Genomic DNA, 72089 nt, shown 5'->3' with positions numbered 1-72089 from the left:
TACTTCAATTAAAAAAAAAAAGGGGAAAAAAACCAAGATCCCAGGAACCTTTGCAGGGGGAACAGTGTTTGTATGTGAGTTTCTAGAGTCTTTTTAGCAATAATCCCTCAGCCCAGGCAGAGGTTTATTCTTTACCAGAGAAAAGAGACAGAGAAAAAGAACAAGACTTCCCTTTTCTTTAAAAACCGTGCTCTTCGATTGAGAGCCACTCACTCCAGCTCTCTGTAATGTGATGAAATCTCCCCAAGTGAACCCATCGCATTCTGGGAGCTCTGCATAAAAATTACAGCTGCCTTAGAGGCCACCTGACCCTGATGCATCAAGCCTGGAGTGAGGCCAAACCACCACTTAAAATGACAATCCTGGACAAAGTGGCACAATGACATGTTAAAAATATATAGATGGATATAGACGTAATATGAAAATATACATTTTTCCTGCTCTCACTGTCAGAAGCAGGCATGTTAAAGGTATTAACAATTAGTGTTCCTCTCTGGAGGGATCCTCGAGTTATGTGCTTTGGAACCCAGACAGGAAGCAAGAATCAGGCAGCAAAGCAAAATTAATCCAGACAAAATGAAATGATGCAGCTGAGATATCTGGGATGGAAGGGCCTAGAGGGCAGGAGGCAGTTGCCTGTCTCCTGCCCTTGTTCCACCCCACTCCCCCACCCCCCGACAGCTGTCTGTTGGGAGGAAGGGTTTACCTGAAGGGGATGAGTGCTGCAGGAACCAAGGCTACCAAAAGTAGAGTTTTTCATTTCCGAGGGGCAAGACAAACCAGGGAGGAGATCTCTATGCAGTGTTCCTCCAAACTTCTATCCCTGTCTTTCTAGGGCACCTAGAACTGGGTGGAAAGCTTGGCATGCGCACCCAGGAGGCACAGATGTGGCCCCCCACCACCCCGCCCCTCGGGCTGGCTCCAGACACGCAGAGCTGGAGGTGACTCAGGCTGAGATCTGAGGTCATCTGTCCCCAGCAGATGCCTCCTGTGCCAGGGGGACGGAAATTTCCCAGACTAGCTTGTTTCCTCAGGGGTGGGAGAGACAGAAGCAGCTCTGCCTTTGTTTCCAGATTTTAATTTCCGAGAATCTGCCCCAAGGGAACGTCTTTTTTCCAAAATAACTCCTTAGTTCAGACAGGAGAGAAAATCTTTCTGCTCTTTCCTGTTTAAGGACAGAAGATAACTTCTCTACTCTTAAGATACACCTTTCTATTTCAGACTCCTTGCTCTGGCTGTTTGTAGTGGGATGTAAAATTCCTAGCACTGACAGACTCAGATCAAATTTCCGGAGTGAAAGAGTAATTTGGTAACGTGCTCTCCTGTTTTCCAGCCCCCTCTGGGTTTTCTGGCAGCCACACTGCAGGTCTCTCTCTCTCGGCTCTAGTGGTTACTGCTCTCTCCCTTTAAATTTTCATTTCTATTTTGCTTTTGGAGTTCTAATGTCTGCCTTTTTTAACCTAAAAATTTTTTTTTATTTTATAACCTATGCTTGCCTACACTTGGGCAAACTCCGGGAGATGGTGAGGGACAGGGAAGCCTGGTGTGCTGCGGTTCATAGGGTCGCAAAGAGTCAGACATGACTTGGGGACTGAACGACAACAATCTGACCTCAGCAAAATGTACACTAGTCTTAGCAGTACAGCTCAGTAAACACTGTCCTCAGAATACACCGTGTAATCAGCCACCCATCGCGCTCCCTCACCCCTTCCACAGCACCCCTCTCTCTGGCTGGATATGACCCCAATTTCACACCTATCACTATAGATGAGATTTGCCTTTTCTAGACTTTCATGTGAATGAAATCATCCCGTATATATACCCTTTCATGCCTCGTTTGTTTGTTTCTTTTCATTCAGCACTACGTTTTGAAGATTCACCCGAGTTGTTGCATGTATCAAGAGGTTTCTTATTTTTAATGCTGTGTAGCTTATTGTCGGAATACACAGAATTCATCTGTTCCTCTGTTGTTTCTAGTGTGGGCTAACATGACTGAAGCTGCTCTGAGCATAGTTTTACATGTTGGGGTTTTGCTCTTGTTGTTTGGTGGACAAATGCTCTCGAGTTTTTTTTTGAGGGGGTACACCCAGAGTGGAACTGCTGACTCATAGGAAGTGTGTATGTTTAGCTTTCGTAGATACTTCCAAACCCCACATTCTGAAGTGCTGAACAACGTGTTCTAACAACTGGCACTCACGTCTGGAGTGTGTGAGGCTTCCAGTGGCTCCATATTCTCTCCAACACTTGGTTTTCTCTCTCTCTCTCTACCTGAGTTGTTTACACATGACGTTGCTGCATGTCTGCTTATCTGGGTTCTCTTGCCCTTAACTACACCCTTAATTCCTCAAAACAGACTATGTAAGGATTAAGGGGTTAAGCTCCCCTGGGCTGTATTGATGTTAAAACTGAAAGTTTTGTCTCCCAGAACCCCTCTTAGTCCTGGGCAAACTGGGATGGCCAGTCACCCTAAATGTAGTATAATGGAAAGGAAAGAGGCTTTGGCAAGGAACCAACCTGGTTTGAATCCTAGTTCACCTACTAGCTGTGTAAAAATCAGTGAAGGGAAAGAGTGCCAGACAGATGGACAGATATGTGACAGAACAAATACAGTAAAATGTTACTGGTACAACCTAGATGATGGGTATACATATGTGTTAACTGCAAAATTCTTTCAACTTTACTGCATGTTTGAAAATAGTAAAATGTTGGGGGAAAGACAAAATAGGAATAACGCTTCTTGGCTCTAGGGGTACCAGGTCTCAGACCTCAGAGGGAGCTATTTTTTCATGTCATGGAATCACTAAAGAGAACACATGGCCTCATCCTTTTGGTCTTCACATTTCAGTTGCCCCACCCAGTTCTATTTCCTAAAAACCTTTCAGAAGGAAGGAGTCAGGAGAAAATAGCAAATCAGAGCAAATGAATAGAGCTTGTCTTTAAATTCCAGCAGTCCCATTGCTTTGCTCAGAGTCATCTTATAAACACAGCCAGAAGCTTGCTGTCACATTCTCCTTTTCCCTGCTGACCTCCTACTGGCCTCACTCAGACTAAGCTGGACCATTACCCATGACCTGATGCCTTCTTGAGCCATATTCGCCAGCCTCTGCTTCTAAGTTTGCTGTCATCGCTGGCAAAGCTGACTTACTTTTATCCTCTTTCAAAGCCATCCCCTGTTCCCATGGCAACTTACTGGGGGTCTTCTGTCACCATGGGAACATGGCTGCTGGGTTTAAATACACCTTATCACCACAGCATTAAAAAATATGGGGAGAGAGGAGTCTGGTTGTCAGGGAAACAGAATTCAGGTCTTCTTCATGAGAGATGTGCTGGGGAAAAGGATGTGCTGTTGGGAGTTTAGAATTGATGCCACACCCTATCCGATTCCTGCTGGGATGGCCACACACTCACTGTGCAGATACTATGGTGTGTGTGTGTGTGTGCGAAATTGTCTTTCCATCTTGGATATCTGAAGAACCTCACTGAAAGGCACCTTGGGGATTTCCAGGGTCTCAGAGGAAACTCTCCTATCCCAGCTGGAAGGTAGGGATAACATGGTCTCCGTCTCTCTCTTATTCTCTCTCTAACACACACAGACATCACTGCAGGGCACCTTCCTTGTCAAGAGGACAGCAATTCCATCATCCCAGGAAAACCAAGCCAAAAGAGAGACCTGAGCACAAAACAAAAGGCATAAACAGGGTTTGAGTGTGTGTGTTAGTCACTCAGTTGTATCCGACTCTCTGTGACCCCATGGACACAGTAGCTGCGGTAGCCCACCCAGCTCTTCTGTTCATGGAATTCTCCAGGCAAAATTACTGGAGTGGGTTGCCATTTCCTTCTCCGGGGATCTTCCCAATTCAGGAATCAAACCTGGGTCTCCCACATTGTAGGCAGATTCTTTATCGACTGAGACACAAGTGAAGCCTGATAGGGTTTAAATGATGGGAAATAGGAATCCCATCCACGACATGGATAAAGACACTGTACCTGAAAAAGGTCAGTGCTGCTTCTTCTGGTCACCAGTTTGTCTTTGAGGCAAAAGGGACACTGAACCAGTCAGCTACCTTGTCAGAGTATTGAGTACTGGGCACCCACCTTCTTAATCATAGTGGAGAGCTGTTGAGCTGAGGAAGACTTTTGGCCCATCCCCAGCAGAAGAAAACAAAGACATGGAAGACACATGGCCAGCTCCAGGATCACAGGCTTCCAAGGATCAGAAGGTGTGTGTGGAAGCCCAGTATCACTCATATACACTCCAAGAAATGAAACAAATACCACCCAATTAATCTCTACCTCATAACTATCCAAGTGTCCAGGCCCTTATGCACATCTGGGAATTATATCTCTAGTAGGCTTGACCCTGGGAAGAAATATGGACAGATGTGTCCCAGGCTCAGCTGGTAGCTCTTCGCCCTTTTCAGGGGATTCCAGGGTCCTCAGACTGTTGTAAGGTGACTCACCGCTACCCATGGCCCAACTGAGCCCCCTTCTCAGACCCATTCCACACACAGTCCCCCTCTCCCTCACCATGTCAACCTTGTCTCTCTCAAGCATGGAGTAGAGGAAAGAATAGGGCTCTGTTCTCAGGAAATGCTGGGGTGGAATCACAGTTTGCCGCTTTCTAGATTTGTGAGCTCAGAGGAATCTCTTATTTAAGTTTCTAACACTAAAATAAATTTACAAGATGAGTCTGAGGACTAAATGAGATAACGAACATAAACTTGCTCTGCAAATGATGGACACAATGTCCTGACAAGGATTGATTATTCAGCCTCTGGAAAAGCCCACTTCTGGTCTACCAGGGTACCCTAGACTGTAGGAATAATTTTGATGGGTGCCAGTTCAGGTCAGAGCTGGGGGTGTGGATATTTCCAATTGTGAACTGATTGAGGGCATGAGCCAGCCCCCAGTACCAGCACCGTGCTAAGTTCAACAATGGCTGCTCATTGACAGGTTGGTGCTATTGATTGGGACCTTTGCTGACCCTGACATTGCTCCACATGGGTGGGTGGCAGTGTGTCCACTGTACCCTGGGGCAAGACCTCTTCAGCAGTGAGAGTCCAAGTGCCCAGGTTCAGACTGGGCAGAGGCAGGCGTGCAGAGCAGCTGCAGGGGGAGGGCCGCAGGGCCGTGAGTTGTGACTTTCTCCCCCAGGACTGACATGATTCATAGCCCTGGCTGCCAGGAGGGGACCTCTCTGTAGCTTTCGACTCCATTATCTTGAGCTCTCTGCCTCCTCTGGCCACTGCCCCATTTTCTCCTCTTAACACTTGTCCACTTGCCAGGCCAGCTTAGTAATAGCTCCAAGAAAGACAGATTATCAGTCCCTCTGCAGAAAGAGCCACTTATTCATGGCCTCACCTAGAGTTTTATGAAAGAAAAAACATGGCAAGAGGAGTGCTACTCCCTACTGCCACCTGGGAGGCTTTGCCTGAGAGCAGAATCTAGGTGTTGGGTGAGCTAGAGGAAATGGTAACATGTAGGATGGAAGGGCATCAGAAAGAGGATGCAGGATGCGGGCAACAGGATGCAGGGATGGAACCAGGAAGTCTCCTGGCAACAGTCTCCCAAAGATGTCTCTCGGTACCACCAGGGGCATGTGGCAGTGTGCCTAGGGCTAAAATACAAGGTGCATGCAAATTGTGCTCTCTGGTGAGTCAACTAAAACATTACTTTTATAGTAAATTGAACATGGATATATTTTGATGCAAAGGACGATTTTTGCATGAATTGTTAAGAAAACAATTGAGACTTTCAATTTTTTCTTGCTGTTCAGTCCTCAGGGCATGTGCTTAGAGCCATGGAGATATGAATTTGCTCTCTTCTGACATTAGGGTATTTCATTCAATCGTGCATCCATCCAAACAAATATTTATTGAGTGACAACTATGAGTTAGGCAGCAGGGAGAAAAACACACATAGACCTCGGGTTCGTGGAATTTATACTCGAGGGGAAATCTTTGAAAGCATTGATGAGCCCAAATTCTCTCATCTGTGTTTGAAGATCAGGCCATAGGAAATGATGAACTTCCTTTCCGGTCTTCAAATCCACAGGCGGAGATAAGATAAGCAAAAGCTGCTTGTTGGATGAATGAGTGAATGATGAATGGTTTCCAACACTGTATGCAGAGACCAACTAGTTGACTCCAAAAGTGCTGTGTGATTCCTGACCCTGTGCTGTCTCTGCTTTGTGCCCTGTGGACCTGGCAGAGAGGTGCTCTTGGTCATGGGAGGGGTGGCGGTTGAGGTTTCTGGAGCTCCTTCCCATCTGCCTCTTTTAGTCTCATGCCTTGAACCCTTGACCCTTGACTGTTTTCCTCCTGGAACCTGGGCAGTCCAAAGTCTCTGAGCCTTTCTCTCACCTTTATCTCTCTTGACCAGTCAGGCAGTGGAATCCTAATGGGCCCAGAGTCTGAAAAAATAAAATACAGTCAGCTGTTGGTTGAGAGACAAAAGGAAAATTAAGCATTTCTCTTCTGGTTCTGTTTAGGCCACTGGCTGCATTTGTTCCTACATGGCAGAAGCCCAGCAAAGGCAGGTGGTTCCTCATCAGAGATGTCTAGAACTTTGGCTCTCAAAGGCAGCACCCAAACTGGTCTAGCCCCGAAACAAGAAGGAGAATGCGGGTAGTGCCTCTGCCCTCTTCCCTCCAGGTAGGGTTGAGGATGAGAGCTTAGGGCTCTAGAGTGGCCAGGACCCTGTGGTGTGACCGTTCCCACTGGCTCCTTTGGAGGTGTGTGTGTGTGCACGGGCATAGCATTCACAGAGAAATGTAGGCACGTTCAAGCACATCATACATTCAACCCTCACAACAACGCACTCAGAGAACGTGGCATGGTTATCCTTCTAGAGTCAATAAGCTGATCTTCCAAAGAAGAAAACAAGTCTCTGGGTTTAGGTCTAGGGTACTACGATGCCTCATCCGTTTAGCTCTCACATAGTGTGGGCTTCAGAGTAATTGAAATCCCCAACTCCTTCCAGGTGGGAGAGGTACCTGGCTCTAAGGAGACCCTTCTGCCAGAACGACTCACTGTCAGGCCCCACGGGAAGCAGCTGCAAGCTCTTAAGTGCTCAAGAAATTTCTGATTGCAGGCAAAGAGACAAAGCTGGCTCTGGCCTCTTAAAATAAGAGCCACTGTGCCTCGAGCAGGGCTCCCTGGGCTGCTGAGCTGCTCCACATGCAGGCCTGGGGCGGGAGCCCCCTTCCCAGGCTGCTAGGTGAGCGTCTCTGATGCTAAGTGAGAGGCCATCTCCAGGGCCAGCTCCCTCAGTGACTGAGCAGAGAAGTTCCCTCCTCCCAGCATCTCTGGCATGGCAGCCCCACTTAGCACTGGGGAGATCTCATTCTTCACTTTTTGCCTTTCCAGGTCATCTATCACCCAGAAGCAGGGTTATGGAGAGATGTTTAACGTGGAAATGATTCTTATGGGGAGCTGGAAGAATAAACTTGTCCCTAAGGCGCCATGTCTCATTCTGGCTGCAAGGAAGGGATGAGGAGGGAAGTGCAGGGGGTAGGAGGGAAGGAGGTACCCAGTGGGGGTGGCAAGGGCCTGCGGAGAGAGGATTTGGCAGTGTCATGGTTACCAGCTGAGGAGCTGGAGCCCAGGAAGGTGCGGGGAGCTTCCCTCTCACCTGGAAGCCCAACATTCCTTAAATGTGTCTGGTGAAATCCCTGCCACTCAGCGATACGAGTTTGTCAGAAGCCCTGGTCCCACCCGGGTGTGTCAGCTCCTTGGAGAACGGGGGTGGGGGGCCCTCTGCACCAGGAGCCTGGGTTCCTGCATGGCTCTCTGCAGCTGAGGCTGGGCAGAAACTGGGTGACATCCACACTGGGCCCTGGACTAGCTTTGAGGCCAGAGGGGAATGTGGCCATCAGGACTAAAGGTTTTTTTGGCTATGAAAGGGAAAATAGCTCAGTCGTGTCTGACTCTTTGTGACCCCATGGACTATACAGTCCATGGAATTCTCCAGGCCAGAATACTGGAGTGGGTAGCCATTCCCTTCTCCGAGGGATCTTTCCAACCCAGGGATTGAACCCAGGTCTCCCTCATTGCAGGTAGATTCTTTACCAGCTGAGCCACAAGAGAAGCCCAAGAATACTGGAGTGGGTAGCTTATCCTTCTCCAGCAGATCTTCCTGACTCAGGAATCAAACTGGGGTCTTTTTGCTATGAGGAAGAGGGAATTGAAAAGGACAATGTGTCCTTGGGTTTGTAGGACCCAACGCTTGCCTCAGTTTCCCTAAAATTTGTTGCTACCTCCTTCTATTGAGGAGGATCCTCTTCTGTCTGTTGCCTTACAAAGGGAGGAATCACTCAGTCCTTGCTGACTAAGAACCTGCTTCCTTTTTCCTTCGTTTTCAACGATATAGACACAGGACCAGGACTCAGATGAGGTGAGAGATGGCACTTGCTTCTGGCATGAAATATAAGGTGCCCCCAAAAACTCAGTCATCAGGGTAAATGCTATTTTGATATAGTATTTTAAAAATTAAAATGGATGCAAAAAATCCTTTATGAATAAAATATCCAAAATTTAAATAAAGTTAAGATCAGTACTGAATTCTGCTTTCACCTCAGGCTTCAGTACAGCTCACAGAGCGCAGGATACAGAACCACTCGTTGTGCTGGGCCCTGCGGGTCCGGGTGTCCAGTGGAAAGCAGGACAAACCTGCTCTACCCCTCCCCACTAGTAAAGCTTCCAGTCTCAGTGAAACAGAAATGAAAGAGTAAACCATCAAAGACTGACAGTTGTGATCCATGCAATAAGCCAGGATTGAGGGTGGAGATGGGGTAGATAGGATAAAGGAGCTTGTCTGGGAATATGGTGCTTCCACTACAAATGTGAAGGATGGAAAAGAACCAGTTGCTAAACTGCCTCCCTTCAAAATCAGTATCTTGAAGCCCTCACCTCTAGCACCTCAGCATGCAACCTTACTTGGAAACAGGGTGGTTGTAGATGCAATTAGTAAAGATGAAGTTATTATGTTGGAGTGGAGTGGGCCTTTTACACAATATGACTGGTGTCTTTACAAAAGGGGGAAATTTGAACTGAGACTCACACACAGGTAGAATGCCACCTGGTGAGGAAGACAGAGACCAGGGTGATGCTTCTAGAAGCTAAGAAACAGCAGAGATGGCCAGCAAACCACCAACAGCTAGAAGAGAGGCCTGGAACAAAACCCTCAGAAGGAACTGGTGCAGCTGATGACTTGATCTTGGACTTCTAGCCTCCAATGTGAGATAGTCCTTTCCTGTTGCTAAAGTCACCCAGTCAGTGGCACTTTGTTATGGCAGCCCTAGCAGACCAGCACCCTCAACATGCAAACAGGGAAAGTGAATAGTGTGAAAGGCCATTGAGAGGAGCGAAGGCTCAGCCTGTTTGGGAAGCTGTAAGAAAGCAAGTGTGTCCAAAGCACAGAGTGAGGTCATGGGGTGGGCAGGAGCCAGGCCGTGAAGGATTTTCTGGAGTAAGCCAGGCTTTTCCGTGACACCTTGACGCCACAGCAGGTTCCACTGAACCCAGATATTTCCCAACTCCACTGAGCTGAAAGTCTTGCTACTCCCTACTCCCTACTCCACTAGGGAGTGAGGATAGGGGTCCAGTGGGGACAAAAAGGCAGGAAAGAACATGAGGATTTAATTGTTGCTGTTGTTTAGTTGCTAAGTCAGGTCTGATTCTTTGTGACCCCATGGACTCTAGCCCACCAGGCTCCTCTATCCATGGGATTTTTCCAGGCAAGAATACTGGAGTGGGTTACCATTTCCTACTCCAGGGGGCATCTTCGCAACCCATGGATCAATCCTGCATCTCCTGCATTGGCAGGCAGATTCTTTACCACTGAGGCACTCCAGAAGCCCATAGGCTCTACCTAAGTCCCCAGTGGATGGTTCTGGATGTCCTGAGGGTTTACTTGACAAGACCAGCCTTTGACAGTTTAAGAAAATCACTTCGTAACTACTCCTAGTCATCAAGATATTTGCCACCAATGTCATTCAAGTGAAGACTTCAGATGAGGATCTGAAAGTGGGGAACCAGGAGGCAGGGAAAGACTGACATTATAAGAGTCCCAGATGGAGAGTCACAAGTGAACCAAAGAATTATTGAGAATCTGATAAACTGACCTTCTTTTTCCTCGTCCTCTCATTCCCAGAAAGTCAAGTGGTACCAAAAAGGGGAGGTGGCAGGACAGTTTGTCCTGCTGGCATCACCACCAGGGAGCCCTCCAGCCTGCTGATGGCCTGCACTCCCGCCGGCTCCCACTGGGCCTCCCTCCCCATCAGCAGTTCCCAGGGCTTGTCCCGGGGCCCTGGATGGAAGATACTCCCAACCTGTAGAGGAGGCAAGTGTATTCTTTAGGTGAAAGGACAGCAGAATTGTCAAGCCTGGTGGTCAGTAGTGTATTCCTCTGGGCAAAGGAATCCTAGAGGCAGCATAACCTTAATGCTAGAGCCACGACTGCCAACTTCATCACCGGCAGGGAGCTGACACTAATCAAGACAGGATTCTGTATCTGATTCAAGCTTTCTTACTTCACTTTTACCTGCATTACCTCCTGTACAAGTTCTTTCTCACTGTGGATAAATCTGTAGGAGCCTGGAGAAGACATCTGAGAGTGATTACTCACGCCTGAGCTCATTCCTTCGTATCCTGCTGGGAGATGGGCAGTGAGTGGTTAGAAGTCAGAGGTCAGAGGTCATCCTCCGGAGTCCCTTGGACTGATTGGAACCTTGCAAAGGCGCCTCCCCTTCATTCCCCAAAGTGGGGTGCGTGAAGCAGCATCACAGCAGGATTTGGACCTGAACTTACTCCCCGGGTTCAGGAGCAGTTTTAACAAGACACTGCACAGCTCTGGAGCGGGTAGGCTCTTCTGTCTCTACAATCAAACGGATTTTTGTCAGCTATTCCTGTAACAGACTAATGCCCAGGACCCTGGAACGATTGTGGTTTTGATCTCCCTGGTCTCAGCATGGACTGCAGATCCCTAGTCTGGAAGTCCTGCCATGTCTCTCTCTGAACATGGGTGGTCCAGGGAGGCTGCACCCCTCAAGAGCCCCAGGAGCTGCGGGAGATGTGTGTGTGCAGTGGGCTGTGGAGAGCACCAGCCTGTTCTGATCTCTACACAGGGGAGTCAAGGGGAGCCGCTTAAAAAATCTCCAGTGAAATTATCTTGTCTGTTGACTAAACAGGTGAGAGAGGAAAGGAACTGCAGATTTTCTTTAAGAAATGATTATCTCCTCTTTCTCTTTTATCCCCAGTAAACACTGCCCCAAATTGGAAGTGAAACGTGTAATTTGTTGTCCCGCTTGAAATGTTTCTTATAACTATGACTATGATACTTGGATCAGATTCTATAATACTGAACTCTGCTTGGGCTCTACAAGAGCAGAATTTTGTTAGAATAAAGGCATTGTTATAAATCACATTTCCAGACTCCAGCCTGAAGCTTGCATTTGGCTTTCATCTCTATAACTGGCTATCGATGTGATCTTAGGCAAGTCATTTGAAATCTTTGATCTGTAGTTTCATCTAAGGATCTGTAAATTGGAGACCTTAAGTACAGCTGTCCTAATTCCCCAAAGTTTGTTGGGGATAAGTAAGACTATTTTGTAACAGCCTACTGTAAATTATAAAACCCCATTTAAATGTTAGCTTCCCTTGTGGCTCAGACAGTAAAGAATCTGCCTGCAATGCAGAAGACCTGGGTCCAAGCCCTGAATTGGGAGGATCCCTTGAAGAAGGGAAAAGCTACTCACTCCAGTATTCTTGTTTGGGAAATCTCACGGACAGAGGAGCCTGGCAGGCCACAGTCCGTGGGATCGCAGAGTTGGACATGACTGAGTGAATAACACAGAAATATTAGCTTATTCTATATGGAATGTTGATCACAGTTGGAGAAGCTATTTTGGGCTCTCTGCTTATGTGGAGTGGTGGTTTGAAATCCAGTCTACTTTGACCAATTCACCTTCTTTGTTTTCCAGCATTAGCTAGTCCACACTCCTCTGTAACCTGCATTCTTTATGTTTAGCAAAGAAGCCTGTCATGCTGGTCTGCCTTCCTTTTGACTCTTGCATCATTTTGCTTCTACTTTTCCCAAGATGTCATATGGGACTTAAATAATTTGGGTGGTCATCTGATTTAGTGATGCTGGATGAAGAGAAGGACTCAAGCAATATACTCAGTGTCAAGTTGTTGAGGGAAAGTGAAAGTGTTAGTCACTCAGTGGTATCTGACTCTTTGCGACCCCATGGACTATAGCCTGCCAGGCTCCTCTGTCCATGGGATTCTCCAGGCAAGAATACTGGAGTGAGTAGCTATTTCCTTCTCCAGGGGATCTTTCTGACCCAGGGATTGAACTCGGGTCTCTTGCATTGCAGGCAGATTCTTCACTGTCTGATCCACCAGGAATTCACTTTTATTAGATAGCTTCCTAGTGCTCATGAGTATCCATGTGCATTGGAACTTGGGGCTATGGCTGAATTGGAGGCAAAGATTGTATCTGTCAACTTCTTCCTCTTTCTTTATAATAATATCCTGAGGCTTCTCATGGAATGTTATTTAGGGAGTAGCTGCTAGACTGGGAGGGACCTACAAAATGCTTTAATGAGAGAAAAAGATTAACGTATAACTCTAAGTAACAAGACCAGGAGCTGACTGTGGCTTAGATCATGAATTCCTTAATGCCAAATTCAGACTTAAACTGAAGAAAGTAGGGATAACCACTAGACCATTCAGGTATGGCCTAAATCAAATCCCTTATGACTATACAGTGGAAGTGAGAAATAGATTTAAGGGACTACATCTGATAGAGAACCTGATGAATTATGGACAGAGGTTTGGGACATTGTATAGGAGACAGGGATCAAGACCATCCCATGGAAAAGAAATACAAAAAGGCAAAATGGTTGTCTGAGGAGGCCTTACAAATAACTGTGAAATGAAGAGAAGTGAAAAGCAAAGGAAAAAAGGAAAGATATTCCCATTTGAATGCAGAGTTCCAAAGAATAGCCAGGAGAGAGAAGAAAGCCTTCCTCAGGGGTCAATGCAAAGAAATAGAGGAAAACAACAGAATAGGAAAGACTAGAGATCTCTTCAAGAAAATTAGAGATACAAAGGGAACATTTCATGCAAAAATGGGCTCAATAAAGGACAGAAATGGTATGGACCTAACAGAAGCAGAAGATATTAAGACGAGGTGGCAAGAATACACAGAAGAACTATACAAAAAAGATCTTCATGACCCCGATAATCACAATGGTGTGATCACTCACCTAGAGCCAGACATCCTGGAATGTGAAGTCAAGTGGGCCTTAGAAAGCATCATTATGAACAAAGCTAGTGGAGGTGATGGAATTCCAGTTGAGCTATTTCAAATCCTGAAAGATGATGCTGTGAAAGTGCTGCACTCAATATGCCAGCAAATTTGAAAACTCAGCAGTGGCCACAGGACTGGAAAAGGTCAGTTTTCGTTCCAATCCCAAAGAAAGGCAATCCCAAAGAATGCTCAAACTACCGCACAATTGCACTCATCTCACACGCTAGTAAGGTAATACTCAAAATTCTCCAAGCCAGGCTTCAGCAATACGTGAACCGAGAACTTCCAGATGTTTAAGCTGGTTTTAGAAAAGGCAGAGGAACCAGAGGTCAAATTGCCAATATCTGCTGGATCATCGAAAAAGCCAGAGAGTTCCAGAAAAACATCTATTTCCTCTTTATTGACTACACCAAAGCCATCGACTGTGTGGATCACAATAAACTGTGGAAAATTCTGAAGGAGATGGGAATACCAGACCACCTGACCTGCCTCTTGAGAAACCTGTGTGCAGGTCAGGAAGCAACAGTTAGAACTGGACATGGAACAACAGACTGGTTCCAAATAGGAAAAGGAGTATGTCAAGGCTGTATATTGTCAGAGTACATCATGAGAAACGCTGGGCTGGAAGAATCACAAGCTGGAATCAAGATTGCCGGGAGAAATATCAATAACCTCAGATATGCAGATGACACAACCCTTATGGCAGAAAGTGAAGAGGAACTAAAAAGCCTCTTGATGAAAGTGAAAGAGGAGAGTGACAAAGTTGGCTTAAAGCTTAACATTCATAAAACCAAGATCATGGCATCTGGTCCCATCACTTCATGTGAAATAGATGGGGAGACAGTGGAAACAGTGTCAGACTTTATTTTTTGGGGCTCCAAAATCATTGCAGATGGTGACTGCAGCCAAGAAATTAAAAGATGCTTACTCCTTGGAAGGAAAGTTATGACCAACCTAGATAGCATATTAAAAAGCAGAGACATTACTTTGCCAACAAAGGTCCGTCTGGTCAAGGCTATGGTTTTTCCAGTGGTCTTGTATGGATGTGAGAGTTGGACTGTGAAGAAAGCTGAGCACTGAAAAATTGATGCTTTTGAACTGTGGTGTTGAAGAAGGCTCTTGAGAGTCCCTTGGACTGCAAGGAGATCCAACCAGTCCATCCTAAAGGAGATCAGTCCTGGGTGTTCATTGGAAGGACTGATGCTGAAGCTGAAACTCCAATACTTTGGCCACCTCATACGAAGATCTGGCTCATTGGAAAAGGCCCTGATGCTGGGAGGGATTGGGGGCAGGAGGAGAGGGGGATGACAGAGGATGAGATGGTTGGATGGCATCACCGACTCAATGGGCATGAGTTTGAGTAAACTCCGGGAGTTTGTGATGGACAGGGAGGCCTGGCGTGCTGCGATTCATGGGGTCACAAAGAATCGGACACGACTGAGCAACTGAACTGAACTGAACTGACTGAAGTAAGATACTTTTAACCTAGGTTGGAGACACCCAGAGCCTGCTCCTGTGATGCTTGCCTGCCAGCCACTGCCATGAATCTGTAAGTTAAACTGTTCAGCCCATGAACCTCCAGTGGGAGTGAACTGGTGGAGGCATTCTGGAGTAATCAGGCATGACTTCATCAAATTAAGAATACACGCACCTCTGACCTAGTCATTCCAGCGCTGGGGATAGATTATAAAAGGGCCCTATATATCCACAACAGAGCTATTTGTCGTGATGGTCGGAGGTAAAGTGTATCCTGAGCACCCATTCTTGGAGAATGGGAAGGCAAAATGAGGTGAACACAGCATGGAAACCCTGCAACCATTAGCAGCCATTGATTAGATGTAAACATAACAACACAGATGAATCTTAAAAGCAAAGCTCGTGAAAAAAGAAAAAAAGGAAGACAGAATGGGATCTATCACAAACATTTACACAATTTAAAAATGCTTGCATAGAAAACAATACCCATTTGCATTAATACATGCAAATAAACAGACACACATTACAGCATTAGAGTGGTTGACTATGAGGGTGATAGTGGGGAGAGGAATATGTGAATAAAAGAGAATAAATAATACATAAAATAAGAGAAAGGTCTTGAATGGAAAAATGTAAGAATGATTTCCTCAATCCTTTGCACTTGAGGTCCAAAATGAATAAGTTAATAAAAATATGAAACCTCCTAACTTCTGAGTTAATCTCGGCTCCATCGCCTATAATCCTTCAATGACACAGTGAGACCTAGACTAAAAAGAGAGGGTGTTTTATTAAATTCAGTTTTAAAATGTACAGCCTGTTCTGCATTGATCTCTCAGTTGGGACTTACATAAAACCCTGTTGGTTCTCATGGCTGTTAAACAGTTTTTCTCTTGGATACTCTAACTTGTGTCCCACTTGGCATCCTTTTTTTAAAAAAAATTAGTTTATTTACTTTAATTGGATGCTAATTACTTTACAGTATTGTACTGCTTTTTGCCATACACTGACATGAGTTAGCCATGGGTGGACATGTGTCCCCCATCCTGAACCTCCCCTCCCACCTCCCTCCCCATCCCATCCCTCTGGGTTGTCCCAGTGCATTGGCTTTGAGTGCCCTGTTTCATGCATCAAACCTGGACTGGCGATCTATTTCACATACGGTAATATACATGTTTCAGTGCTATTCTCTCAAATCATCCCACCCTCGTCTTCTCCCATAGAGTCCAAAAGTCTGTTCTTTACATCCGTGTCTCTTTTGCTGTCTCACATATAGGGTCATTGTTACCATCTTTCTAGATTCCATATTTATGCGTTAATATACTATACTGGTGTTTTTCTTCCTGACTTACTTCACTCTGTATAATAGGCTCCAGTTTCATCCACCTCATTAGAACTGATGCAAAAGTGTTCTTTTTAATAGCTGAGTAATATTCCATTGTGTATATGTACCACAGCTTTCTTATCCATTTGTATTGGCATCCTTTTCAAAACTATACCCTCTCTAAGCCTCTTAACCTCAGTTCTATCTTCTCCCTTCCTCTTATCACATGAGCTCACCAACACCTTCCTGGAGATCAACATCATATGTCCCATTTAATTTTTAATTGCAAACAACAGAAACTAGATTGTTGTCTTTAGCAAAACAAGGGCTTTATAAGGATGTAGAGGGCAGCATGAATACACAGAAGAACTATACAAAAAAGATCATGACACAGAAAACCACAATGATGTGATCAGTCACCTAGAGTCAGACATCTTAGAATGCTAAGTCAAGCGGGCCTTAGGAAGCATGACTACAAACAAAGCTAGTGGAGGTGATGGAATTACAGCTGAGATATTTCAAATGCTAAAAGATGATGCTGTGAAAGTGCTGCACTCAATATGCCAGCAAATTTGGAAAACTCAGCAGTGGCCACAGGACTGGAAAAGGTCAGTTTTCATTTCGATCCCAAAGAAAGGCAATGCCAAAGAATGTTCAAACTACTGCACAGTTGCACTCATCTCACACACTAATAAAGTAATGCTCAAAATTCTTCAAGATAAGCTTTGACAGTACGTGAACTGAGAACTTCCAGATGTCCAAGTTAGACCTATAAAAGGTAGTGGAACCAGAGATCAAATTGCCAGCATCCACTGAATCATAGGAAAAGCAAGAGAATTCCAGAAAAATATCTACTTCTGCTTTATTGATTACACTAAAACCTTTGATTGTATAGATCACAGCAAACTGTGGAAAATTCTATAAGAGATGGGAATATAAGATGGGTCTATAAGACCACCTTACCTGCCACCCAAGAAATCTGTATGCAGGACAAGAAGCAACAGGTAGAACCGGACATGGAACAACAGACTGGTTCTAAATCAGGAAAGGAGTACGTCAAGACTGTTTATTGTCACCCTGCTTATTTAACTTATATGCAGAGTACCTCATGTGAAATGCCAGGCTGGATGAAGCACAAGATGGAATCAAGATTTCCAGGAGAAATATCAATAACCTCAGACACACAGATGACACCACCCTTATGGCAGAAAGTGAAGAAGAACTAAGGAGTCTCTGGATGAAAGTCAAAGAGGAGAGTGAAAAAGTTGGCTTAAAACTCAACATTCAGAAAACGAAGATTATGGCATCCAGTCTCGTCACTTCATGGCAAATAGATGTGGAAACAATGGATATGGTGGCAGACTTTATTTTCTTGGGCTCCAAAATAACTGTAGATGTTGACTGCAGCTGTGAAATTAAAAGACACTTGCTCCTTGGAAGAAAAGCTATGACCAACCTAGACAGCATTTTAAAAAGCAGAGACATTGCTTTGCCAACAAAGGTCTGTCTAGTCACAGCTATGGTTTTTCCAGTAGTTATGGATGAATGTGAGAATTTCTATAAAGAAAGTTGAGCACCAAAGAATTGATGCTTTTGAGCTGTGGTGTTGGAGAAGACCCTTGAGAGTCCCTTGGACTGAAAGGAGACCAAATCAGTCAATCCTAAAGGAAATCAGTCCTGAATATTCACTGGAAGGACTGATGCTGATGCTCCAATACTTTGGTCACCTGATGTGAAGAACTGACTCTTTGGAAAAGACCCTGAAGCTGGGAAAGATTAAAGGCAGGAGGAGAAGGGGATGATAGAGGATGAGATGGTTGGATGGCATCACCGATTCAATGGACATGAGTTTGAGTAAACTCCAGGATTTGGTGATGGACAGGGAAGCCTGGTGTGCTGCAGTCCATGGGGTTGCAAAGAGTCAGACACGACTGAGTGACTTAACTGACTGAGAGGCCAACAGAATCCACAGGAGGCTAGAGGAGCAAGCTTGGAAAATCAGCGTGACTTCCAGGGGGCCTGGAGGCTGGGTGCAGGAGGAGTATGGCCAGATGTCCCTGTGGCTGCTGCCCCTGACCCCACTACCACACTGATGGGCACTGTGCTGGACAGCTGGCCGAGCATGAGTGACTGTGGTAGCCACCTCCAATGTGGTCCCTGAAGATCTTCGCCTGCTGCTTGTTCTGGCTGCACTGATAGGGTTTTCCTATATAGCCAGTGGGATATGGTGGAAATGGCAGTGTGTGACTTCTGAGGATAGGTTATAAAGGACATTGTAGCTTTTGCCTTTCTCTCTCTTGAGAAAACCAGAGAGAATTTTCTCTTGTTCTGTGGAAAACCGACTACCCTACCATAAGATCTTATCTTACCATAAGATCACTCAAGACGCCCTACAGAGAAGTCCTAGTGGAGAGTAACTGAGGTCTCCTGCAACAGCCCGTGAAGAACCATGACCTCCTGCTAATGTGAGGTCAGTGAGTCAGCCATCCTGGAGGTGGATCCTCAGCCTGGTCAAGCCTTCAGGTGACTGCAGGCCCAGCCAAAACCTTGATGGACATCTCAGGAGAAATCCTGAACCAGAACCAAGAAGCTAAGCCACTTCTGAATTCTTGACCAACAGAAACAGAGAGGTTAAATATTTGTTGCTTTCAGCCAGTAGGTTTTGGGGTAATTTGTTATGCAGCAGTAGGTATTTTAATACACCTCCCCTTCACCTTTCCCAAATCTTTCCCGCACTGAAAGATTGAGGGAGCTCCTGATTGAGTGTGAGTCACGGACATACCCTGGCTTCTGGGGGCTGGTACAATAGACTGAGATGAAGGCAGGCTTTCCCCACTTTGCCTCTTTGGGGACGGGGACTGCCTCAGCCACCTCAGCACATGAAGGAAAGTGCCCTCCATAGAAATGTTGCTGGAGTCTGGACAGTCACAATGAAGCAAGATCCACTGCCCCCTTGTATCTGAGCTCTTTTGATCTTCTAATCACAGTCTGTCTGGGTCAACCTTCTCTTCCGTTCTTTCTTATCCCTGGGTGAGGTGTATCCTTCTTTCCCTCCAAAGCTTCCCTTGAATTCTCCTTGAGCCCTTTGTCCCATTCCCCCCGACAGGCCTCAGATCTTCCACGCAGTAAATCACCTCCTTTCTGGTTCACATATTAAAATGTTCTCTCTGTGGGCACACATGTTCGTTTTCATGTTCCCTCTGTGTATGAACATCCTGTTCTGGATTGTCACCCCTTGTTTCTCCTCCCCCAGCAGGAATAATCTCAGTTTGGCTCAGCGATTTTTTTTAACACACATTTTTATGGTGTTCCGTAGTGACCCCTGGCAACACAGCCTGGATAGGAAGGCGTGGGTGGGATGGGTCATGTCTGCATGACCACAAAGCCACCGTGCGTAGGCTCCAGGGAAGTGGCAGCACAGTCATGGTCCACTGACTGCTTCCTCTCACAGGTGCCCTGCTCACCCCCATCACTCAAAGCAACTCTGTACAGGGAGGTTTTTGAAGCATGAATGATGCTACCACCATTCCTCCTCGTCTCACAAGCTAGGAAATCACTAGGTTGCAAACTTCTTGAGAGAGGAAATGCATCTTGCCTTTCTGTCCCAGTGCCTACTATCATGCTCCAAACAGAAAACATGCTCAACGTACATGTTGAGGGAATAGTTGAGTGCATGGAATCTATATAAGGAGGGCTTACTTTGACCCTCATGCATGCATGATTGAGATGGTTTTCCCCAAACAGGCCCCTGGGAGTGGCTGAAAATCAAACCCAGCACTGGGAAGAGAAATGCTGTGACATCGGAGGATGCCTGGAGGAAGAGTGAGGCAGGGAGTGCTGAGCTCTGGAAATCCCACTGAAAACAGGGGCTTCTGATCTGACCTCTTACAGCAGCCAGAGAATTGACACAGAATCCTTCACTGGAGCTCACTGCAAGGCTGACACACGGTGGACCAAGAAAGGAGGAACAGAATAAAGACAGCGAGGTTATCTGCCCACCCCCACCCCCCACCCCCCCCGCCCATACAACTAATGCACTTTCAACATCTGGTTCACTACAGGATGCATCAGAGACCAACTCTGACTCACGCCTGCCCAGAGCACAGGTTCAGGCTTAGTCCTCCTGACCCTGAAGGTTAGAGCTTGTGGGTCTGAGGCTGAGACTGAAGTTTCTTCCCAAGCTCCACCCCCTGAGCACTGATTCCCATCTGAACCCTGCCTCTTCTGTGTAGTTGACCTTGGGATCATCCTGTTCAGGGGAGACCTTCCACCCAGTGGGGAGAGGTCTTCCAGGTGCCAGTACAAGAAGGCATCGCAGTAATTTGGACCTTCCCAAGAGTGAGCAGTGTTTTGGAGCCAGGGGTCTTTACATGATGATGGAGAGTGGCAGGGCTGAAAGGGACTGGAAACCTAGAGATGGGAGGTGAAACTGGACATGGTCTGAACTTTCTTCTTTCTCTGCCTTTATTTTTTTATATATTAAGTTTAAAATTAAAAAAACTTTTTAAACTTACTAAATTTTTTTCTTTTCTATTCTTTTTTCCCTCTTGTCTGTTTTTTTTTTTTTTTTTTGAGGGGGGAGGGGAGGTGGGGTAACACATGTCACAGGGACTAAAACTACCAGGGTGAGGACTCCACAAGTTTACCAGACTGAGGTCAGTGTGGTATGTAGTGTTTGCAGAGGGTGCCTGTTCATAACAGTAAAATCTGTGGTGACACCATCACTCTCCCTTCATTCCATTCTTCACTTCTGCTTCCTTCCTACCCACTCTTTAACCTCCTATATTAGCGTTTCTTTTCCCACCACCCTATGAGGAGTGTCATCAGAACTCCACCCACACGCTGAACGCCTTTCCTGAATTCACCACTCCTCTCTCTGCAGCGTGGATGTGATGGATCCTGCTCTTCCTGGGCTTCTGTGACAGGGTCATCCCCCTCCTCCCCCAGCATTTCCGAGCCTCCTTCACGGCTCCTTTCAGCTGCTCGATTTGGCTTTCTACCCTTTAAGTGCAGACATCCCTTGGAACTTGTTTTTTGGCCACCTCATCCTCACTAAAGTCCATCCATACCAGCTGTTTTACTTATCATTCTCTGTAGCTGATTCCTGAATCCCTCTAGTCTAGAACTCCCTTCCAAGTAATAGACACACATTTCAAGTTATCCAGTAGGCATCACAACATGGATGTGGGTTGCTGAAACACCAAGTCATTCAGTGTGGTTGGAACATGGAGGCAGAAGAGGAGGAGGAAAAGCAACGGAATAAGTAGACAGTGAGGGGCTATGAAGAGCCATGCAGGTGAGGTGTTATCCGTCAGAGTTCAGGTACCAGTAACAGAATCCACTCTGTCCAGCACAAGCAGGAAGGGTTTTCCTACAGGGCTTTGAGTGCTGCAAAATTATTGGAAGGAGTAACAATCAAGTTTTAGAAACACTCAGCTGCTGGCATGATCAGGACAGCTGTCTCCCCAATGCAGACAACTGTCAAATCAGGAACAGTCTCTCAAAGTTGGAAGCTAATGACAGAGAAGCCTTACCTCTGACAAGCACCCAATCAATGGATGCTCTTCACCCTGCCTCTTTTCCTGTTTGACTCTGTTCTGAAACAAAGGGTCACTTCAGCTTTTCTGATTTGTGGAATCTAAGCCATATCCAGAGCTCCACTTCCCAGAGTTCCTGGGAAATTTATGATTTTATTTCCAACCTCATTGGGATACACGCTGAGCAAACTGTCCACCATGTCGTGTGCACTAGGCAGGGATCTTCCTATTGCAAATGGCAGGAATCCAACTTCATCTGACTTTGCTTAAGAAAGAAATATCATTGACCTGTAGTGAGTGCTAGTGAAGGGCAGGGGTCAGTCTGACTTCAGAGACAAGTGACTGCTCAAACTTCCTCTGCTTTTCTTAATGTTGGGTCCATCCTCCCCACTGAAGACAAACTTTTTTCATCAACATGGAGATATGGCAATAACACTCCCAGACACCCACCTTTTGTCTCTTCCCCACTTCAGGGAAAGAAGCTGGCTTTTCTTGGTTTTAATTTTAAAAATACCCAGGAAAGACTCTAATTTGTCTAGCTTGAGTCACATGCCCACTCCACGTGTACTGGAAGCAGGATTCTGTGATTGGCAGTCTGTTTAAAAAACTCATTTTGGAGATGGGTGAGAAGGAGGTACTCAAAGGGGGGGCTGATAGCATGGTCGTAGCCACTGTGGGGATGATCAAGGGATAGGAGACTGCCACAACTGTGTCCACTACACTGCCGTATGCTTCTTTTTAAGTCTTGACTACGATAGAGAACTAATGCAAAACCTTAAGCAGTAAAGTGGCATAATGAAATAATATTCTTCTTCATCCAATTGCTAAAAGGACTAAATGAGATAATGAATGTAAATCGTCTGGTATGCTATACAGTACAGCAGAGGTGTTTGTCTTGTTTTGAATTCTCCCAGAAGCTGACTTTGAAATAAGGAAATAAAAGCGAACTGAAAGTGTTAGTCACTCAGTCTTTGTGACCCCATGGACTGTAGCCCGCCAGGCTCCTCTGTCCGTGGAATTCTCCAGGCAAGAATACTGGTGTGGTTTGCCATTCCCTTCTCCAGAGGATCTTCCCAGCCAGGGATTGAACCCAGGTCTCCTGCACTGCAGGCAAATTCTTTGCCATCTGAGCCACCAGGGAAGTGCTTGAGACAAGGATTCAAGTTAAGGCTGATGTATAAAGTATATGATAAAGGCTGAAGAGTTATTAAGCTACCACCGCGGTGGTTGGCCTGGAGTCTAGGCCCATGAGGGAACTCCTGGAAGGAGTACAAAACACACGTGTTAGAATTATCCCACCTGAGGGGTGAAGGTGTTGAGATATTTATATCTCAACCTCAGAGAGCCATTGGCTGAGGCCTGCCCTTGGGGGAAGGGCTGGGGCCTTTGTTCAGCACCACGAGCCTGCTACCCACGTGGGCAGAGTGGCCTTCTGTTGTTCCAGGCTGAGCACAGAAGGTTCAGGGGGCAGAGGCAGAGTCTGCAATATTTAATATGGCTGGCTCCTCCCTGGCCCCCTGGCTTCCTGCCATTAGTTTAAAAGTCCCTCGAGCGTAGAAACTATGTCTTATTTATTCTGGAATCCTCTTATTTAACACAAAATAATGGCCAATAAATATTTGTTCTTTGGTTAATTAATGACATGTCAGGCTATTCTTTTCCCCAATGATCTATTGGTATTGCCTCTGCATACCTTAGATGTTCTGGGCCAGAATGAATTTCATATCATTATGTTTTTATCCATTAAATATATAATTGAACATGATCTGATTTTTATACTTTTGTAATACTTCTCAGGCAATTGCATTTTACACATAAATAAATCTCTGTTAGACCAGAGGTCCTGTTTCTCAACTTGATCTCTATAGGAAGCTACCTCCAAATTGGGGGAATTTGGAGACTCCTGATGTGTGGATTCTTATTAGCTTCCTTGGCTGAATCAGACTAGCCATCTGCCAGCAATAATAACCTGCCCCCTGCCTGTTCAGCCACATCCAATCCTTGAGCCAGGCTTCACGTTGAACTGAGAACTCCTATCCCCTGGGGTGAGGGGAGGCATTCCATTTTCCAGCTTAGACTAACCTGTGTCCAAAAGGAATTATCAGAGCTTCAAGCACTAGCTAAGCAACCAGCTCTAACTCCTCTTTTCCATATCACTGTGTATGGGGGCAGTTTCCTCGCAGGACCCCTGTCTGAGAACCTGGCTCTGATCCCTGGACCCTAATTCTAGTCACCTAATTTTGGGGAGACTCCTCTTCCCCTTGTCACTGTGTTCTACATTTTTTTAAAAAAGATTTTTAATTGAAGAGTAGATGGTTTACAGAATTTTGTGGTTTTCTATCATATATCAACAAGAATGAGCTGTAAGTACCCCTGTGTCCCCTGCCTTCCCTACCTCCCTCCCATCTCCCTCCCCACCCCACCCTTCAGCCTATCACAGAGCCCCTGTTTGAGTTCCCTGAGTCATGCAGCTAATTATTGTTGGCTATCTATTTTACGTGTGGTATTGTAAATTTCTATGTTACTCTCTTCATACATCTTCCCTTCTCCCTCCTGTCCTCTCCCCATGTCCCTAGGTCTGTTCTCTACGTCTGTTTCTCCATTGCTGCCCTGAAAATCAATTCATCAGTGCCATCTTTTTAGATTCCATATATATGTGTCAGTATATGATATTATGTTTCTCTTTCTGACTTTCTTCACTCCCTATAATAGGCTCTAGGTTCGTCCACCCCATTAGAGCTGACTCAAATGCACTCCTTTTTATGGCTGAGTAGTATTCCATTGTGGAGAAGGAAATGGCAACCCCCTCCAGTGCTCTTGCTTGGAAAATCCCATGGACAGAGGAGCCTGGTAGGCTACAGTCCATGGGGTCGCAAAGAGTCAGACGCAACTAAGCAACTTCACTTAATCTTAGCCTTAAAGTATTCCATTGTGTATATGTACCACAACTTCTCCATCCATTCATCTATTGATGGACATCTAGGTTGCTTCCATGTTCTAGCTATTGTAAATAGTGCTGCAATGAACATGTGTCTTTTTCAATTTTGGTTTCCTTGGGGAATATTCCTAAGAGTGGTGCTGCTGGGTCATATGGTGGTTTTATTCCTAGCTTTTAAAGGAATCTCCATACGGTCCTCCATCGTGGTTGTATCAGTTTACATTCCCACCAGCAATGCAAGAGTGTCCCCTTTTCTCCACACCCTCTCCAGCATTTATTGTTTGTAGACTTTTTGATGATGGCCATTCTGACTGGTGTGAGGCGGTATCTCATTGTAGTTTTGATTTGCATTTCTCTGATAATGAGTGATGTTGAGCATCTTTTCATGTGCTTGTTAGCCATCTGTATGTCTTCTTTGGAAAAACGTCCCTTCTGGTCCCTTTCCCACTTTCTGCTTGGCTTGTTTGTTTTCCTGGTATTGAGTTGTATGAGCTGCTTGTATATTTTGGAAATTAATTCTTTGTCAGTTGTTTCCTTTGTTACCATTTTCTCCCATTTTGTGGAGAAGGCAATGGCACCCCACTCCAGTGCTCTTGCCTGGAAAATCCCATGGACAGAGGAGCCTGGTAGGCTGCAGTCCATGGGGTCTCGAAGAGTCAGACATGACTGAGCGACTTCACTTTCACTTTTCACTTTTATGCATTGGAGAAGGAAGTGGCAACCCACTCCAGTCTTCTTACCTGGAGAATCCCAGGGGTGGGGTCACACAGAGTCGGACATGACTGAAGTGACTTAGCAGTAGCAGTCTCCCATTTTGAGGGTTGTCTTTTCACCTTGTTTGTAGTTTCCTTTGCAAAAGCTTTTAAATTTAATTAGGTCCCACTTATTTATTTTTGTTTTTATTTCCATTAGTCTAGGAGGTGGGTCATAGAAGATCTTGCTTTGATTTATGTCATTGAGTGTTCTACCTATGTTTTCCTCTAAGAATTTAATAGTTTCTGGTTTTACATTTATGCCTTTAAACCATTTTGAGTTTATCTTTGTGTATGGCATTGGGTAGTGTTCTAATTTCATTCTTTGGCATATAGCTGTCCAGTGTTCCCAGCACCACTCATTGCAGAAGCTGTTTTTGCACCATTGTATATTTGTGCCTTCTTTGTCAAAAATAAGGTACCCATAGGTGCATGGGTTTATCTCTGGGTTCTCTATCTTGTTCCATTGGTCTATATTTCTGTTTTTGTGCTAGGATCATACTGCCTTGAGGACTGTAGCTTTGTAGTATAATCTGAAGTCAGGAAGGTTGATTCCTCCAGCTCCATTTTTCTTTCTCAAGACTGCTTTGCTATTTGGGGTCTTTTGGTTTCTATATGAATTGTGAAGTTTTTTGTTCTGGTTCTGTGAAAAATGTCATTGGTAATTTGATAGGGATCACGTTGAATCTGTAGATTGCATTTGATAGTATAATCATTTTCACAATATTGATTCTTCCTACTCAGGAACATGGAATATCTCTCCATCTGTTTATGTCATCTTTGATTTCTTTCATCAGTGTCTTATAGTTTTCCATATACAGGTCTTTTGTCTCCTTAGGTAGGTTTATTCCTAGATATTTTATTCTTTTTGTGGCAATTCTGGGGGGACTCCTCTTCCCCTAGTCACTGTGTTCTACTTTTGAGAGCCCGACTTTTATCCTAACTCAGGCAGCATCCATGTCATCAAGACTCCCTCTCTCAAAAAAAAAAAAAAAAAAGACTCCCTCTCTCAAGAACTGTCCTGCCTAAGAAGCATTGTCACTGTGATTACCTGTTCCATCAGGTTGGACCCTTAGCAACTGATGTTGGAGTTTATTATATTCCCTTACAGTGGGGTGGTCCTGACTGGTCCTGGCCAGTTCATGCAACTCTAAATTCTTGCCAGATTTTGCTAGATTCCCATTCACTATCCCTTCCATTCTCCTGGTATTAGTCTTACATTGCTAGAGTGGGCTGTTTTGTTGGTATTTCCCAGATTTGAAATTCTCACTCCCAGACCACTAGTTATTGATGCCATCTTTTTGCATTCTTGTTAATGGGAAAATCCAGGAGATGAGATTTGATAATGGGCATCCAGCAGTGAATTGTCAAGGGTAACTGGCATGAATGCCTTGTTCACATCATAGGGTTTCCAGACCAGTATCCAACTCCAGATGCCTCTACTGTGTCCTGTATGAATATTACATATTCATAATCATGAATTCATATTCATTAATTCCCTGACATATGAATTCCTGAAGAGCTCCATCTCCATTTGGGGTTGGTGGTGAACAGGGAGGGAGATGTTTTTCTGTGTCCTGGGATTCGATGTTTTTCCAGAACAACATTGTTCCCTCTTGGTCTTTCCAGTTTTTCAGAGTTTCTGATCTTGTCTTTCTTTGCACCTCTCCCCTTGAATCTTCCCTCGAAACATGATTTGTTCTTCCCTCCCTCTCTTCCTTTCTTCTTTCACAATTTTGAGAGATTAATCCTAGTCTCACGCTTTGCTTTCTCATGATCTTGGAACCTATTGTGTGCTCTCTTTGAGCTCTTTCACTCAAGCTCTGAACTACATACAATACCACCATTACTATTTCCAAGAGTCAGATTACCTTGGTGCTTTTCTTTGTTTCCCAAAGAGAGTGGGTGTTTCTTGAAAAACTTCCCAAGAATCAAGTGACATCTGCAGAAGTCTATAAAATGATGCCTCAAGTCATTGCAAAGAAAAAGCTTTCTTCCTCATAGTTTTTAGAATTTGAAGTGAAAGTTAGTCACTCAGTTGTGTCTGACTCTTTGCTACCCCATGGACTAGAGCCTGCCAGGCTTCTCTGTCCATGGAATTCTCCAGGAAAAAAATACTAGAGTGGGTTGCCATTTCCTTCTCCAGGGGATCTTCCTGATCCAGGGATTGAACCCACGTCTCCTGCATTGAAGGCAGATTCTTTACCATCTGAGCTACCTTCTAGAATTCAGGTCAATCCAAACCCAGGAGACCTGAACCATCATCTCTGGGATTGTATACTCAATCTTAAAATGGTCCCAAGTATTTACTTGGAGGCTGAGAATGAAGAAAAGAGGAAGAGTCATATGATTTCCATTTAGATTGAGAATCTTTTCCCTGGAAACACAGAGGCCTCCCTGCTGCTTGCTTCCTTTTATGCATCCTGTTCAGAGGATGGCAGGATTACTCCCTAAACATATTACTGCAGCTCTTCCAGCAGATTCTCTCTTCTAGGAATGTCACGAATGAATTACCATGTGGTGTTGGCATGGGGCCTCAGCCAGCAGGAGCCAATTATTTTAAAAATTTCCAAGCAAATCAGATCAGCATTTCACAAGTTACCGGCCAAGAATCTTCAGAAAGTCGGGTGGCATTCCTTTACGACAGTGTGTTGCTGACCTAAATGGGTACCAATCTCACCATCCCCAGGTCCACAGTCCTAGCTCCAGGGGTTTTGTCAGGACACCTGCTCACACCCTTTTGCAGCCATCTAATTCGGTAATTTCACATATCAAAACTGTAAATGGATGTTTGATCAGATCAGATCATTAAATTTTCTAATTAGGCAGCACAGACTTCCTTTGCCAGATGGATTGAGCTGCACCTATTTGTGACACAACTTAATCACACTTTGCTTCACTGTCAAGGCCATGTTTCAGGGAGGAAATATGTTCTCTTGGCTAGATTAAACATATGCCGTCCAAACCCAACATCTCCAGCTAAGAGAAGGAGACTTTGCTGAATCGGAACATGAAAGAATGTATGTCACTGTTAAGATACATTAGCAATCAGCAAATCAGGAGATTCTGCCATGTCTGATCTGAATTCTTAACAAAACAGTCTGTTTATGGAGAGAATGGACTCAGCTTTCATTAGTTAGCACAGCAAATGGATATTCACAAATATTTAGCCTTAGGGATGAAACAGTCAGCTTGGAAACAATGTATCATAGTGTTAGTTTTTGCTGTTTATGTTTCTTTGAACTGTCAGGATATCTGGAGATGGTTCTGTCCCTGACAGACAGGTACTCCAAAGCATAAAGTGACATACTCAAATGTCACTTGGACATCAACTCTAGGACTCTGTGCCTCCTGTAATCTAATCTAAATCCTTTCTGATAAAGTTTCATTCTGTTTCATTGTGTTCTGTTATCAAGTGATACAGGCTCCCTCAGTCACCAACATCCACACACAGTAGATGTTTTACTCACCGGGAAGAACTGGGTCATTTAAGCACTGAGGATCCAATGAAAAACATTAAAAAAAAATTTCACAGTGAAACTATTTGTAAAATTGTAGTCTGTTGCTTTTGTCTAAACAGTGCTGTTAACTTTGATTTTGTGGTTATTGCATTGTAATAGGATCTGGAGCCTGTTCTTACCATTTTGCAGAATTGTCACTTCAGGGGATCGGTCTGAATCAGTCCTGATCTCCAGGCATGCGTCTCTGAATAGGGACCACCATACTGAGAGGGGTTTGTTGTTACAGTTGTTTATCCCTTTCCCCTATATCACTGGTGGCTCAGCTGGTGAAGAATCTGCCTGCAATGCAGGATACCTGTGTTCGATCCCTGACATGACTGAGCAACTTTCACTTTACAATAGGAGGAAAATACACTTCTGTTCCTTGACATACTTCTTTAGGTTAATTTCAGTTATTTCTTAGCCTATGAGTAAAAATGCATATATTAATACTAACACTTAGATTTAATGGTCACCATATATTTTGTATCTAAAATTCACGGATGAGAACAGATACAGCACTTGATCTTAGCCAAAGGCAGAGAGCAACATAGATGGACCTAGAGATTTGAATACTGACTGAAGTAAGGCATACAAGAGGAGGAGAATAGTGTATGATATCCTATATATGTGGAATCTAAAAAGACATGCTACAAATGAACTTATTTACAGATCAGAAACAGACTCAAAGACTTAAGAGAACAAATTTATGGCTGTCTGGGGGAATGATTGAGATAGGGGATAGTTAGGGAGTTTGGAATGGACATGTACATGCTGTTATATTTAAAATGGATCACCAACAAGGACCTACTGTATAACACAGAGAACACTGCTCAGTGTTATGAGGCAGACTGGATGGGAGGGGAGTTTGGGGGAGAATGGATACATGTATATGTCTGGCTGAGATGGCTGAGTCCCTTCTCTATTCACCTGAAACTATCATAACATTGTTAATTGGCTATACAAAATAACAAGTTTAAAAAAGTAAAAGCAAAAGTAAAATGCATGGATAGATATGTAGTTTCCTGCCCCTACATGTGCCTGAGAATTTTTCAGAGGTTGCCCTAAGTGCATCAGAAATTGGTTTTGGTTCTCACTTGCTGTTAAGCTGGCCAGCCCAGCCCTCTGAGCTGCTGGTGAGAGGCAGGCCGTGTTCTGATCATCCACACCTTGGCATTTTATTCCAGATCCCTGGGCCTTCACTCTGCAAAGCTGTGAGTCTGTCACAGTCATCTCAGAGCCAACACTTTGGGTGACCCTGAGCAATAATGCTTTTATTTGGGGGTTACGGAGGGAGCGAAAAGGGGGATATTAGTTCTCTACATTTTTCTCAAGTGAGGGCCGCGATGGCTGGAAGCTCAGGGTTGTGGCCCAGGCCCCATTGTTAGAGTTCCTTTTGCCCAGCTGTCTTCTCTGACTTGACCCCCTCACACTGCTGTACACCCCAGGCCATTGTTGTCCGTCTCGTAGGGGCTGGATTGAATTCTCTTCGTCCCACCTCGGGGTGGCCCTGAAGGAGAGCCACAGAAGGCGGTGGCGGATGCCCTTGGTGCTCTCCAAGCCGTGGCGGCCCCGCAGTCTGTAAGGACACGGGCCGCCCCACTCCGTGGGGAGGGCGCTGTGACTCAGATGGATAGCGTGTCCCAGCTGGGTGGCTGGGATCCCGGAGTGCGCCTGACTTCCGTGAATGGGTCCTTTCAGCCCCCTCACACTGCCCCTTTCTCCGTGAGGCATACGCAGCACCGTGGCGGCTGCCTGGGCTGGGGCTCCCGCAACAGCTGCAAGGCGCATCTGGAGCCACAGACCCTCTCCTGCCTGTCCCTGGCTCTCGGGGACAGCCTTCTCTCTCACGGAGCCCATCTTCCTTCTCACAAAGCCCCAGAGCACTGAGAGTCTGGTGACCCCTCCCCTACATAGATGGGGCCCAGTTATTCTTCCCAGGGGACGCTGTAGCCCTCATTTAAGTGAGTGACAGGAGCAGAAGAGGAGGGGGAGAGCATTAATCACCCCCACATGCCTGATGCGCTGAGCGCCATCTCTGCTCCCCGCAGTAGCTTCACAGACCAAGGTTTCCTGTTATCTTCCTTCATCTTATAAAAAGAAACTTGTGTTTCTATTCTGCAGATGGCCTTTTTTTTCCCCCTTAAGGCCCACAGAGTGGGGCAAATTATATACTTTCGGCAGTTTTTATACATTTTAATTTTAAAGCAGTTTTGTTGAGGTATAATATATGTATATACAATAAATTGCACATATTTAAAGTGTATAATTTGATAACTTTTGATATATACCTGTATCTGTGAAATTGTAGCCACAAATCAAGATAATGAACATTATCTATCACACCCAAAAATTTACTTCTGTGTGCCTTTGTAATCTTTTTTATTATCTGGCTTCTTTCACTCAGCATGATCACTCTGAAATGTATCTATGCTATTGTATGTGTTAAGAACTCATTCCTTTTCGTTGCTGAGTAATATTCCAATGTGCAGGTATATGGTTATGATTATTCAGCCACAAGTTGATGGATATTTGAGTTATTTCCAATTCCAGACTGTTATAAATGAAACTGTTATGGAAATTCATTTACAAGTCTTTGTATGGATATATGCTTTTTGTTTTTATTTTATGTATTTTCTTTTAATTAATTAATTTATTTATTTTACTTTACAATATTGTATTGGTTTTGCCACACATTGACTTGGATCCGCCATGGGTGTACATGTGCTCCCCATCCTGAACCCCGCTCCCACCTCCCTCCCCATCCCATCTCTCTGGGTCATCCCAGTGCACCAGCCCCGAGCACCCTGTCTCATGCATCGAACCTGCTATTTTTTTTTGCATTGGGGTACAGCCAATTGACAATGTTGTGATAGTTTTAGGTGAACAGCCATATGTATACATGTATTGGACATATGCTTTTGCTTAAATTAGATAATACCCAGGAATGAAACAGCTGGGTCACATGGAAGTCTTTAATTTTTAAAGAGACTGCCAAACTGTTTTCCAACATGATCGCTGTTCATCTCATTGGACCACACTGATTTCTCTTCGCTCTACCACTGGATGGCCCTGAAAGAGAACCACAGATGGCAGCAAATACCCTTGTTGTTTTACATGTTACATTTCCACTCATGCTTGGTATAATCAGCCTTCTCAGTGTTAGTCACTCTAGTAGGTAGCTAGCACATGTCATTCGGGTTTTAATTTGCATTTTTCTAAAGTTGAATTCTGTGAAGCATATTTTCATGTGCATTGTCAACATCTATATATGTTCTTCAATGAAGTGCTCATTCAACTCTTTTGCCATTTATTTAGTTAGTTATTTTCTTCTTAGTTTTGAGAGATCTTTATATATTCTGGATACAAATTCTTTATTAGATATGTGCTTTACAAATATTTTCTCCCAATCTGTGATTTGTCCTTTTATTCCCTTAAAAGTATCTTTTTTAAAGCTGTTAAAAAATATTTATTTATTTGACTGAGCTGGATCTTAGTTGTGTCACATGGGATCTAGTTCCCTGACCAGGGATTGAACCCAGGCCCTCTGCATTGGGAACAAAGAGTCTTAACCACTGGACCACCAGGGAAGTCCCTAAAAGTATCATTGAAAAGCAGAAATTCTAAATTTTTGATGAAGTTCAATTTATCAGTTTTTTTTCTACTTTAGATCATGACTTTGATGTCATATCTAAGAAATCTTTGCATAACTTAAGGTCAAAAATATGTTTACCTGTGATTCCTTCTATAATTTTAGGTATTATATTAAGATCTTTGATGTTTTTAAAAAATAGTAAGTATGGATCAAATTTAAAGTAGAAAATGTGGACCAGGAGTGAATTCTCCTGGTCAGAATACCAGAGTGGGTAGCCATTCCCTTCTCCAGGAGATCTTCCCAACCCAGGGACTGAACCCAGATCTCCCACATTGCAGGCAGATTCTTTACCATCTAAACCACCAGGGGAGCCCTTTAAAATAGAAAATGTGGACCAAATTTCTTTCCTTTTCTTTTTTTTTTTTCCAATTTTCTGGCATATAGATATACCCTACTCTAGTACCTTATGTTGAAAAGACCATCTTTTCTCCACTGAATTGTCTTTGTACCTTGTAAAAAGTCAAGTGTCCATATATATGCATGTCTATGTCTGGGTTGTCTATTCATTTTCATTGATTTATTTATCTTGCCACTAATACCAAAATGTCTTGAAATCAGGCACTGTTAGTCCTCACACTTTGTTTGTTTTTCAAAGTTGTTCTAGCTATTCTAGATCTTTTGCATTTCCATAAGAACTTTAGAATCAACTTGTTTAGATTTCATCAGGATTGTATGAATCTATAGGTCAGTTTGGGGGAAATTAATATAACAATATTGAGTTGTTTGACCTATATCTATCTATTGATATCTGTATCTATCTGTGTAGTTAGGTTTTAATTTCTCTCAACAGTGTATTTTAGTTTTCAAGATGCAGGTATTGCATATTTTTTTAGTTATACTAAATAGTTTTCTTCTAAGTATTTAACATTTTTATACTATTGCAAATAATGTTCCTATTGTTTAGTCGCTAAGTCATGGAGTCCAACACTTTTGTGACCCCATGGACTACAGCCCACTAGGCTCTTCTATTCATGGATTCCTCCAGGCAAGAATACTGGAGAGGGTAGCTATTTCCCTTCTCCAGAGGATCTTCCTGACCCAGGGATTGAACCCACATCTCCTGCATTGGCAAGCAGTTTCTTTAATGTCGAGCCAACCAGGGTAATGGATCAATGGACTGGTTTAAAACTGGGAAAGCAGTACATCAAGGCTGTATATTATTACCCTGCTTATTTCACTTCTATGCAGAGTACATCATGCGAAATGTTGGGCAGGATGAGTCACGAGCTGGAATTAAGATTTCCAGGAGACATAACCATTTCAGATGTGCAGATGATACCATTCTAATGGCAGAAAGCAAAGAGGAACTAAAAAGCCTCTTGATGAAGGTGAAAGAGGAAAGTAAAAAAAGCTGGATTAAAATTCAACATAAGAAAAATTAAAATCGTGGCATCTGATCCCATCACTTCATGACAAATAGATGGGGAAAAAGTGGAAACAACAACAGATTTTATTTTCTTAGTCTCCAAAGTCACTGCAGATGGTGACTGAAGCCATGAAATTAAAAGACGCTTGCTCCTTGGAAGAAAAGTTATGACAAACCTAGATAGCATATTAAAAAGCAAGGACATCATTCTGTCAACAAAGGTCCATATAGTCAAACTATGGTTTTTACAGTGGTCATGTATGGATGTGAGAGTTGGACTATAAAGAAGGCTGAGCACCAAACAATTGATGGTTTTGAATTATGGTGCTGGAGAAGACTCTTGAGAGTCCCTTGGACTGCAAGGAGATCAAAACAATCAGTCCTAAAGGAAATCAATCCTGAATATTCATTGGAAGGAATGATGCTGAAGTTGAAGCCCTGATACTCTGGCCACCTGATGCGAAGATCTGACTCACTGGAAATGGCCCTGATGCTGGGAAAGATTGAAGGCAGGAGGAGAAGGATGAGATGGATGGATGGCATCACCGACTCAATGGACATGAGTTTGAGCAAGCTCTGGGAGATGGTGAAGGAGAGGAAAACCTGGCATACTGTAGTCCATGGGGTCGCAGAGTCAGACATGACTTAGAAATTGAAAAGCAACGACCAATTTCAATCAATTTTAATATCTTTTGTGGAGTCATATTCTGCTATATTTTCTACATAGACAATCGTATCATCTGCAAAAAAAGAAAGATACTATCACCTTCTCTGTTTCAATCTGGTTGCTTTTTATTCCTTTTTCTTCACTTATTGCAATAGCAAAAACTTCCAGTACAGAGCTGACTAGAAATGGTAAACGAATATCCTTGCCTTGTTCCTCATCTCAAGAGAGTAAGCATCCAGCCTTTTACCATTAAGTATGATGTTAGTTGTTGGTTATTCATAGTGTCATTATAGATTGAAGATCTCTTGTATTTCCAGCTTGCAAATAATTGTTTCTCTTTATTTTATTTTATTTTTTTTCTGAACTCTCAAAAATTTATTTTGGAACATGTTTCTCTTTATAATCATGGATAAATGATGGATTTTTGTCAATTGGAGCATCTATTGAAATGATTGACTTCCATGATGGCTCAGATGGTAGCAGCTGCCTACAATGCAGGAAACCTAGGTTCAATCTCTGGGTGGGGAAAATCTGGAGAAGGAAATGGCAACTCACTCCAGTATTCTTGCCTGGAAAATCCCATGGACGGAGGAGCCTGGTAGGCTACAGTCCGTGGGGTCACAAAGACTCAGATATGACTTCACTTTCACTGAAATGATCATACAGGGTTTTCTTTGCTTTTTACTACGGTATGCTCAGGTCTTCAGTCTTTCAATTGTATCCAACTCTTTGCAGCCCCATGGACTGTAACCCGCCAGGCTCCCCTGCCTGGAATTTCCCAGGCAAGAATACTGGAGGGGGATGCCATTTCTTACCTATATCTTCTGCATTGGCAGGTGGATTCTTTACCACTAGTGCCAGCAGGGAAGCCCCCTAATATGGTGAATTATTTCAAATGTTAATATGGTGAATGGTTTCAAATGTTCAAACAGCTTTACAGTCCTGGGATAAACCTCCCTTGGTCATGACATATTATCTTTTTTATACCTTGTTGGATTTGGACTCTAGCTTGTTTACAACTTTTGCATTTAAGTTCATGAGAGACATTGATCTTTGTTTTCTTTCTCTATTTTCTCCTAATGTCTTCGATTTTATCAGGGTGCCACTGAAAGTGTTCTTTTCTCCTTTATTTAATGGAAATGTTTAGTATAATTTACAGACGAGGATGTCTGAGTTTGTGTTTTTTCTTTATTGAGATTTTTTTAATTGCAAATTTAATTTCTTTAATAGATATAGGGCTTTTCAGGCTATTTCTTCTTGAGAGACTTTAGTAGTTTGTGTCTCTCAAGGAAATTGTGCTTTTCACACTAAGTTGTTTAATTTATTGGTATAGAGGTGTTCATAATATTCCCTTATTAATCTCTTCATATCTGTAGAATTTGTTTTGATGTTATTTATTTCACTCCTGATATTACTAATTTGGTTCTTGCTTTTTGTTTCCTCATCAGTCTTGCTAGAGGTTTTATTGATTTTTCTCTATTGTTTTCCTGTTTCGTCATTCATTGATTTTTATTCTGGTATTATTTCCTTTTACTGATTTTTATAGGTTAATTTGCTCTTCTTTTCATAGATTTTTAAAATGAAAGCTTGAGCCCTTTCTTTCTTCACAATAGTAATGCTTGGTGCTATACATTTCACCCAAGTAGTACTGCTTTAGCTGTGCCCCACAGATTTTAGTAAGTTGTGTGCCTTTTCCATCCAGTTCAAAATAATTTTATATTTTCATTTTTGATTCAGTATATATTTCAAATATAGTTTTCAAATATTTGGGAATTTTCCCAGAGATCTTTCTGTAATTGATTTCAAATTTAATTATATTATGGCCCAATAGCATACTTTGTATGATTTGAATCCTTTTGAATTTTAAATTTATTGAGACTTGTTTAACGACCCAGATTATGGTCTATTTTTGGTAAATTTTATGTATTCATTTGAAGAGAATGTGTATTCTGCTCTTGTTGAATGCAGTGTTCTATAAATGTCAACTAGGTCAAATTAGTTGATTGTGCCGTTCAAATCTTCTATGATCTTGCTTGCTTTATTGAAAGATTGACATTAAAATCTCTGATTACAGTTATTGATCGGTTCATTGGTCCTTGCAGGTCTATCAGTTTTTGTCTCATATATTTTGAAATTCTATTATTAGGTGGATAAGTACTTAGGATCATTATATCCTCCTGATGAATTGATCCTTTTAATATTACACAATGACCTTCTTTACCCTTGTTAATATCTTTGCTCTGATGTTTACTTTTTCTAATACTGATATAACCACAACAACTTTCCTTTGATTAGTGCAAAACATTGATAATTAGTGTTGATTAGTGTTTTTTTATGCCTTTACTTTTAAGCATTCTGTGTTGTATACTTAAAATGTGTTTCTTCCAGGCAACATATCTTTTTTTATTTCCTTGCTTATTAGCCATTAGTCATTACTATTTTGTTATTTAAGTGCTTTCCTTAGACTTTTTAATATGTACCTTTGGTTAATCACAGTCTATGTATCTTCAAGAGACTTTATAAAACAAAACACTTAATGAACAAGAACTTTAAAGTAGTATACATTTGACCTTTGAACAATGTGGGGGTAGGGCACCAACCCTATAGACAGTGAAAAATACATGTATAATTTATATTTTGGCCTCTGTGTATGCAGTTCCTTCATATCTATAATTCTTCCATATCCAGGGTTCCACATCTGTGAATTTAACCAAACTTGGGTCATGTAGTCCTGTACTATTGAAAAAGAATTCACATGCAAGTAGTCCTGCCCAGTTCAAATCCACATTGTTCAAGGGTACTTAAATTTCTCCTCTTCCATTCTTTGGGCAAATTTTATCATACATTTCACTTTTATACATGCTATAAATTTTAAAGCATTCTTACGACTTTGATTTAAGCAGTCAATTATCTTCCAAACAGATTTAAATAGTTAGAAAGAAATCATTATACTTACTTATGTAGTTATCATTTCCAGTGCTTTTTTTTTTTTCCTTTTTATGGATCAAGATTTCTATCTTGTCTTATATTCCTTTTGCTTGACAGACTTTTTTTAATGTTTCCTGTGGTATGAGTCTGCTGGTGATACATTCTTCTAGCTTTGTAAGTCTGAAAAAGTATTTTTTAACTTTGTTTTGAGAAGTAGTTTCACTGAGTATAGAATTCTAGGTGGTGGCTTTTTGTTTTTCCTTTCACTGTTTTAAAGATGTTACTTCACTGTCTTCTCACTTCTTTTGATTGTGATGAAAAATATTTTGTCTTGTCTTTGTATGTAAGATATCTCCCCAACCCTCACCTCCAGGTTGCTTTAAAAATCTTTCCTTTAGCAGTGATTTTGAACAATTTGAGCACAATTTTCCTTGATATACATTTTTTCATGTTTGTTGTGCTCAGGATTTATTATGCTCTTGTACTAGTTTTCACTAAATTTGGGGAAAAAAATTGGCTATTGTTTTTCCAAGTATTATTTTTCTTCCCTCTCTCTCCTTTAGGGGCTACAATTAAAAGCACAGTAGACTACTTGAAATTGTCTCAAGCTCATTTTAGAAAAGTATTTTTCTCTATGTGTTTAATTTGGAGTAGTGTCTATTTCTATGTCTTCATGTTTACTAATCTTTTTTCCACAATTTATGATACACCATTAATTCCATCTAGTATAGTTTTTGTTTCAGACTTTGTAGTTTTCATCTGCAGAAGTTTTATTTGAGTATTTAATATCTCTCATGTCTCTACTTAACTTTCTGAACATATGGAAATAAGTTATAAGAACTGTTTTAATGTCTTTTTCTGCTAGTCTAACATCTGTGTCTACTCTGGGTTGGTTTCAATTGATTGATCTTTTTCCTCATTATGGGTCATATTTTCCTACTTCTAATATCTATTAGTTTTTGGTTGGATGCCAGACATTGTGAATTGTACCTTGTTGATTGCTGGCTGGATATTTATTTATGCATTCTTAAAAATATATTTATTTGATCTTTTTCTGGGATGAATTTCAGTTGGAAATACTTTGATCCCTTTTAGTTTTAAGATTTATTAGGCAGCACCAGAGCTGTGGACTTAATTAGTATAGAATTAACTTTGCTAATTCTGGTGTTCTCACTCCATCTTTGCCAGAAGTGGAAGTTCTTTTGACAGTTTTTAATTTGGGGAAAACTACTAAAAATCTAAAGGAAAATTATACCACCTAAGATGTCAGCATTCAGGAGTCAACTCTGTGTCAGTGTTTCATTCTTCTTAGCTCTCTGGATAGCTTACTGTTTTCTAATTTTCCTTATCTAATAAATACATATACATCCAGAAATAATAATCCCCATTCTCATTCTTTTACAGAATTTTAGTATTTCCTTTCTTTTAGTTCATGTAAGGAATTTATATACCTTTTCAGTTTTTCTGTTCTATTGATGCTGGGAAAGGGGTATATTTAAGCAACATTGTAAGTGATGAAATTTTGAAAGTGCCCATGTCCATATGTTCTAGTTTCTATTGTTGTGTAACATATTACTTGAAAGCTAAATGCCTTAAAATTTAGAATTATATTTATGAATTATGTGAGTTGGGAATTCATGCAGAGCACTGTGGAGTTTGCTTATCTACCATTCTTAATGTCCAGCACCTGGATTTGGAAGTCTCAGTGGCTAGATATGACTCAACCACTGGGAACTGAAATCACTGTAAACATCTTCACTTACATAGTTAGCTGTTGATATTGGCTGTCATCTGTAAGTTTGTTGGGGCTGTCAATCAAAATATCTACACATAGTCTCTCCCCGTGGCCTGGGCTCTCTTACAGGGGCCTCAGGTAGTTGGACTTCTAACATTGCATCCTAGAGAACAAGGTCAAAACTGTATCACCTTTAATGATTTAGTCTTGGAAGACACACATCATTACTTCTATTTTACTCTATTGGCTAAAGCAGTCACAAGCCCACCTAAATCCAAAAGAGGGAATTAGGCTCCATCTCTTAATAGAGCATTAGCAAGGTTACATCATAGAAGTAGATGTGAGGTATGAGATACTTTTGTGGTCATCTTTGGGAAATAAAATCTGCCATACATGCCTTTGGTCACAAAATTCACATCCACTTTCACATGCATTCAGTCACCCCTTCCCCTAAGACTTGCAAAGTTTCATCCCATTGTGGTGTCAATTCAAAAGTCTAAGATCTTGTCAACTAAATTAAGTTCAGGTGACAATGGGGCTTCTCTGGAGCAATTCTTTGAGTATAGTTCTTCTTTTTCTAAAATCTATGAACTAAAGGCACAAGTTATTTATCCTTTCCCACCACATCCAGTTGAGACAAGGATAATCACTATTGTCCTCTCATTCAAAAAGAGGAAAAATGAAAGAGACACAAATCTCTTTTGAGATGAGCCCTTTTTCTTCCTTGGGATATCTCTTAGACTGTAGAGACTTAGACTTAGGTTTGTTAAACAAAGAAGAATTTGCGAGGAATGCCCTTAAGATACTTGGAAGTACTTTAGTCTATTTGAACTTCCATGACACACTGGTTTTGATCTAAGATCCTAGAAAAGAGTTTTATAGTCACAACCTTGGTTTCATATTTATCCTGAGATGTTTTCATCTTGGCACCCTGGATTTGATCTTCACCCTGAGGCCATTTTTCTTTTTGAGCATTTTCTGCTGTGAGAGAATGGAGATGATAATTAGTTTTATTTTCAATTTGAACAAGTCCTGAATCCTTCATTTTTCCTTTAAATTTTCTTTAACATTGAGGGTTTCCTTTTGTGTGCATGCGTGCTCAGTGGTGTCCAACTCTGCACCCTCATGGACTGTAGCCCTCTAGGCTTTTCCATCGGATTTTCCCAGGCAAGAATATTGGAGGGGGTTGCCATTTCCTTCCCCAGGGGTTCTTCCTGACCCAGGGATCAAACCCACAGCTCCTGCATCTCCTGCATTGCAGATGGATTCTTTATCACTGAACCATCAGGGAAGCCCATTTCCTTTTACGTGTCTAAAATAACTCAGTTGGTACTTTCACATTTTACTTGGAAACCCCTTTGACTACACCTACTAGTTCATTAAGTTTATTTTTGTTTTTTCATGTCACTGCAAAAATAATTCCATTACAAAAAACAGTTTTGCTAAAGTTTCTACCACTCCATAACAAAGGTCATCTTTTTCTTCCCCCCAGTTCTGAACTTTTTCTCAATAGTGCCTCAAGACTGTTTCATACCTATTGAGAAAAGCAATCACAGCCTGCTTAGGTTCAAGGAGAAGAGAATGAGGAGGTCTTGACGACAATAAGGCCAGGTCCTGCTGTAGAAGAGCAACTGAGATGGGAAGCACTCCTGCAGCCACTTTTGGAAAAGTTCTGTCTATTGGGATGTCCAAAAAGTTCATTTGAATTTTTCTATGAGATCTTATAGAAAAAAACAGAATGAAGTTTTTGGCCAACTCAAATATAACAATTTCAGTGCTTGTGGGCAAGAGAGGTTTACCACCATATGCAAAAAGCTCACAAGAAGACACTATCATTGGATAAAACTGATGCCTACTCCAAATTGGGCACAAAAATTGCACAATTGGGCTTCTCTCTCACCCATCTTCTTAAAATGATGCTTATCATAAGATGGGGTTGCTATGGTGAAGGCAGAGGAGGAATACTGAAAAGAAATGGTAAAAAGTAGAAGTCATCATGTTGTCTCAAAGTCGCTAAGATAACATAAGCTAAAATAGCCTCAACTTTTCTGTTTATTACTCTATACCTCAAGGAGTCTATGGCCATTTAATAAAGAATCCCGCGTTAATAAAACAGTTCAGTGGAGATCTTTTACTATCTCATAATAAAAGATTATTTGTCACCTACTATGCTTTCATATTTCAGTGCTTGCTTTATTAGCATTTAATGAACATCAACATTGTGCCATTTACTGCGCTTGATACGAGAGCTATGAAAAATGTGGTTCTTGACCTGAATTAGCTCAGAGTGATAGCCAAAGAGAAGCCTATTAACAAATAATTTAAATATGCCTGGGTAGTTTCTAGGGAAGACTCTTTAAAAAGCAACTAAAGGGAGGTAGAAAGGTCAAGGAAGATCTAATTGTAGGGTAGGTATCTAGAGTATTGTTGATAACTGAGTTAATTCATGAAAAATAAAAGTTAACTTCCAGGTAGAAAGGTAGGCTATGTAAACAGCATTCTTGGCAGAAGAAACTACAAATGCAAGAGGACACAGTCATGAAAGGGCTTAGCTTGTTTAAAAAGGATGAGGGATTTGGTAGGACTGGAGCATAGGAATCTTAATGCAAAGTGAGAGGTGAGGCTGGAGAAGGTTGGAACTAGATTGCAATGGACTTTGTACACTTCTTTATGGAATATGGTGCTTATTTTATAGGTACTGAGAGGCCAATAAATGTTCTTGTGAAGAAAATGATTAGGAAGATGATGCTGATGGCAGTATGCGGGTTAATGATAAGACCAGATGGCAGAAAGAATGCTTAGGAAGTTATTGGAATAGTATAGGGTAGAGAAAAGCAGGTCTTATTCTAAGACAGTGACAGTGGGGTTTCAGGGAAGGGGTAAGGTTCAGAAGCTTATTGTCAAGCATTTGGAGTCTGATTGAATGTGAGGAACTGAAGAAGGAATTCATAGGGCCTGGACTCCATCTGAGGCCTGTCCGTGCTGATCGTGCTCGGCCGCCTCTCCAGTGGACTCTGAACTCCCTGCTTAGTGCCTGTGGGGACGACAATGGAAGGATAAGACCCCCTCCGGACAGGGGAACCTTGGAGATCATATCCAGGTTACTCATCACCTAAGAGAAAACAGACACTAATCACCCCTGCCTCCGGACAGTATCTATCTATCTATCGGAATGTAACCACAGGCTTATCAGTTATTAACTGGTTGGAATGTAACCATGGGCTTATTGATTATTAACTGTTTGAACACATAACACGTGAATGATGGGATTATTGTGATTGTATTTACCCTTCCTTTGTAAGCCTCAAGGGATTTGGGGTGGTGGGTTTGGACACATACTCATGGGGTATGAAAGATTTTCACAAATGCTGGTCGGGGCCCTTGGCTAAGAGGAGACTCTGCCTCTTAGTGCAGCCTAATGAACTGCACTCCACTATCTGCATTGTCCTTCTGAGTGAGTTTGTTTCCCGGAAAGCGTGGCTATAACAGAACAAAATCATCAAGGCTTCTAGCTTAGGAAGCTCAGTGAACAGTGATAGAATTGACTAAAACCAAGACTATAGTGGAGGAAAGAAATCAGTAGGAAGAAAGGGTAAGAGGACAGAGTTCAATTGTGCCTATGAGGTGTGTGATGCCTTTGGGATATTAAAAAAGAATTGTCTGAGACATAATTGGGAATATGGGTCTGGTTGAAACTGAAGGAGGAGTTGAGATCGTGGGTGGTCTCAAGTTTTAAGTTATATAAATTTGGGGGCTTGAGATTTGTTATTGTGCTGAAATAGTGTATGACAACTATTGACAAACCTTTGTCCATCTTTAAGCCTTTTCATCATTTAAAAAGATTCAACGTGTCTTCTGGAGAACATGTTGGGAGGGCTTGGTGACCAGCTGGTAATAGGGATCAATAAATGACTAGTGGGTTGAATTCAGGTCAAACCCCAGTATCCTGGTGATATATCCCTGATTGAGCTACAGGTGTATAATTTAATAACAGTATCCCATTCACTTCCTAAGAGGAAAAAACAGCTCATGTAGAAGATACATTCATATTAAGGATAAGCAAGAGGGTCCAGTAATGAAAGGAGAAAATAATTTATCAGAAACCTCCAGCTAATAATAATAGTGACCACTGCACAAAACAGCTTTGCATTTACTGGCAGCCAAGGAAAGGAGGAAAACATGGTGAGTTTTTTATACTCCTGGAGTTCCTCCTTGAATTAAGTGGTAGGGAAGCATATTGCCCCACTTATCAGAACAATCTGCTTCCCTAGTATCTAATTCAAGAAGAAACTCAAGGAATAGTGATACAAAAAACATCTTCAAAACCCACCTTGTAAAAACCGCATATCATTCTTTATATTGTTCTGTGGTTGAAACTAAGCTCATAATGTTAGATCCTATTTTTGTGAAGCCATTTCCATTCAATGTGGTATTATTTACCCCTTACAAATCCACTCCGTCACCTCTTGTACAGAAAGGCTATGCAACTGACAGAAGATGGGGATGTTTAGCTCGAGGGACTGTAGCTCAGGGAGAACAGCATAGATTAGTGGATAAGAATACAATTCCAAGAAAAGTAGAGAAAATGCATTTTCAAACTGTGTTTAAGTGGCTGCTGAGAAAAAACAACTTCTGAAACAGCAACCCCTCCCCAGCTCAGGAAGCAAGGCTGATGACTCCAGGCATTAGCTATGGCTGGGGCTTCTCACAGCTCTGCAGGAAAAAAGGACAAGCTGTGAGAGGATGAGTTGCTTGATACAGAATCAAGGAAAGAGAGTTTTCAGGCAGAAGCTGTCAGTCAGAAGTCCCGGTAGGCCGGGTGTTCTGACCAGTAGGAAAGACCCATGGGAAGCCGCAGCTCCAAAATACAGATGTGTGCCAGCCGCTCCTGGATTTTCATCTAGTTCCTAGATCCTCCCCAAGGTGGAGAAGGCCTGGCTATAAAGTACGAGTGTCAACTATGTTGCATCTCTTGTATCAAATTCAGTTGGTGGGTAGTAGCTGCCTCAACATTGTGTTGAGATTTCTGAGGCCCCACCTTGGCCCAATAGGAAAGAGTATCGTTATTGAATAACAATGTCTGCCCTAGAGTAATTAATAGAAATGAATCCTATACTTATTATTAATGTAAACAATCAATATTCATATATTAATGGACACAAATGAAATTAATCAGTATAATCAATATTTACATATTTACCGTCCTTGCTTTTGGCACAACAGAAACAATTGCACATGGGCTTTCTAGTCAGTCCTGTTCATGAACTTCATTGTGTCCCCCACAAATTCTTATGTTGAAGCCCTAATCTCCATGGTGACAGCATTTAGAGATAGTGCCTTTAAAGAGATAACTAAGTTTAAATAAGATCAGGAGGAAAATCCTAACCCAATAGAGCTTCCTCTCTCTCCACCAGAGAAAAGGCCCAGTGATGACACAGCGTGAAGCTGGTGGCCTGCTGTCCAGGAAGGAAAGCCTCCTTAGAAACCAACCCTGGCAGCTCAAGCTTGCTTGGACTTGTGGCCTCCAGAACTATGAGAAATAGATTCCTACAGTTTAAGCCATCTGGTGTGTGGTATTCTGTCATGCAGCCTGAGGGGACCATGCAGAGCTGAATCAAGCATCCAGGGACTGTTGATGCTGCCAGAAAAGGATGGCAGAAAGGTAAGAGTTGTAACTCACCCAGAATCCCCTCTCTCCAACTCTACTTACACCTTTGAGCTAGAGGGAGAAATCCTGTGGCCTGATGTTGCTATTAATTTGTGTATGGCTGTAATCCTAGTGTGTATCCTGAAGGAACCACCCACAATATACATGTTTTGGGGTGAAAACTAATGGGTTAAAATATGTAGACTCTGGCAGACTCTTACAAATGCAAACTTTGTCGATGTCCAGAGAGATAAGGTAAATGAGTGAAACCAAATGTATGTGTGGCAAGAAAACTTGGTGGGGACTGTGGCCACCTGGAAGTCAAGTGTGTGTGTGTGTGTGTGTGTGTGTGAGAGAGAGAGAGAGAGATGGGGTGAAGGAGATCCTCACATTTATCTGTGGCTAAAGTCAGCCAGTTGGCAACAGATCTTCAGTGTCTGAATGTAGGCAGCCAGGGCTGATACAGCCCTTGGACGACTCTTCCCAGAGTGCCAGCTGCGTACTTCGCAGAGACACTGAAGTAAGCACTGCAGTTGCAAATGCTTGCAGGGACCAGTGAAGAAGAGCCCCACACACCTGAGCTACCAGATGAAGAGGAGGCAAAGGAGATGTTTAGCTGTGAGTGTTAGAGAGTCAAACCCATGTCGTGAGCGTTAGAGAGTCAAACTCATGTCATCTTCTCCAGGGAGGTCAACCCAGCTCTGCAAGGTAACAGAAGGCTCCTCCAGCGTTCACAGGCAGAACCAAGATTGTTCTAAAGAAACTACTTTGTATTTGTTAGTCAGCTTGACCAGATTTTCAACGGAGATTTCAAGCATTCTATCTAATGGAGGGATGAGATGATGTTGACTAGGAAAGTTTGAGTTGCTGCTTTTACTTTAATATTCAGGCTAAACTTGATTCTGGCCAGGACCCAGTATGCCTAGATCGACCAGGATGAGCTAGCTAGAGAAGGACTTTGCAAGTAATGCAATGAATTGTCCTGTTGGTGATATTCACTCATGTCCATCTGGATGCTAAATAGCCTCTGCTGAATATGACTTGAATTTAGTACAGTTGATATTGAGCTGCTCTTTCTGAGAGTAATTGGGCAAATGGTTCATGGCCAGGCCTCTGAAGTCAGGAAGACGATGTCATGAGTACATTAAAAGTGACTTGTCTCATGCCTGGCAGCTGGCCTTCTGAGTACCTAAGAGCTGAATTACACTTACCAGGTGTTAGTTAGGTGTGTGTGTGCTAAGTCGCTTCAGTCATGTCCCACTCTTTGAGACCCTTTGTACTGTAGCCCATCAGGCTCCTCTGTCCATGGGATTCTCCAGGCAAGAATACTGGAGTGGGTTGCCATGCCCTCCTCCAGGGGATCTTCCTGACCCAGGGATCCAACCTGAATCTCCTGTGGCTCCTGCATTGCTGGCAGATTCTTTATTCCTGAGCCAGCAGGGAAGCCCAGGTGTTGGATATCAAACAGGAAACCAGGTCCAGCCCTGCTTAGGTCAGCTAAGGTTAACATTTGCTCAGTCAGAGCTCCCTTCCTTCCCAGAGTCACTTACCTTAGAGCTGTGACCTTTGGGGAGGTGACACCCGTCTAATCTTCCTGTGTGAACCAGGAAGGGAAAGTGTCAGTTGTGAGGGAAGAATACCCATTAAATGTGTACACGCCAGCCAGACTGAATCATGAAGCCAAATGTGTTTCTGAACTTGGCATTATTTTCAAGGCTGAAGTGCAGAATTGCTTCAGATAAAAGTTTGTTTAATTCTCAATTAGGAATTGTTTTTATGCAGTGTCAGGGGCTGAAGACTTTTATGAGCTGTGCTATTGATAGAAATGACGCCTTCATTGGGTGCCCATTGAGTGATCTTTTGATTCCCTGCCCATTAACATGCTAATGGTTAGGGGCACAGCCCCTCTCAAAGGCGCCTGTTCTTCCAAGGATGGATGTCTCTGACCTCGCACCCGTTCTCCCCAGAGGCTGGTCAGGGGAGCCTGGGGAGGCTGGTCTCCCCAGGGGCTCATCAGTGGTCTCATTAGCATATTGTTGCTCGACTCCCAAGAGTGATAAATTTAAAGAACATGGAACACAATTAGCCAGATATTTTAAAGGTTACAAATGGTGGGCGGGTTCTAAGAATGTCTGGTTCTCCATGTCAAGGGCATCTAAGTCAGTCCTGGGAGCAGCTGGAGCCCAAAGGCCAGGCCTCTCTGAGTGTGGAATTTACATAAGCTTTGAAGATATTTTTAGCTTCCTGCTCTCACTCCTCTTAATATTCTCCTGCTTCTCTGTCTCACAAAGGGGGAAGGCAGCAAGCTGAGGATTCTGAGCTTTTGGTCTTCACAAGCTCTGATGTTGTTTTCTTTTTCAGATCTTCTGGGGATAAGCAGCAGCAGGAATTGATGCAGAAATGTAAGCTGGCTGTACTTGAAGCCCTTCTGTGTGGGCACCGGGGAGGGTGAAGTCACTCCTTTGAGGGGTGATGTCTGTTCACTTGGGATTTTTTCATTTTAAAATGAGGTTAGCTGAGATGATACACATTCAAGTGTCTGGCATAGTACTGACAAATATATTGTTTCTGTTTCTTCTCTCTCCTCCCCCATTTGCAGTCTAACTGGGACTCTGAATCAAGGTTATGGTGAAGACCACAGGGATCTGGAATGATAAACATCCATTAATATTCATCATTCTTTCATTCAATAAGCATTGATTGAGATACACCAACACGCCAGGCATTGAGTTAGGTAGAACCCAAAATGATAATAAAAAATGACGGGGGGCTTCCCTGGCGGCTCAGTGGTGAAGAGCCCACCTGCCAGTGCAGTAGGCAAGGGTTTGATCCCTGATCCGGGAGGATGTCACATACTACAAGGCAACTAAGCCCGTGTGCCTCAACCACTGGGCCTGTGAAGCCACTGCAATGAGAAGCTCGTGCGCTGCAATGAAGAGTACTCCCCGCCCGCAGCAACTAGAGAAAGCCCGCTTAGCAAAGAAGACCTGCACAGCCAAGAAACAAAAAAGACGGGGATGCTCTCAGGAGTCTAGCACGTGTGTACATGCAAGAATGTGCGTGCATGTGCATGTATGTGCCTGTGTATGTATGCACATGCATGTGTAAGGGGACATGGGGACCTTGTGCAAGTTGTTACTTCTTGAAAATAACAAGTGAGTTCATTGTGTTCCTTCATATCTCCTGTCTAAGGAATCTAGAAAAATTATATTGATGAACCTGTTTACAGGGAAGGAATGGAGACACAGATGGACTTGTGGACACAGTAGGGGAGGGAGAGAGTGGGACGAATGGAGAAAGTAGCATATATATATCAGCATATATCAGGTGTAAAATGAAGAGCTGGTAAGAAATTGCGGTATAGCGCAGGGAGCTCAGCCTGGCGCTCTGTGATGACCTGGGGGATGGAATGGACGGGGGAGGGAGACTGGAGAGGGAGGTAATGTGTATATATATAGTTATGGTTGATTTGCATTGTTGTATGGCAGAAACCAGCACAACGTTGTAAAAATTAAAAATACACATATTCAAATTAAAAACAGAAAAAAATGAAAAAGTAGATGGTATTTAGTAGATAAATAATAGATAAAAAATAGTAATAGATAAATAGTAGATTAAAAATATTTAATTTTTTTTATCCTTTAACAGAAACAAATGAAAAGTTGCCAATCCTTAAAATAAAAAGAGAGAACCAGAGACCCCCAGGGCTAAGAAGGCACTGCTCTGCCACAGAAGCTTGGGACGTCAGTCCTGATCCTGTAGTGAGCGGCTGAGGCATCTTTGGCAAGTCACTGTGTCCCGAGAGCTTCGGCCAGTGGTAGAATGCAGTAGCCTGGCAGCAGGAGGTAGGCAGGAGAGAACATACCCTATATGAGCATGTCCTCGGTGTCCATATTGCAGACTGAATCAAACGAGGTGATGGGCAGAGTTCTGCTCTGGGCTGTGAGCTGTGGACACTGAGTAAGATGATCTCAAGGTTCCTACAGCTCCAGAACTCAAGCATTCAAGGACACGAAGCCTCCCATCACTCTGCCCTCTGCTATTCCCAGTAGGATTAGCCTGCCATAGCCAATAATTACCTGTGTAAAGTAACATGACAGTATAAAGCTTCGAAAGAGAAAGTTCTTATTTCTACGACAGTGAGTCACAGGCTCTTTGAGAAAGCATTTGGTGAAGCATAAGTTACAAAATTTGGATGAACCATTGACAGAATCTGCCTTAGATCTAACGTCAGAAAGTCCAGGGCATCCAGTGACCTGGTTTTCTCATCTCTGCAAAGTTAGGTTGTGGACCCTCGTCCCTGCCGACCTCTCTTCCCACGTCCATTTGGTCACCGGATGTGCTATGTGCAAACCCAGTGCTGAGCATCTGTCCCTTAATGAGGGAGACAGATGTGGGCACGGACCTCAGGAGATTCTCCGTTTCTCACTTGCGTCAGCTCCCTCCATGGCTGTCCTTAGGCCCTCCTTTGCCCTGGATTTGGAGAGTCAAGACTTCCAAGGGTCTTTGGGCAGGAGTCTGCCCCAGGAGCCTGGCCCCATAGCAGGCACTCTTATCCTAATTTCTGACAGCAGTGTGATAGGAGGGTCAGGTCGTGGAGATCAAAAATATTTCCTTGGAGAGACTTGGCCCTCTTCTAACTTTTGTGGGTCAAGAAATACAATCCAGATAAGACAACCTTTGAGGGTGCCCAGTAGGAGCTGACTCTGTCTAACTTATTGCCTGGCTGTGTCTCCACATGAGGTCTGCTAGTAGGGTGACATTTTTCTGATTTGCACAGGGGAAACCTCACAGGATAGTCCACACTCACCCCCGCCCTCTCAGTAAGTGAGAATAGAAATGGGTTCTTGGGAGAGGGTCCTCAGACACCCCCTCCCCCGACTTCGAATCCTGTATTCCACAACTTTTCACTAATTGCCCCTAACTGGACAGGAGATAGGAAGAAAGGGGGGCATTAAAACAGTGTGGACGATCAGGTGGCAGAGGGCAAGGCTTAACTCCAAGCCCCTCGTAGAGCTGTCACAGTCTCTGATCCAAGAGAGGGTCATCCTACACACCAATGCACTGATAGACACAGAGGTGCGCACGCAGAGGTGCACACACATCCTGAGAGGTGCACATCGACACGCTCAGGATGCGCCCAGACACATTCTCTGTGTGGGCACTGGGATGTATCACCCAGGCCTTCCGATGGTAACAAAGGCCTTATCTCCCAGCTGCTAGGAGTGCTGCCTAAAGACCACCTGCATCCACCAGCCCTCAGCCCTTGGTGGGTGGCCTGGCCAAGGTCATATTCTTTCAAGGGGCAGCTTGAATCCAGTGACTGATGTGGGGGGCGGCATGGCTAAGAAACCTCCGGCCTTCTCGCCCCTGCTCTGGGGGAATGAGTGTGAAGGTGGTCCATAAGCCTCGTTCTTTAAGCCTTCATGGGTTGGTTCTGTTCTCCAAACGTCTTCATTCCTTATTCTTCTCTAGCCTCTCTCCATTCTTCCCCACCAGCCTTCACACCTGGCACACCTCTGGGCGTGTGGTCAGTGCACACTAATCCTATGCTGAATGCTTGATGGAGGAAGCTGACGACTGAGCGTCAGGGGGTGGGGCTCTAGAGGAGAGGCCTCTACTAGATGGGGGATAAGACACCTCGAGGGTCTCTTCCAACCCAGACTATGAGCCAATGACTGAGAATTAACAGGCAAGCAGGAGGACGGCCCTCCACATCTCCTCCCCACTCCCTCAACATTCCTCCCCCTTCCTTTCTCCCTGACTCTCAGTCTGCATCTTCTGGGGGTCTGAGTCCTCTTGACAGCTCTCCCACTCATCTCTATCCCAGTCTTTCTGTTCCCGCTGCCCTGGTTTAGCTCCTTTGCAATAGTGTCCCAAGTGGTCTGGGCATCCAGTCTACCCCTCCCATCCATTACCTGCACTGCACCTGAAATTTCTCCATCTCCTGCCCAAACCCTTCTCCTCCCCGATGTTGCTCACACAGCCCTTCAAGATCTTTCCAGCTTCCACTTCCCAACACCCCACTTGCATCCTGCATGTCCAGTTCCCTATTTACACCGTGATCTTCTGCATCCGCACCCCTATTCATTTCTGTTCTCTGTGCTCCAAAGGCTCTCACAGCTTCCATGCCCACCTTGTTATTTCTACTCACCTTTAAGATTCTGATCAGTGTGGCGTCTCTTGAGCTCCAGGTCTGACTTAGGCACTCTACTCCTGTGCTTTCCGGCACTCACTGCCTCCTTCTGATAAGCTGCTCTACACTGCTGTATTGTGACAACGGGTTCTCGTGGCCATATCCTACAGGGACAGAGTCTAATTTCTCTTTGTGGACTAAGCACCTGGCCCAGTATCTGGCATCCAGTAGGATCTCAAGAAACGTGAAACAAAAGAATGAGTGATTATACAAATATCTGAAGAAATCACCACTCATTAATGGTGATATGAATGCTTCTCCCCCATTACTGTCTTTTGAGAGTCTTCAGTGTGGAACAGATCCTCATCAGTTGGGTGGAGGCCTGCACATACTGTGCGGGGTGGGGGGGGGGGGGGCGGGTAGCAGGTGGGAGCAGGTGGGCCTGGCCACCTTGGATTTCTTTCATCTGTAGGAAACCAAGAATACTTAAGAGAATCTCGTTTCTTTTGATTTCTTTCTACCCCTAATATTGGAACAGAGGCTCCAGGGTCCACTTCTAGTGCTGGCTGCTTTTCTTGGCCTGGAGTTGTGGGTTGGGGGCGTCCAGGTGATAACCCTCTGGAAGGCCCACATTCTTCTCCCTTGCCCTCCAACTCTTTCCTCTCTTATCTCTCTCTCTCTCTCTCTGGACCAGTTGCTGAATGCTCAGCCTCTGACTTGCATAACAAAAATGCTGTCATCTAATTTCTGCCTGATGACTGTAGAAGCTTTCAAACATCCTCTGAGCTCAGTTCACAGAGCCCAGGAGGTAGCACATCACTGAAGCATTAAGCAGTGTTGCCCTTCCCTGGGCTTTGTACAAAAGGTCAGTTAATCTTCACTCCAGAGGAACTTCCAAGATGCCCAGGAAGGGCGGTTCTACCAGAGACACTCAGACATGCACTCCCAGAGGGTCCCAGGTGACTCAGGATCAGCGACTGACAGAACCCCAAGAACCCAGTCCATTGCCTGGTCCTACCTAACCTCCCTCAGTTTCCCATTCAAGGTTTTGATTCCCTTCATATGCTATTAATTGGATTTCTACTTGTTAACCTAGATTCTTCATGCTGCAATTGCTTTTGTCTTCATCTTTTCTTATGGGGCAGGACAGACAAAATCGTGTATCAGAAATTCACACTCATGATTCTTCCTCCATTTCCCTTCTCTCTGAGACACTGTGTAATTCTACCCAGGGACTATTTATTTGGGAGTAATTAATTCATTCGCATGTATTACTGGGCTCAGGCCCACCAATCATCCCTAGCCATTATTTTATCTGAAGAAGGGAGTATAGGGTTGAAAACATGATTATCTCAAAAGCCTTCATCCTAAATGGTGGACTTGCAGACACTGATGTGCCCCAGAGAATTTGGAGCAAAGTAGACTTGTATCAGGTCTACATGGAGCTTCTACCTGGTCTTAGAGTTAAGATCTTAAGATGTTAGAACTTAAGGAGAAGGTTGAGTTTGTCTAGTCCCTCATATTCATGTTGCAAATGAAGAAACTGAGGCCCAAAGAGGCATTCACTTGGTCACAGGCAGAGTCAGCATTAAAACTCAGACTTCTGAGGACTTCGCTGGTGATCCAGGGGTTAAGATTCTCCAATTTCACTGCAGGGGTGCAGGTTCGATACCTGGTTGGGAAACTAAGATCTCACATGTGGCACGTTATGGCCAAAATAATAAATAAATAAAGCTGCCTTTTAAAACAAACAAATTAAAAGACTCAGTCTTCTGATTCCTACTCCAGAGCGCTTTCTATTGTAATAATTGCTTACCTTTCTTGATACAAGCAGAGTATCATCCTCAGCTCTTTACAGGTCTGTATTAACTTATTTGATCTTAGTCTGTGAGGAAGGTGCTATCATTATGCCCATTCTACAGATGAGGAACTGAGGCACAGAGAGGCTAAGCGAATCCTCAAGGACACGAGCAAGGAGGTGGCAGGGCTTCTGCTCTCAGCATCTACACTTGACTCACACAGCCTCCTCAACTGTATTTCAGGGATTCCTTTGAAGCCCTGTCATGGCATCAGTTTTCCACTCCTTTCTATCCTTCCTCAGGCATCTGTGCTTTCTCACGACTGAGAAGGCATCCCACATTCCCTAACCCACCCCTGCATTACAGGCCACCAAGACCTCACAGAAAACCCATGTTCCAGGCAGGAGGTGCCACTGTTCTCTGGCGGCCCCGCCTGCCAGCACCCCTCTCATGTGGCTGGTTGTCACCAAGGCTGTTATTAAAGCCAGAAATAGGCTCCCGAGCGCTTTCGTCCTCCTCCAGACTTCTCACCCAGGAAGTTCCCACATGTCTGTGATCTCACGGTGCTCCCCCTCCTCCCCCCATGACATCATCCACACACCCCAGCACCCTCCCCGCCCCAAGTTCCCGCCTTCCCAGGCAGGAGACACAGACCACATCACATCCCAAGAGCATCTTTAAGTCACGAAATACATGGGAAATAAAATCTTTCTCTGGTTGGGGTCGGGAACTATCCTTTCCATCTGCCTCTGCCCTTCCCAAGGGGATAATCCATTCTGGTGTCACATGTCAGCATAGCATCTCCCTGGGAGGAGGTGAAGCCTACACAGGCTACTCTTTCTCATCCTATTCCTCTTTGTCATGGAATCAGCCACAATCCTTCCACTCTGAAAACTCCCACTCAGCTGTGTGTTTATCTGGCTATGTGTCTTTGTATTTGTGTGCATGTGTGTGGCCAGGGTGCAGACTTCTGAGGGACATGGAGTTGGTCCATCAGTGGGAACCGGTTTAAAACAGACTATGTTCTCAGGCCCAGGATGGATGCTCACACTAGATCCAGACAGGTCTGTGGCCTTTCTCCCCACCCCCAGGGCAGAGATGATCTGGCATTAAGAATGGGGAATGAATGGCCAAGGGTCCTGCGTTGTGTTCTATTGAAACATACACATTTGCTTGATTATGTCTCAGAAATGGGATCCAGAGTGGCAGATGGGGCTGTTTTTACCAGGCAGACTTGCTGTTTTCATCAAGGGTCACTTTGGTGCTCGGCACTGTGCAGGTACATAGCATATGTATGGAGGAAAGTGGGTCACAAAATTTAATCTCATGACAACTCACATGTGAGGGAAAATGAGCTCTATTATCTGTAACTAATCTGGTCTCCTTTTCCAGGAAGACTGGGGAACATGGGAAAAAGTATCCGAAAGTCCAGTCTAGTTTAGAACTTGAGTTCATCCAATAATTCAATAGTCCTTTTAGGAAAGTACATGTCTCCTGAACAAAAGAAGACCAGTCACTCGTACTATTTCTTTCCCTCCCCTAAGAGTGAGGAAGGAAGAAGGGGACTTCATGCAAACCTACAGTGGAGGGAGAAGTTTCGGAGTTCTCCGGTTCATTTGGTCTCCAGAGCCACCCACTTCCCCTCACAGCTAGTCTTTGTCCTACTGGTGGTGTAAGCCAAGCCTGGGCCTGTACAATTTATGATCTAGTCTCTTTAGACTTGGCCAGAGCCCATGTTTCCCCGCCTCCCTGGTACATGGGCTGCACTTCCGTTCTGCTGGGGCTGTGGACTCCCCAAGGTCAAGTTGTCACTCTCACGTCTGTGGTGACCTGCTGTAGAAAACTCCGCAGAGGACCCACGGCTGCTTTTAAGTCTTGTCTTAAATTCACAGGAACCGAGGGTGTTCAGGAAAGGCCAACTTTTGGTCTTCCCTCTGCCTACTCATGCTACGGTCTCCTCCAGCCTGCAAGACTGCTTTTATGCCTGTCTTGTTCAATGTCATTAAATGCTTAAAGGGCAAGTGTAGTACTTCTTTTTTTTTTTATCAGCAGAATCTGTTTCAGCACTAGGCATATAGAGCTCAGTACATTTAGTGAAATGAACGAAGCCTGTTTAGCTAGGCTGCATGTCATAAGGGGCACATAGCTTCCTTTGGAGGAAATCAGCATCTCAGAGGGAGATGATGATGTTTCCAGAAAAACTAACAGAGGAGATGACTATAAAAGTAGTTAAGTTTTGTTGAAAAATTGCTATGGGTCAGGTACTGTGTGAAGAGCATTACAAACACATTTTCTCAGTTAACTCCCTGACAAATCTTTGAGGTAAGCGGGCAAGTTTATACTGCCATTATCATCATTTTAGACGAGGAAACAGGCCTGGAGACATTAAAGAACTTGCCCCAAATCACACAGCTGGAAATTGGCAGACTTTGGACTTGATACCCATGCATGAAACATGAGCTCACTCCTTTCAGCATAGAAGCTTCATGGGAGCCTCCTTAGAAGGGGACCTAAGACTTCAAGAGCTCGAAACTGTGGAAGAAAATTATGACTTAACGGAGCCCAAGAATCAGCATGAGCCCAAGTCCCAATTTAAAGAGTAGAGACAAATATTAACCCAAGGAGGATTTTCTGTACAAAGCCAATGCCCTAAGGAAGGGCAAATCATTTTTATGTTCTAGCAGCTTCCATCCTAGGAGATGGACCAGACTTACACGCTGCAGAGTCTCTTTCAGTGCCGCAGACTGGGACTGCAGGATAATGGATCCTTGAACATGGCTAATGCAGGATGGAAAAGCATCTTTCTCCTCTGGGGCTGGCAATGTAATTTCATACTAAATTTGCTGTGGTTTATGTAATTCTTTTCATTCACACCAGAAGGAGTTTCTTTGCTGCTTCCCTTTTCAGAAACTTGGAGACTATATATCTTTGCAAAGTGGATTTTTAAAAATAAAACAGAGAAGAAAAGATTAAACCAGAGAAGCTCTCAAGTTTCCGGCCTTCTGCCTGGACCAGCTTCCTATGCTTCTTCCTTTCCAGAACTGATGTGGTAAATGTTATTGCAGGAGCACTGGCTCTGAAAAAACCAAGGTCTTCCAAGAAAGCAACTTTCACAGAGGAATTCTGCAGGTCTCTCTTTTCTGAGGAGTTGGAGGGACCAGAGGTTGGGGGGAATACAGAGATAGAATTGCCCCATCAATGACTTTCAGGAGAAGGTGACCAGGTGACCCAGAGTCCTGGATCTTATCTCCAGGAGCCCCTACTCTTTTTCCAGTGTCTGTCTCCTGAACCACCACTGATTCCTTCAAAGACCTTTGCTAGCTCTCTCTGAAGTGTCCAAACTCCTCTGCCTCCTGCAAGAATCTACCTCTTCCTGTTCCTCCATGAAGGAAGGGCAGAGCCAGGAGATGGAGCAGAGGGGGAGCTGCCCGAGCTCACAAGAGGGCAGGTGTCCTGACAACTGGGATCCTAGCTGGTCTGGATGTTGGTCTTTCCAAAACCCTCACTACCACCCTCCCAACACTGGGAATGTGAATCTTGAGCTGAACTGAGAATAAAGTCCTCCCTCAACTCCCCCAAGGCTGTGTAGGAGCTCTCCTCAGCCCTGCTTCCAACCCCTCCTCATGGCATTGTCTAGCACACCTGGGCGCAATTATTTCATTTCAGCTTCTTTAACACAACAGGCTCTTTTCCTGCCTTCGTGGAAGCTGAACCCTTCACTTGGAAGGCTCCTCAAGCTTTGCAGGGGAACCTAATTGTCTTCTCCTCAGAGAAATCTCCCAGACCACACTTTCTACAGAAGCTCCCCCTACCCCCATTCCCTCACATTTTTAATTTCCTTCATAGCATTTTGTGTAAGTCATGGTCTCCTTTATGTGCGACTTGCTTATTGTCTGGTTCTTCCACTGGAATGTTCTGAAATGTTCGAGGGTGGAGACCACATCTTTCTTGTTCTTGCTCAATCTCAGCTGCCTGGCACAGAGCTCAGACTCAACAAATATTTATCAAACGGATAACTGAATCCCAGCTGTCTATCATGCACGTGGTCTATGAACTGAAGGCAGGGGTTCCTTTCCTCTCTGCAGCCCCAGTACCCAGGGCAGAGAAAACTCTGGAGCTCTTATGAATAAATTAAATCGTTGCCCTCATTCTGTATCAGAGCCATTTTGCTCCTAACTCCTGCGGAAGAGTCCACCAGATCAGCCAGAAACCAGGAAGGCAGAGCAGGTCAGGCAGGCAGCAAGCCACATGCCAGTGTCCAATTAGCAGGTGACATCATCTCCAGATGAGTTGGAAAGAAAATGATTATCATAAACAGTCACAGTCCATTGACTATTTCCCTGGCATTTATAATCATTGTTAGACAGCTGTGCCTGGTCCCTTTCCCACGCCTGCTCCCAAGAACTGAAGTTGGCTGTTGGGCTTTAGTGGGGGTGTTTTTTCCCAGCGCATTGCTGTGAAAGGCTTTGGAGAGCTTCTAGAATCTAGCCCAGCCTCTCACTCTGCTCAGTCCCTCAACTCCTTCAGGGTCAAGGACCACATCATCTCAGGAGGTGGGGTTACTGTTCTGCACAGATCTGGGCTTCACAATGTCTTGCCCTGGTGGAATCCAAAAAGTTCTCCCTGTGACTTCACCTTTTAGTCTAGACTCTCCCACCTGGGACCACTTTCTCAGAGGGACCCTTTAAACATATAAGATGATCCTGGGTCTTTCTGTCAACCCAGTGATTATTCTACCCCAGTGACACTTTCCCATCCCTTGGTCACTGAAGTTCATTTCTTCTTCCCTGCGGGCCCCAGGCCTCTCCAAGAGGGCCTCTGTCCAACCTAGCTGACACGCTCTCACCCCAGACTCAATCAACAGGAAATGAGAACCTGATCTCTCAAATTCCTTCTGTCGTATTTAAGGTACTTTCCCCGCTCTTAGGGCTGAAGAAGGAAAGAGGAGTTATTTTGTTTGCTAGATCAAGGGTGACCAAGAAATAAAAAATGATGAAGCTGTAAAGTCCTACTGTCTCTTTACACATCCTAGTCCCGGATCTGTTATTGCCCTTCTTACCAAGATGATAACTGGGCACCTCACTGGTGACCAAGTTTTAGGATCTTGAGGGTGAGATTTGTAACAGTCTCCTTCCTTTTAACTCTTTCCTCGTAGGTTCCTCACTCTGGAATATGTTGTTATTAGATGCATCCCAGCCTCAGGTGGGCAATTTGCTTCTCCAAGCAGCTTTAAACGGGGGAGAAGCCTACCCTCACCTTCCTCTCTAAGGAATAGCATTGTGTGGGAATTTCCTTATAGCCTGAACTCTCCTCTTAGGAGTAGTTAGTAGCTCCAGCCCCCAAATCACTCTCATATGTCATGGTCTCAAGTCCCATCTCCTGCCCAACAGTTTCCCTCTGGTTATTCTCTAGCCCATCAGTGTCAGGAATAATAGTAATGGATTGAGGCTATGAGATGACATTATTATGGCAGATTAGGCTAGCAATAGAAGAATACCCAAATCCTGTCTTCAGTAAATCCACATCTTCAAAGGTTGGTTGGTTGGTTTGTTTCTTTCTCTCTTTTTTGGCTGTGCTGGGTTTTCATTGCTGCACACAGACTTTGCTCTTGTTGCAGCAGACAGGGGCTACTCTCTAGTCACAGGGCTCAAACTTCTCATCGTGGCGGCTTTTCTTGGTGCAGAACACAGCCTCTAGGGTGCTCAGGCTTTAGTAGCTGTGGCTCCTGGGCTCTAGAGCACAGGCTCAATGGTTGTGGTGCATGGGCTTAGTGGCCCCATGGCACGTAGGATCTTCCAGGACCAGGGATCAAACCCATGTCTCTTACCTTGTCAGGAGGACTCTTTACCACCGAGCTACCAGGGACGCCCTCTTTCTTTCTTTTTAAAATAAAGTTGTTGTTGTTTATTTGCTAAGTTGTGTCTGACTCTTTGTGACCCCATGGACTGTAGCCCACCAGGCTCCTCTGTCCATGGTATTCTCCAGGCAAGAACACTGGAGTGGGTTGCCATTTCCTTCTCTAAGGGATCATCATCCTGTTCCAGGGATCAAACCCACATCTCCTGGTTTGATCGAACCTGCATCTCCTGGTTTGACAGATTCTTTACCACTGAACCACCAGAGAAGCCCTTAAATAAAGTATCTTTAAAAAAAAATTTAGATATCATAGATTTCTGTATTAGTTAGCTCAGGCTGTCATAATGAAAAATACCATAGATTGAGTGGCTTAACATTTCAGGAGGCTAGGAAGTCTAATATCAAGATGCCAGCTAATTCAGTATCTAGTGAAGGCCCTCATTCTAGCCAGCAGATGGCCAATTTATTGCTACTTCTTTACACAGTGGCAGAGGGTAGGGTGGAGAGAAAGAGAGAGAGAGAGATCTTCTTATAAGATCTTTTCGTATAAGGCACTAAACTCATTATGAGGACCCTACCTTCCTGACCTCATCTGAATCTAATCACCCCAAAGGTCCCATCTGCAAATGCCATCACATCTGGAATGGGGATGGTTAGGCTTCAACACATGAACCTGAAGAAGACACATTTCCATCCAGAGGATTTTTCCAGAAGAAAGTATAGGCACAGACGGAGCAAAGAAGAGAGTTATTATCCATTAGGCATTATTATAGATTAGTTATTATTGGTTAGGTATCCCCAAACTCCAGCACAGAGCTCGGCAGAGCTGGGCCAGTGCAAGAGAAGAATCCTTTTACCAGGCCTAGGCCAGGGTCAGCCTTCAGCCAGAACTGGTGCAGCCCCAACGGCTGCCTGGTTCTGTGCCTTCTCAGTGCCACACTTGAGTCTCAGGTCTTAGCCTCCAGTGGGAGAGAAGACAGATCCAACCCCACCCACAGCATCAGAAGAAAAGAGGCAAAGAGACTGAGACTGTTTGCCCTGATTTGAGAGTATAATATTCTAGGCCTCCTGGCCCAGGTCTTCTCAGGCTGATCAGTGGTTCTGGGCCCTAAATCAGTCCCACGAGAAAAAGGGGAAATGTAGAGAATCAGATGGAGACATGCTGGAGGCAGGGCCTGGTCAAGACAGTCAAAAGGTGAGAGATTAGTATCCTTGGAAATGTTAATTTTTTTAAAAAGTTTAAAAAAAAATTTTTTTATTTTAAAGTTTTTTTTTTTTTTTTTTTTTTTAAGTTTCACTCTATTAAGACGTGACTCAGGTGCCCTTGAATCTGAGCAATCCAAATTAGGGATGAAGGACATTTGGGCCAAGGGTCCGGTGATTTAGTACTCTCCCAGGAAGTCCAACCTCTGAGATCATTTAAAAGAGTATTATAAAGTACCCCAGCACTACACACAGGCTTCATATTTGGTCATTTGTGCTTCCCTTAACTTATTCTTGCCTGGAGAACTCTGAGGACAGAGGAGCCTGGCTGGCTACGGTCCATGGGGTTACAAAGAGTTGGAGATGACTGAGCAACCAATACTTAATCTAAAGTTAAGGCACGATAAACATGTATTTATGCAACTTGAATTCTTTTTAGATCTTTTAGTAGCTGCATCTCACTGTTGGATCATTCCAGGTTTATGTATGTTTCACTGAATTCCCAATTAGACTTCCCATGAACTGCTTTCAAAACAACTCTTCCCCACCCTAAAACTGTATAAAAGGTCATTTGTACCTACATTTGGGAGTTTACAGGTTGATTTGGAAGGTTATCATGTTGATTTTGACTCATCACTGAAACCTATCAAAATGATCTGAATTGTAATTTGCTGCCCTGCATATGAACTATTTCTGCCTTCCCCACTTCAGTGAGATTTTCACTGCAGTGTCTCAAGAGTTGCTGTTCAAACTAAAAATGTCCTACTTAGCATTCATCCAACTGCCTCCCTCACTTCTTCCAAAACAGAGCTCAAAGCTAAACGCACCCAGGAAGGCTTCCAAGATTAAAAGGGGGCAGAAATGAAGCTCTTTCCTTTTAGGACAAGGAGAAACTCCACAGAGCACTGACTCTGAGTGGCCTGGGGCTACTCATGGATTTCAGAAGGGGAGGCTCCGTTCTTAGAAATGAAGAGGACAGGCTGTCAGACTGCATAATGTTGAATATGCTGCTTCCCGGAAGAGAGCGTTATTCCTGAATGCTGGGCCTTCAGATGAGAGATGTCTCCATGGCCCCAAAGACAGTCATCCCTGCCTCCATATCAACCTGCTTGAGCCAGTAACCTCTTCCAGAAAGAGAGAGAAATTATTCAAAAGCTATCTCTGGGAGCTCCCAACCCCCAGCCCACAATCAGAAGGAACAGCTGAAACCAAAGAACAGCTGGAATGTTCTGGTTTAAAAAAGGCAACGGGAATTTGCTATATGAATCAGGGAACTCAAACCGGGGCTCTGTGAGAACACAGAGGGGTGGATGGGGTGGGAGGTGGGAGGGAGGTTCAAGAGGGAGGGGGCGTATGTACATCTGTGGCTGATTCATGTTGATGCATGGCAGGAGCCAACACAATATTGTAAAACTACTATCCTTCAATTAAAACTAAATTAAATTAAAAAAGAAGGGTAGTATAGTTTGGAGGTCGGGTACTTAGAGCTCTGGGTTCAAACACAGGCTCTGCCCCTCACTCATGGTTTAGTCCTGGGCAAAGCTTCTTGCTTTATAATCTTTGAAGTTTCCTCATCTGTAAAAAGACAGGCTTCATGGTTTCTACCTCTAGAGGATAAAATAAAATAATGACTATAAAGCACCTCATTTAGGGCCTATCCCATGGGGGGCACTCAATAATTGGTCTCGCTCATCACTGTTTATGTTGTTCTTTTCTTGGCTCCTCTTTGAAACATGTGGTAAGTCTCAGTGATTGGCACCAATTTCCCACTTGCAAGCATGCTGGCCACAGTGTATATTTAAAACATACGTTTTATTAAAAGCACAAAAGATCAATAAGCATTATGTCCTGAAACCAGCCAATCAGTGATGTTCACTGAAATGCCTCTCTTGTCTCTAAGCAAGTAAGTCAGCCTCTGTATCGGTTATCTATTGCTGCATAAAAAGCTGGACAAACTCAGTGGTTTAAACAGCAAGATTTACTATTTCTCTCTGGTTCTGAGCGCTGGCGAGGCTCCCACTGGGCAGTTCTCCTCCACCCAGTGTTGGCGAGGGTCACCCGTGCAGCTGGCTTTGCTGGGAGCTGGGATGGGCTGGAACATTCCTGGTGGCCCCACTCACACCTGGTCCTTCAACTGGGGTGGCTGGAGCAGCTGGGCCTGGCTGCACCATTCTTGCTTTCCATATGGCCCCTCTTCATTCAGTGGTTTAGCATGACTTTCATTATGTGTTGGCTGGCCCCCAGGAGGGTGAAAACAGAAGCTTCTAGGCCTCTTAAGGTCTAGAATTGGAAGTTCTGATGTATTCTGTTGGTCAAAGCAAGTCACAGGATGAGGCTAGATTAAAGGACATAGAATCTACTTCTTGATGGGAAGAGCAGTACACACGTACAAAGGTGGGAGCAGTTATTGGTAGGCACTTTTGCTGAAAATCTGCCACACCCTCTTGCCCCAATGTCTATCCCAGAGTGTGAGTGAGTGCTGCCTGGCAGAACCCAGCTGCCAGCCTGACCCTTTCTGCCCCGATTCTCCCACTCTCACTGGCTCTTCCACTTGCTCAGTTTCTTTTCTCCTCCCAGCAACGTGTGCCTCTTCACCCCGACACCTCATACTCATCTTTGGCTGAGAGTAAGGATGATCATTCCGTCCAAGCATATTATCCCAAACTGGTACCTTTACAACGAACTTTTTTAAAAATATAAATTCATTTATTTTAATTGGAGGCTAATTTACAATATTGTAGTGGTTTTGCCATACATTGACATGGATCTGCCATGGGGTGTACATGTGTTCCCCATTCTGAACCACTCTCCCACCTCCCTCCCCATCCCATCCCTCTGGGTCATCCCGGTGCACCAGCCCCAAGCACCCTGTCTCATGAATCAGACCTGGACTGGCGATTCGTTTCACATATGATAATATACATGTTTCAATGACATTCTCCCAAATCATCCCACCCTCGCCCTCTCCCACAGAGTCCAAAAGACTGTTCTATACATCTGTATCTCTTTTGCTATCTCACATATAGGGTCATTGTTACCATCTTTCTAAATTCCATATATATGAGTTAGTATACTGTATTGGTGTTTTTCTTTCTGGCTTACTTCACTCTGTATAATGGGCTCCAGTTTTATCCACCTCATTAGATCTGATTCAAATGTATTTTTTTAATGGCTGAGTAATATTTCATTGTGTATATGTAACATAGCTTTCTCATCCATTCGTCTGCTGATGGGCATCTAGGTTGCTTCCATGTCCTGACTATTATAAACAGTGCTGCGATGAACATTGGGGTGCACGTGCCTCTTTCAGTTCTGGTTTCCTCGGTGTGTATGCCTAGCAGTGAGATTGCTGGGTCATATGGCAGTTCTACTTCCAGGTTTTGTTGTTGTTTTTTTTTGATGCTTCCAGTTTTTTAAGGAATCTCCACCCTGTTCTCCATAGTGGCTATCCTAGTTTGCATTCCCACCAACAGTGTAAAAGGGTTCCTTTTTCTCCACACCCTCTCCAGCATTTACTGCTTGTAGACTTTTAGATAGCAGAATTCTGACTGGTGTGAAATGGTACCTCATTGTGGTTTTGATTTGAATTTCTCTGATAATGAGTGATGTTGAACCTTTCTTCATGTCTTTGTTAGCCATCTGTATGTCTTCTCTGGAGAAATGTCTGTTTAGTTCTTTGGCCCATTTTTTGATTAGGTCATTTATTTTTCTGGAATTGAGCTGCAGGAGTTGCTTGTATATTTTTGAGATTAATTCTTTGTCAGTTGCTTCGTTTGCTATTATTTTCTCCCATTCTGAAGGCTGTCTTTTCACCTTGCTTATAGTTTCCTTCGTTGTGCAAAAGCTTTTAAGTTTAATTAGGTCCCATTTGTTTATTTTTGCTTTTATTTCCAATACTCTGGGTGGATCATAGAGGATCCTGCAGTGACTTATAGATTACAACGTATTTTTAAGAGAAAATACGTTGACCTGGCATTTCTTAAGACCATGAAGGAATGACATTACATATAGAAGTGGAAAGCAGGAGCACATCGAGAAGGTCCTAAAAGGAACCCATTCTATGTATTTTTTGACCTTCTTTCATGGAAGAATCTACATAGCTCCAATGATAGGGTGCAAGGCCAAGGCCCCTTCTCTCCTTCTTGAGATCCAGCCTCTGTTTCCTGTCCCTGGGCAGGCGGACTGTCAGACAATAAAGAAAACAACATGACTCCTGCAAGCCTCAGGACTGGCCAAGAGATCCAGGGCACTGTTTCCAGTGTGGGCAGAAGCTGGAGTTCCACGCCTCCATTTAAATTGACTTATTCCCACCTTTCCACAGAAGTTGGTAATGCTGTTTCTCCATAAGGCCTCCGATGTGTTTCCTAATGATTGCTCAGTAATCCCCTGGTAATGAGTGAGGAGATGGTGATGATAATAGTACTAGTAATAATGATGTGGATCACAAAAAAATGTAGAAAATGCTTAAAGAGATGGGAATAACAGACCACCTGACCTGCCTCCTCAGAAATCTGTATGCAGGTCAGGAAGCAACAGTTAGAACTGGACATGGAACAACAGATTGGTTCTAAATCAGGAAAGAAGTACGTCAAGGCTGTATATTATCACCCTGCTTATTTAACTTATATGCAGAGTACATCATGTGAAATGCCGGGCTGGATGAAGCACAAGCTGGAATCAAAGTTGCCGGGAGAAATATCAAAAATCTCAGATATGCAGATGGTACCACCCTTACGGCAGAACGTGAAGAAGAACTAAAGAGACTCTTGATGAAATTGAAAGAGGAGAGTGAAAAAGTTGGCTTAAAACTCAACATTCAGAAAACTAAGATCATGGCATCTGGTCCCATCACTTCATGGGAAATAGATGGGGAAGCAGTGGAAACAGTGGCTGACTTTAATTCTGGGGGCTCCAAAATCACTGCACATGGTGATTCAGCCATGAAATTAAAAGATGCTTACTCCTTGGAAGGAAAGTTATGACCAACCTAGATAGCATATGAAACAGCAGAGACATTACTTTGTCAACAAAGGTCTGTCTAGTTAAGGCTATGGTTTTTCCAGTGGTCATGTATGAATGTGAGAGTTGGATTACAAAGAAAGCTGAGCGCTGAAGAATTGATGCTTTTGAGCTGTGGTGTTGGAGAAGACTCTTGAGAGTCCCTTGGACTGCAAGGAGATCCAACCAGTCCATCCTAAAGGAGATCAGTCCTGGGTGTTCATTGGAAGGACTGATGCTGAAGCTGAAACTCCAATACTTTGGCCACCTCATGCGAAGAGTTGACTCATTTGAAAAGACCCTGATGCTGGGAAAGATTGAGGGCAGGAGGATAAGGGGACGACAGAGGATGAGATGGTTGGATGGCATCACCGACTCAATGGACATGAGTTTGAGTAAACTCCGGGAGTTGTTGATGGACAGGGAGGCCTGGCGTGCTGCAGTTCACAGGGTCGCAAAGACTCAGACATGACTAAGCAACTGAACTGAACTGAACTGTTGCTTTATAACGTTGTGTTAGTTTCCTCTGTACAGCAAAATGACTCAACTATCCCTGTACACAGATCCCCTTTACTTTGGATTTCCTTCCCATTTAGATCACCACGGAGCACTGGGTAGAGCTCCCTCTGCACTACAGTAGGTTCTCATTAGTTCTCTTTTTTATGCATCGTGTCAATAGTCTTTATATGTCAATCCCAATCTCACAGTTCATTCCACCCTGCTTTCTCACTTGGTATCCCTACATTTGTTCTCTATGTCTGTTTCTCTATTTCTGCTTTGTAAATAGGATTGCCTTTACCTTTATTTTTCAGACTCCACATATACACATTAATATACAGTATGTGTTTTTTTCTTTCTAACTTACTTCACTCTGTATGAGAGTCTCTAGGTCCATCCACGTCTTTGCAACATTTTTGAAAACTCACACATTTCTAGTAATTTGCTAAAGTGACATAGCTCACAGCCAGGAAGTGGCCAAACTTGACTTTAAAACACAGGTCAGAAGAGCCTTAAAGGCAATATCTTCTTCACCAGACCAGACTGGGGGATTCATTTCATCCAGAAGTCCTCTTACTGGTGCCAAAGGCCATTCCCATCCCAGACAAAATTGAGCCTCCAGCCACAGCTAGAGTCAACACACCAGAAATCTGTCTAGTCCCAATGACAAGGTGGTGGGGGAGGCTCTGGACTCAGGTTCTAATTAAACAGAGCACAACTTCCCTGGAGGAGATATTTGAAGAGAGGAACACAAAGAAATGAGAGAGAGGGAGCTCTGGCAACCAGCAAGCAGAGTATCTTGGAAATGGGGTTCTTATTTAGGGTTCTTCATAGAGATAGAGCTAGTAGAACATTTAGTAAAGGCGATTTATAATGAGGAATTGGCCCCTTTGCTTATGGGGGCTGAGAAGTCACATGATTTTCAGTCTGCAAGTTGGAGTTTAGGAAAGTGTAACTCAGTCTGAGCCCAGAGTCCTGAGAACCAGGGGAACTGGTAGTGTAAATCCTCGTCCAAGGACTGGAGAAAAAGTGATAGATGTCTCAACAGTGAGACAAGATGAAAGGGACAAATTCCTCCTTCTTCTGTCTCTGTAATTCAGGATTAGATGATGCCCATTCATTTTGGAGAGGGCATGCTGCTTTATAGAGTCCACTGATTCAAATGCTAATCTTATCTGGAAATATCCTCCTAGGCACACCCAGAATAATGTTTAATCTTGGCACCCCATAGCAAGTCACAGTGACACAGAAAATTAACCATCATCACACGTGGGGCCTTGGGAAAGCCATGCAGGCACAGATGCCTCCTAGGATCCCTCTGGTTCCTGACAGCAGCGTCCTCCCCCAGCAAGGACAGAAGGAAGCCTTACATCCCAGGATCTACACAAGGGCTTCCGACAACTTCTTCAGCTTTCCCAGAGCTCCCCAGTTGCTGGGCCCTGAGGACATGTCCTTGGATGGAACTCTGGGTCTGGGCTGTAAGGACGCCCCATAATCATTAGCCCTATCTACCACCACATCTTCCAAAATCATCAGTGCCTTCTCTGACTCTCTAATTGTGGTTTCTCAGGCAGCCGCTCGCAAAATACATTTTTGTGTTCAACCCATCACTGGCCCAGCCACTCTAAAACAAAGCAGACCCAGCTAGTTTTACATCTAATTTCCATGACAAGCTACACTGTTGCCTGGGTGGACTCTGGCCCAATTTCCTTTTAAAAATTGAGGTGTGGTGGCTTTGAAATGTTGTGTTAGTTTCCGTTGTACAATGAAGGGAATCAGCTATATGTATACGTACATCCCCTCCCTCTTGAATCTCCCTCCTCCCTTCACCCCACCCTTCTAGGTCATCACAGAGTACTGAGCTGAGCTCCCTGTGGTATACAGCAGGTGCCTACTAGCTAGCGATTTTACACACGGTCCTGTATATAGGTCAATCCCAATTCAACACATCCCCTCCTGCACTATGTCCACATGTCCACCCTCTACCTCTGTGTCTCTACTGTACCCTGCAAATGAGTTCATCTGTACTATTTTTTTAGAGTCCACATATATAAATTAATATACAATATTTGTTTTCCTCTTTCTGACTTACTTCACTTGGTATGACAGACATTAGGTCCATCTACCTCTCAACAAATGACTCAACTTAGTTCTTTTTTATGGGTGAGTAATATTCCATTGCATATATATACCACTTCTTTATCCATTCATCTGTTGATGGACATTTAGGTTAATTCCACGTCCTAGCTATTGTAAATAGTGCTGACATGAAAAATGGGGTGCATGAACCGGACACAAAATTTTTATGTTATATTCCTTTTGTTCATTTGGGTACCACTCAGTGTAAATCCTGTTCATGGGAGGAAAAGGGGATGACAGAGTTGACAGGATGGTTGGATGGCATCACTGATTCAATGGACGTGAGTTCAAGAAAACTCTGGGAACTGGTGAAGGACAGGAAAGCCTGGCATGCTGCAGTCCATGGGATCACAGAGTCGGACATGACTGAGCAACTGAACAGCATTCTAAGCAGCAAAAACAAATGGACTACCACTACTAAATGGACTACTAATAAAATCAAACGTCTGCCCAGAAGGCATTCTCCCTGGGGTCTCTTGGATTTGTGTCACCACCAATCCCAACTCCTTTTTGTTTCAATACTAGTTTTTGTTGAATGTAACACACTCCAGGAAGTGACTAAAAAAGGTGCAACTTAATTATCACAAAGCAAGCATCCACAAAACCATCACCAAATGAAAATATAACAACATCCCAGAAGCCACCTTGAGTCTCCTCTCTCCTGTCCCCTCAGAGATGAACACTAGCTAGATTTTTGTGGTGATCACTCACTTGCATTTTAAAAATTTTATCACCTAATCAGACTATTCTTAATTCTATCATTTTTAAAGTAAAAAAATAAAGTCATACTGGTATACTTTTTGTGTCAGGCTTGTGTTGGTTAACAATACTTTTATGGGATTTGTACATATTACGACTGGAGTTCATTTATTTTCACTGCTGTATCAGTGAAAATAAATTTCCTTTGTATGAAAGTACCACCAGTGATGGTTATTTGGGTTGCTATTGGTTTGGGGCTATAACAAGGAAAATATTACAATCATTGTTGACCACATCTTTTCATACCTGTGTGGAATTACTGGGTGACACTGTATAAGTATGTTTAGTTTTAGTTGCTATGCCAAATTGTTTTACCAAATGGGTATGAAATTTTCCGCTCCCACTGGAACTGTGTGGGGTTCCCTTGCTCTATCTCTTTGCCAATACTTGTTTTAGTCATTTCTTTGATTTTAGCCATTCTGAGTAGCATCCTGCATGACTGTACTTTTCATTTGCTTATTTTTCCATTTCACTGATTATTAATAATTGACTCCCTCTTCATGTATTTATTGAATATCCTTTTTGTGAAGTTCTTATCAGTGATTCTTTCCCATTTTTTTCTCCAGGTCGTCCATCTTTTCCTTACTGATTTGTAAGACATCTCTTATAGTATGTTTATAAAGCCTTTGCCAGTTACAGGTGTTGTGACATTTTCTACTCCACGTGCTTGCCTTTTCACTTTCTTACTGGCATCTTTTAATGAGCAGAAGTTCCTAATTTAATATTATCCAATTCATCCATCTTTTTCTTTATTCTTAATGCCTTTTTTGTGTCTTGTTCTAGTAAAATATCTTTTCCTTCCACAGGTAATGAAAATATTCTATGTTTTCTTTAAGAGATTTTGTTTCAGATGTAATATTTATATTTTTTATATCATTGTAATAAATGATTTGTTGATGTACAATGTAAAGTAAGGGCCATGTTTAAAATGTTTTCCCAAATCCAATTGATATGGGAAATTATTTCTTGAAAAAATGCCCTTTTCCCCTCTCCCATGGCGACTTTGTCAAAGATGAAGTGCCCCTCTAATTGTGGGTCTGGTTTGGGGCTGGAGAGCTATTATATTCCATTGGTCTATTTCTTTCTTTATAAAAATATTTGTTTATTTAGTGCTCAGATGGTAGAGAATCTGCCTGCAATGCAGGAGAGCTAGGTTTGATCCCTGGGTTGGGAAGATCCCCTGGAGGAGGGCATGGCAACCCACTCCAATAATCTTGCCTGGTGGATTCCCATGGACGGAGGAGCCTGGTGGGGTTGTAAAGAGTCAGACATGACTGAGTGACGAAGCATAGCACATTTATTTATTTGGCTACATCGGATCTTAGTTATGGCATGTGTAATCTTTGTTGCAGCATACAGGCTTCTTTCCAGTTGTGCCACATGTGCTGCCGAGCATGTGGGCTCAGTAGTTGTAGGGTGTAGCTTAGTTGCCCTGAAGCAGATAGGTGAGATCTCATAATAGTTCCTCAACCAGGGATGGAACCCATGTCCCCTGCATTGGAAGGTGGATACTTAACCACTAAATCACCACGGAAGTCCCCCTTGGTCTATTTCTTTACCCTTGTATCAATATCAATTCCTCACTATTATTAACCAGTGTGGTTTTAAGAGTCTTGTTTTATGGCAGAGCAATTCTTCCCACCTTATTCTTTTTTCTACAGTTGCCTTAATTTTTCCTGTTTCCTATATAAAATCATCTTGTCAAGACACACACACACACAAGCTGTAATTTTGATTGGGGTTCTCCTGATTCTTCACATAAATTTGGAAAGAACTGACATCTTTATAATGTGGAAGCTTCTATTCATGACTTTCCCATTTACTTATTTATTTAAAATTCTCCTTTTATTTCATCCCCTACAAGATGGTGAAGACAAGGAAGCCTGGCATGCTGCAGTCCACAGGGTCACAGAGAGTCGAACGTGACTGAGTAATTGAACAACATAATCTCACCCAACAGTATTTTAGAGATTTCTGCATACATGTCTCACACAGTTACTATTAGTTTTCCTCCTAGAGAGTCAATTCTTTTAATGACACTGTTAATGGGAATCTGTAAATTTTTTTAAAAATTTCTAAATTTCTCCTTTTGCTAGATAGAAATCAACTATTTAGCATAGCTGGCCTTGTATATTTTTGTATATTGGCCTTGTATCCATAAACTTGCTAAGAAATCTGTAGGTTCTTTCTTGATTTTCTAGACATATAAAGAAGTCTTACTTCTTCCTTTCTAATTTCTATCCTTTTTTTTTTTTCCCTAGCCTCACTATTCTGTCTATGACCTTCAGTCCATACTGGCTAAGTTTGCTGTTGGCTGGCATTAAAGTTATTCAAATTTTTCATTCTCTATTTCAAAAAGAAAGTTTTCAACATTTTATCATTAAATTGGATTTTTGTTATAGGCTTGTTGTAGGTTTACTTTATCAGGCTAATGAGTTCTATTCCTACTTTACTAAGTGATTTTTGTTTATTTTAATGATAAATGGATGATAGGTGAATTGGATGTTGAATGATGAATAGATTTTATTGCTTTTTCTTTATCTATTAAGATGATCCCACAAATATTCTCTTTTGTTCTGTTATTGTGAATTAGACTGATTGAATCTTGAATATTAAACTAACCTTGCTTTCATGGAATAAATTCAATTTGATATGATACATTATTCTTTTATGCATTGCTGATTCCATTTGCTAATCATTTGTTCAGGACTTTTGCTTTTGTGTTCTGAGTGCAATTGGCCTGTACTTTTTCTTTTCATCATGTTCTTGTCAAGTTTGGTATTAAGATGATGTTTGTATCATAAAATAACTTGAGAACTACTGCCTTTTCTTTATTCTCTGGAAGAATTAAATAAGATTGGCTTTTTTGTTTCCTAAACATTTAGCAGAGCTCACTATAGTGAAGGTACTCATGTCTGGGAACATCTTCTTTGGAGATTCCAATTGATTATTTAATATTTTAGATAATTGTATAATTATATCTTCAACTTTTTTTCTGTGTCATTTTTGTTAAGTTGCATTTCTCCTAGGACTTTGTCCATTTAGGTGAATTTTCAAACATCAGCATAAGGCCAATAAAGTCCTCTTACTATCTGTTTAATGTTTGTATAATATATGAGGATGTCTCCTCATTCCTAATACTGGTACCTGCTCCTTTTTCCTCAGTCAGCTTTCCTCAGGACTTATCAAGTTTATAACTCTTTTCCAAGAACCAGCTTTTGGCTCTGTTTATCCTCTCTGTTTCAGTTTGCTTGCATTTCATTAATTTCTGCCCTGATTTTTCTTTGTTATTTTCTTCCTTTTACTTTCTTAGGTTTTAATTCGCTGAGGTTGTTTCTAACCTGTTGGAATGATTGATTACATCATTGTTTTTTTTTTAATTCTTTCTTATTTCTAATAAATCCATTTAAATTATAAATTTATCTTTAATATTGGTTTAGCTGCATTCTGTTTTAGTATGTCATATTCTGGACTGCAAGGACATTCAACTGTCAATTCTAAAGGAAATCAGTCCTGAATATTCATTGGAAGGACTGATGCTGAAGCTGAAGCTCCAATACTTTGGCCACCTGATGCAAAGAACTGACTCTTTGGAAAAGACTCTGATGCTAGGAAAGATTGAGGGCAGGAGGAGAAGGGGATGACAGAGGATGAGATGGTTGGATGGCATCACTGACTTGATGGACATGAGTTTGAGTGAACTCCAGGAGTTGGTGATGGACAGGGAGGTCCGGTGTGCTGTAGTCGCAAAGAGTAGGACATGACTGAGCAACTGAGCTGAACTGAACTGAACTGAATTTTGGCATGTTTAATTTTTGAACTATGAATTACTTGAAAGTATATTTTAAAGATACTTAATAAAAGC

Source organism: Odocoileus virginianus, chromosome 10 (genome assembly GCF_023699985.2).
Source record: "Odocoileus virginianus isolate 20LAN1187 ecotype Illinois chromosome 10, Ovbor_1.2, whole genome shotgun sequence".
Classification (NCBI taxonomy): Eukaryota; Metazoa; Chordata; class Mammalia; order Artiodactyla; family Cervidae; genus Odocoileus; species Odocoileus virginianus.
This window is presented reverse-complemented; position numbering follows the sequence as displayed.